The 69228-nt window shown below is 55.1% G+C and overlaps 2 protein-coding genes and 4 long non-coding RNA genes across 6 annotated transcripts; 2 read left to right on the forward strand and 4 right to left on the reverse strand.

Moving 5' to 3' along the window:
- Positions 1-5788: 5788 nt before the first annotated feature.
- LOC121014868 (uncharacterized) lies at positions 5789-9941 on the forward strand. The gene is made up of 3 exons (XR_005783471.1): positions 5789-7725; positions 7914-8684; positions 9246-9941. It is a non-coding gene; the product is annotated as an uncharacterized LOC121014868 (long non-coding RNA).
- A 12434-nt stretch (positions 9942-22375) lies between these two features.
- On the reverse strand, positions 22376-30597 carry LOC121014869 (uncharacterized). The gene is made up of 3 exons (XR_005783472.1): positions 28790-30597; positions 28321-28525; positions 22376-22763 (listed from the first exon to the last, which is right to left on the reverse strand). It is a non-coding gene; the product is annotated as an uncharacterized LOC121014869 (long non-coding RNA).
- A 985-nt stretch (positions 30598-31582) lies between these two features.
- Positions 31583-33280, reverse strand: LOC121014871 (uncharacterized). Its single transcript, XR_005783473.1, has 3 exons — positions 32014-33280; positions 31803-31913; positions 31583-31725 (listed from the first exon to the last, which is right to left on the reverse strand). It is a non-coding gene; the product is annotated as an uncharacterized LOC121014871 (long non-coding RNA).
- A 4603-nt stretch (positions 33281-37883) lies between these two features.
- On the reverse strand, positions 37884-39194 carry LOC121014870 (calmodulin-like protein 3). The gene has a single exon (XM_040451538.1). It carries the CDS (start codon positions 38994-38996, stop codon positions 38547-38549), a length of 450 nt encoding a protein of 149 aa, XP_040307472.1. The 5' UTR covers positions 38997-39194; the 3' UTR covers positions 37884-38546.
- A 16059-nt stretch (positions 39195-55253) lies between these two features.
- On the forward strand, positions 55254-56525 carry LOC121014873 (calmodulin-like). The gene has a single exon (XM_040451539.1). It carries the CDS (start codon positions 55265-55267, stop codon positions 55916-55918), a length of 654 nt encoding a protein of 217 aa, XP_040307473.1. The 5' UTR covers positions 55254-55264; the 3' UTR covers positions 55919-56525.
- Positions 56526-62499: 5974 nt separating this feature from the next.
- On the reverse strand, positions 62500-66938 carry LOC121014877 (uncharacterized). Its single transcript, XR_005783474.1, has 3 exons — positions 64745-66938; positions 64030-64188; positions 62500-63606 (listed from the first exon to the last, which is right to left on the reverse strand). It is a non-coding gene; the product is annotated as an uncharacterized LOC121014877 (long non-coding RNA).
- Between the last annotated feature and the right edge of the window lie 2290 nt (positions 66939-69228).

Consider the following 69228-nt stretch of genomic DNA (forward strand, 5'->3'; position numbering starts at 1 on the left):
AACTCTGGGCTACTGCCTTTGATGTGCACTTCATTGAGATGTCATCTGCACCAAACAGGGAAATGCTGACACACAGTGAGTGTTGTCCAGGCCTCACTCTTCCTGGGGTTCAGCCTCAGTAGCTGGGGCCACAAAGGTGGCAATGACAAGGCCTTTCTGCTGCCAAGGTGGGGCATTATCTCTTGAGAGCATTCTCATTCCTTCACAAAAGAATTCCAGATGGGGAGGAAACTTGAGGGTGGACACGTGTCTCTGAGGAACAGAGGTGTAGGGAAAGCAGAGAATACGTCGTGGGCACAGTTACTTAAGCGTCTCAAAGACAAACAGTAAGGATCGCTGAGAAGCCATTTCAGGGCTGGCGCTCTCAAATGGGGCATGTTGTCTACACCAAGAAATCATCTGCCCTCTGTATGTGAGTACTCACCGGGTGCCAGACACTGTGCTGGAGAACACAGTGGTGAATTAAACAGTCCCGGCCCTCCAAGTTTAGTTTGGGGGGGGGGGCTATTTGCACTGCCTTGGTAGACCACCATAGACTGGGGGTGCTTATCAACAGCAGACATTTATTTCCGGACTGTTCTGGAAGCTGGAGGTCCACGATCGAGGCTCCAGAAGATTCGGTGTCCAGTGGGATCTCCCTTTCTGGTTCACAGAGGGTGTCTTCTTGCTGTGTCCTCACGGAGGGCCGAGGCGGCTCTCTGGGGTCTCTTTTATAAGGGCGCTATTCTCATCCGCGAGGGTTCCATCTCATGACCTAGTCGCTTCCCGGGTTTAATCACTGAGGCTGCAGAAACAGGGTGCAATACTCAGATGTGTGGTTGAAACAGCTGACTCTGGCGGCTCTGTGGGAATGGAATGGAGCAGCCAAGATGACACATGGAGGTCACATAAAGGCTGCTGCTGTGGACACCAGCAACAGCCGTCAGTGGGCTGAATTAAAGTGACAGAGGGGAGGGGACCGAGTCGTGGCAGCCAACACCATGCTGGAAAGTGCCACCTGAGTCCAGCCTGGGCCCACTCAGCCTGCTCTCTCAGCTCTGAATCTCTTCCAGCCTCCGTAAGATGGAAGGGGACAGCCTGGACCCTGGTCTTCAGAAGGAAGTCAATGGAGAAGGGAGGCCGTGTCCCCTAAGCTCCCTTAGAACTAAAGGGAAGGCACCAGCTACCCCCTGGGCTCAATGTAGAGTCAGGAGCGGGGAGGAGTCCAGCCCAGGCCAGGCACTGGCACCACAGACCCATGATTCCCGGACCACCAAGATGGCGGAAAGGGTGGGTTGAGGGGCTGGGGCAGGGCGACCTCCCGATAGGCTGCCCCCCTGGAAACTGACTGGGGGCACTGCATTCTCAAACGATCCTGAGCCAACCCCAAGATTGCCCCAAGGCCAGCAATATCTTTCTCCAGAGTCACCCTGCCAGATTCATGGACGAGGGGCCGGGCCAGGAACAGGAAGCTACAGAATTAAGATGTCTTGGCTTCCCCGGGGAGCCTGAAATTCCTTCACAACAGAGCCTCCAGACATCCCTTTGGCTCCTCTGTCCAAAGGTGGAGGGAGAATTCCCACGACACCATTTGTTCAGCGCCCCATCTTGACGCCCTCCGGCAGTCTGTTGTTTTTGGCGTCCGCACTTGGCGGGCCACCTCCAGGTCCTCGCTCCTCTGAGATGTGTCGCGGGCCTCACTGTTGACGTCAGCGTTTCGCTGACTCAGAAAGAGTCAGAGCGTGGACTCTGCAGATGTGTGTCCAGACCAGGGCCGCAGCTTTGCCGAGGGAACTGCCAACGTCGGGCCTGTGGGGCAGCCCAGCCGGGGTGGTGGGGGGGGGCCTCCGTGGCTGGCGGGGCCCGGACGCACCGCCCTCCCAGACTTCAGTTCCAACTCCGTCTGGTTTGTTGAACTGGCAACACACCGCCAGCCATGTCCCACCTGTCCCCAGCTCACAGGGCCCCCGATTTTATGTGGGGAAGCGAAACAACGAGAGAAGCTTCGAGGCGGTGCCATGGCCACGGGTTTGCACAGCTTATCCAGCCAACTTCTGAAACGTTTTTATGAGTCTTGTGCTTTACGTGGGAGGATTTTACAGGGACTAGATTTGTCCACATACGAGAGTCATCAGGTTGTGGGAACGAGCCTCTGTCCGCCTTCGTCATCGACAATGATCGACTCCCAACCAGCCTCAGGCCACCCATACCCCTGACCCCTCCCCCCACCCCACCCCCCGCCCCCCCCGTGCCATTTCTGAGCAAATCCCGACATCACACTGTTCCGTTCTTAAACATCTCAGTATGGAACTCCGACCAGATCTTTTTATTAGAATGTCCAGGTAGGGAGGAAATGGGGCAGTTTACCATCTGACTTTTACTTTGACTCTGCCTAGTCAGGCCTGAAAAGAAGAGACAAGGGGAGAAATAGACGATGACAATTCATGTGGAAGACTTGCATATGGGGGCACCTGGGTGGCTCCGTCGGTTGCGCGTCCGACTTCAGCTCAGGTCATGATCTCACAGCTCGTGAGTTCGAGCCCCGCGTCGGGCTCTGTGCTGACGGCTCGGAGCCTGGGGCCGCCTTCCGATTCTGCCTCTGTCTCCCTGCCCCTCCCCTGCTCATGCTCTGTCTCTCTCTGTCTCTCTCTCACATATAAAATAAAAAACATAAAAAAATTAAAACATAAAAGACTTGCATATAAACAAGGGGCCAGTGGTGGCAGGGTGGTCTCTGTTGAGGCTGGATTAGGAGAGGGGCCTCCAGCACCCCAGCCCGTCCTTCCTGACCGTGCATGGGTGGGGAGCAATGAGGTTCCCAGGGCAGACATGGAGACTAACAGGGAACTGGCCCCCCACGTGGTCCCACTTGGACCATGGGAGCCCACGGGAGTTCCAGGTAGAGACCTCAGCAGTGCGCGTGGAGGCCGACAGGCACTGAGGGTGGGGACAGGCGTTCCGCTTGCCAAAGTGGCCCCCAGCTCTGGGTGCCCTTGGGTGGCCGTGCTCTGCGGATGTGGGCACAGCAGCAGCGGCTGTGGGAAGATGCTCGAAAGGGCTGTGTCAGCAGAAGACAGCCAAGGGCTTTGGGAACAAGACGACCAAGGTGCTGACGCGTGGGGTAGAGAGAGCAGACAGGAGGTCCTGGGGACACATCATATCTTTTCGAGCCAGGGCTGTGGCAGTCAGACTGCTTCCCAACCCTGAGAGCTGGCTGTGCCACAAATACCCTGTGGGTACAGGACGCTGGCCGTGGTCAGGAGCAAGCGGGGGACACACGAGGCGACCGTGATCTCTGGAAGGGAAAGGTCAAGGAGAGGCAGGATGTGGGCTCTGCAGCTACACCCCAGGGTCTGAATCCTCACCCTGCCACTTTGAGCTTTTGGGAAACGTCCTTAAGTGTCCTGTGCCTCGGTTTCCCCACCTGGAAGGCAGAAGGCCCCCCCTGCAGAGTGTGGGCACTGAAGGAGCCATTCAGGTAAAATCACGTGCCTTGCCCGTGTGAAGCGTCATTTTTATTACGATGATCATGGCTGGGAGGATGTGACGAGGATGGGGGATGGGAGCACCGACCCCAGCCTCGGCACCTGCTCGGCCTGCCTCTATGGTCATCCCAAGCCTCCTCCCACATGCCGCTCGTGCCAGCAGACCTCGACTTCCTGCTTCCCAAGCGCCCTTGTGCCCCTTTCTGTGTCCTTCCCTTTACCTGGGATTCTCCCCTCCGCCTCCGAAGCTCCCGTCCTATCTCTAACCCTGTCAAGAGTCACCTTGTCCGTGAAGTTCACGCCTTCCCAAACTCCCACGGCCGTCCCTCATCGCCCATGAGCCTTTGAGGACCAGTGCGGACCATGCTCTAGGACTGTAAGCCCCGGAGTCGTGGACTCAACATTATTGAACACAACAAACACGAGCTGGGGGCCTGCTGTGTGCTCGCCCCGGGGCTGGGTGCTGGGGATTCGACATGAGAAAGACACAGCCAGTTCCTAGAGTCCAGCGGAGAAAGCAATGAGTCAACAACTACAGGGCGACGTAATTGAACTATAACGAGATGTGAGTCAAGCTCTCGGAGAACCCGGAGCACTGAACTCCTGCTTAATTTTTGCACCCTTCAGCAGGCACACCGTCTGTATCAGCGCATGATCAATAAACAGGTCGCATGAGGAATTATCCCAACGTAGCCTTCGTCTGACTCTCCACAGACTCCCATGCACCCTGACCCTTGGCCAACCCTTCATTCAAGATTTAGGCAACCGTGGGGGCTCCAGAAGGGTCTGCTGGCATTTTTCCCCCCGGGTCTGGGCCAAGGCCAGCCATACGGTGGGGACGGGTGCGTAGAATGAATTCTAAGTGTAGGACGTGGCCTGTAGTCCCCCCAGTCTGCCCTTCGCCCTTCCAGGTCTACCTCGCCTGGTAGGAAAAGGGGTGGGTCTTTTTCCCGGAAGGGATCTTGCTCTCAGGTCACTGGAGGTATTCTGCAGTCTCACCCCGGGAGCACCGTGACAAGGCCCTCTCGCCAGGAGTCGCTCAGTGGGACGTGGTGTGCAGGACGGAAGGCAGGCCAGCAGAATGAAAGCAGACAGCCCCAAACCTCACCCTTTATGAGAAAGCAATCCTGTCTGGCCAAGACTGGAATAAACCAAGCCCAAGAAGAGTGAGGGTCATGGTTGAGATGTTTACTCTCGGGGCTCTTGACCGGACTTTTAGAACATGGTTCCGGCTCAACATTTTCCTCTGTGAAGATCTTCTTCCAGAGTCTCTGTGTTGCCCTGATCCCCGCCCATCAGAGACTCTCTCTGAGCTTCCATCAGTTTACAGACTGTGCCGCGAACCTGCTGCGTCTCGTGGTGCCTTGGGGCGTTATTTTACAGATAACGGTGGTAACCCACCTTCATGGAGGACTTGCCTGTGCCAGGCCCCTTGGGTACCTCCTCATTTCACCTTCCACAGACCCCGAGGCAAGAACTGCTATCCCCATTTTACAGATGAGAAAACCAGAGCTCCAGGTGTTCGATAGCTAGCCCAGAGCGACAGAGCTGGCAGGAAGTGGCAGGGCTGGACCTCTGTGCCTCACCAGTCGTGCCGGGTAGCCTGGCTCCTCCCCTCTAGGAAATGTATCCTAAACCAGTTTGGGACACAGAGCCAATTTTAGTTTTAGTTTTAGTTTTCCTGCTGTTCTCGATGAACAGCTATCGATGGATCGCTTGACCTGCAAGACTGTTTTAAATAAAATAGATTATGCCTCTTTTAAGACATCTGAACCTCTCAAAAATCATTTCCAACTTTTTGCGAAGCATCTCCGGACAAGAACAATCTACTGCTCCCTGACCTTGCGGTCACGCCCCCACACTCAGCGCCCACGTGGACCTTTTCCTGTCTCGCACATGCGGCCTGGAGACAAAGCCAGGAGCACCGAGACAAAGAGGCAAAGACTGGAATCTATTTCAGGCAAGACCCTGAGTGGCTGAGCTAGAGGTTTGCACAGAACTCCAAACGTAATTTTAGGAGAAAGCACGACTCACCCCTTTAAGCCCTACCCGTTGGTTTTGGTTATGTGTCATTGTTTATAGTTCATAATTCCTCGCATTTTTCCCCCACGACTGCAGTTAATTTAGAAGCTGGCTTGAGGACAAGATACTTATGGATGCGTATGCCTGATTAGGCCTAGCTGCCTGTGAGTTTCTCCAGCCACTGGGAAAGGTGTGCTTTATAGAAGGGCTCAGAGAACCCTTGACATTATTTAGACATCCAATTCGTTCGCAGTTTCCTCCCTGAGAGGACTCCCGGCTTGCTCTCTCCAGACGGGGTGTGTGTGTGGGGGGGGGGGGCGCAGTGTGCGGGGGTCCAGAGGACAGAGACATGACTGCAAGATCAAGGTCAATGTGGTTTTTCTTATGCAGGAGATTACGTCATTCATACTTGAAATTCCCATGCAGAACAATTTGATTAAATACTTATACGGTCCAGGTCACCCAGCGGTGGGGGAAGAAGACAAACAGCCCAAGGCACTTGATCAAAGATCCCAAGTTTCACAGACAGCAACGGTAGGTGCCTAACTGTGGAGGGTCGATGCGCTAAAATATTTACTAACACGTTATTCTCGATGTATGAAGCACTACCCCGAGCCCTGTCTCTGTGGAAGGGAACACGCGTAAAAACTTAAAAAAAAAAGTGCACCCACATAAAGCTGAGTTATGGCTACAAGATGAGTCTCCCTTCCATATAAGGAACGCTTGGAAGAGAGTTATGGACGGGATCATCTGTTATTTCTCTGGGCCCGAAGACACCAAAGCCTGCGATAATCTTGAGTGGGAACAACTATATTCTCCAACGTCTCTCCTGTCTCTGAGACAGGGGTTTCAGACAGGGTGGCCTCATCACTTATAGAGGACAATGGAAGCAGCTGGTGGATTCCATGGGACGGAAGATACCAGAGCTGTCCCCAGGCAGGGGGCTCCTTGTTGGAAACTCAGTCCGGGAAATAGTTTGGAGAACTTTCTTTGTGCCGGACAGTCTGCCCATCCAGGACAACGGAGCGTTCCCGGATGCGTGTGACAGCCCTCAGGGAAGCCTGTTGCTGTAAGGGCTCGAAAGAGAACGGCGTGGGGGGGGCTCTGCACGGACAGGTGGCATTCGAGACGGGCGTGCAGGACGGTGGGTGCTGCTCCTCCCTGGGTCTTCATGCAGACTGCCCCCCCCCGCCCTCATTTCCGGCCAGCAGCCGCTTCCAAGGAGGCAGCCAGCGGGCACCGTGTCCTTCCCCACACTGGGAGGAGCTGTGGGCACCAGTCACGGACAGCGCGTGCGTGGAGGGCAATGTTCCCAGAAGCGTGGGAGTGGGGCCCAGCCGGGCAGCTGCCCTCCCAGATTCTGGGCCACAGCCGTCTGGCCCCGGACGAAGAAGAGGCATGCAGGGGGCAAGGTGCTGTGGGTTCTGGAGCGACCTTGTCACCCCAGGCACCATCGCTGGCCTTCTCCAGGGGGTGCACTGTCCCCTGCGCACAGGGTCCCACCAGCGCAGCTGCATCCCCGACGTGGGTGAGCCCTGCTCCAGCCAGTCTCTGGTCTCCTGCCCTTGGGTCTGCTGTACCGCAGGACAGGGACCCGTGTCCCTTCTAGAAGAGCCTGCCCTTCTGCGTGGTCCACTTGGCTTGTGGGAAGGGTAAGAGAGGCAGAGACGGTGCCAGACTGATGCTAACCTGTTCCCCTGGTCCTGCCAGGAGCCTCTTCGGGCACGAGGCCCCCAGGCTTCCTGTAAGGAGGGTCTCTGGGGGCCCCTCAGCCAGACAGCTCAGTGGGAGCCCTCTGCAACCCTCACTTAGCTCGCAGTCAGAACGTGGGGCCGGGGAAGGACCCTCCAGGGAAAGAAGGGGAGATGCCCTGTGTGCCCAGATTCCCCCAAGAGAAAGAGCGTCTGACAAAGGCATGGAACGCAGACCAGGCCCCGGGAGGAAGCGCGCAGATCTCAGGCAGGGAGAGGGCCCTTCAGGCTGAGATTTCCTTCTGGAATGCTAGGTTGCATTTGTTCCAGAATAGTAACAAGACAGTCCCCACTTTGGAAAGAAGCCGCCTTTGATGTATTGTCTGGTGGCAGACCACAGCTTCCCCTGGTCCACAAACAGGACGTGCACCATGAAACACCGTGCCCAGCTGAGCCCAAGGGAAGAAGGTCTGGCCAGTAGAGGAGCGAAAGTCCAGCCTGAAAGACACGCGTGTCCTCATAATGCCGGGACGTTTCTCTGATGTAAGGTGGGAACTTTTCACTCAGTGAAGTGTCGGGCACAGCGTGGGGAGCAGGGAACGCCTGGGCGCGCCGGATGCTTCCACACGTGGGGAGCCCAGCTGAGGCCCCAAGGGGTGTGCCTAGCAGCGGAAGAGGGTCTGGGCTCCCTGGAAGGGAGGACTTCCTAATTACAGGGATCTTCTTCCAAAACTAGGTAGGGAGCTCCCCGTCACCAGAAGTGTTCAAGCAGTCTGTACAGCCGTGTGACGCCAGACTTGAAGCTTCTTGCCAGTCCTGCTAGACTGAAAGCAACTTAAAGAGACCTCAGACCACCCCCTGTCCCCCGGTGGTTTGAAAGCTCAGACTGTGACCCAATGCGGATCATTTCTGGCTTACCAAGGGAGCTCCGCCATCATACTTCACGGGGTGGGGGGTGGGGGTGTCTGAATCTTTTATGGTTTTGTTCCCAGCCTTGTGAGGTCGGTGGGGGGCGAACCCTTTATTTCAGGAAGGTAGCAGGAGCTGAGAGGAGCGTGTGTTCAAATTCACATTCCCCTATGTTTTTGGAGTCCCAGGGAAAGGCTCTGACTGGCCAGAGCCCTCTCCCCTGCACCTCGTTATTGCCAGGCTCACCCAAGCTGCCACAGTCTGTCATGCAAGGAGCGCTTCATCTCAAGACCTTGGCTTTGGAGGGGAAAAGGGGGGGATGCTTGCCCCACCTTTGCAATGTATCTCTACGGTGTATCAGTTGCCTATAAAATTCACACGTCACTTTTGAAATTTAAAAACGGCTGTTTTAACATTGCTCAGTTGGACCGGGGTGATCCCCATCACAGCTCGGCCCCCTTTGGCATAGAGCCGACTCATCAACCCAGCGATGCCATCTGAAGTCTGAAGCAATGGCTAGTTCTTCAGATTGCCTGCAACCGAATGACCTGGAAAGAAGGAATGCACAGCTAGCGAACGGAGTGTTGTTTCATGTGCGGTGGGTGGCGGGATGGTGGGGAGGCGGGCATTTTAGATCTGGGGTCCCCAAGGAGGCCCAGGATCATAACATTCCGGAACTGCAGGGCCCTGTAGGGATCTGCTAGCCCAGCACTTTCTAACTGTGCTTCCCAGATGCCTGGGGGTCCGTGGGGGTCTTCTCCCATTCCCTCTTTGACTGGAGCACATCTGCTGTGCTTTACAAGGCGGCCTAGCAAGGGCTCGTGGCTAAAAAGCTATTGCAGCCCACGTTCAGCAGAGGAGCCCGGAGTTCAGCAGAGGAGAGGTGTTCATGCATCGCTTCCTACGTGCATGCGGGAGCCGGGCTGGGGCCTCGGGTGCAGCCAGGCCAGGCTGGCAGTTTGCAGGGGTGCTCTGTGCAGGAGGAGGGCACCGTTTCTGAGAATGGCCAGCAGCCCCAAGCTTAGAAGGGCCCCTGAGGGTTTGCGGGGGGCGCATGGCAGCGGGAGGCGGCACCACGCCGAGTGGTTCCAGTCAAGGGGTCTTTGGGATGCCGGGGGAGGGACAAACCTTGTGCTAGAAGATTCTGCTTTCCGTGCAGGCCTGACTTCTCCGGCCCTGGCGTTCCAGACCTACAGTCCCGTGGCCTGCTCTTGGCCGGCTTCCCTAAGTCCTAAACGTCCCGACCTTACACCAACACCTCGTGTGGGGGCCTCTCTCTGGGATGAAGGTCGTCGGGGAGGCAAGGCGAGTTTGTGATAATTACACTCTCGAAGGGGTAAAGCCTGTTGATGGTTGCCACGTGGAGACCGTGAACCTGTGTGGTCAAGTTGTTTCTCCCAAGTAAGTCGTTAGCTGCCCGGGTCCTTCTTCCTGGGTAGGAACAAACACTACATGCCAGCCTCCGAATTTGGAATCGTTCTTCGGGTGTGTGTGTGTGTGTGTGTGTGTGTGCACGTGTGTGTGCCGGTGAGCTGGCACTCACAAGCCGTCTGTGACTCAGAGGCACCCATGATCCCTCCCTCTTCTGTCTTTCTGTTTGGACTCAGACCCCCTCTGCTCGGCAGGCATGTGTTTGCTGCGGCTCCAAATCTCCACTTGTTCTCCGCCTTCTGCGGCTGCTTCTCAGGGCACCGCCACCCCGGCCAGCAGCAACAGAGGAAACACAGGAAAACCTGGAAAAATATTTGTTTCACTAGCAGAAGTGATCTGCGTGAGGCTCCGAGGGATCCGGGTCCGTTTTTAACTGGCTGGCCGAGAGCCGGGCCGGATGAGTTTTCCTGCAGGACTGTTTTTGGTTTTGGTGCTCAACTCTAACCCGTTTTTTGGTTTTTGGTTAAGTGGTGCTCAACTCTAACCCGATCGCTGGCCCAGCGGAGGCTCACCCGTGGCCTGTCCAGACCTCGCTTTCCCTGGATGGGCAGTGCCACGCATGCTCGGTGGAGTCTCGGGCGAAGGGCCGGGTGGCCTGGGTCACGTCAGCTCGGGGGCGGAGCCACACGGTCCAGGTGCTTCGTGGCAGCTCCTTCTAGGGCAAGTCCCACCTCTCTGTGGGCGTGGAGTGCCAGCCGGAGAGGAAAGTGGTTTCGGAAGAAAACCACCTCCAGGGCGGTCGGTGGGGGAGCGGAACCCCACAAATTATGGGGCCTGCATCACTTACAGCTCTGGATGTGGTACAGAAGAGGAGCTGCAGCGGGGAGCCTCGGGGTCCTTAGGAAGAAATTCAGCAACACAGCACAGAGCAGGGCAAGTGGCTGGGCTCCCTGAATCATCTCAGATTCGGCTTTATGTTTTATTTTTAAAATGTCTGTTTATTTTGAAAGAGAAGGAGAGAGAGAGAGAACGGGGGAGGGGCACAGAGAGAGAGAGAGAGAGAGAGAGAGAGAGAGAGAATCCCAAGCAGCCTCCACATGCTGTGAGCACAGAGCCCAACGTGGGGCTTGATCTCACAGACCGTGAGATCATGACCTGAGCTGAAATCAAGAGTCGGATGCTTAACCGACCAAGCCACCCAGGCGCGCCTCTCAGATTTGGCTTTAAATCAAAGTTCCCGGGTTTCCTCAGAGAATCTGCTGGAGAGAGAGGGGATAAGGGGATCGCGACCCTGAAGTTTGGGTCTCTGAGGATACGTGCGCCTCTACAGAATGGCCCAAATCATTGTCACACCCTAAAACCGTCCTTGTCACCCTAGAATTCCTTTCTGGACTCTGGGTCTGTGCCTGTGTCCACCGGGCACTGTGTCCTTCTGAGTAAGAGCTCTTAGGTTCACCTTGGAGGTAGATTCATTCACTGTTTTCCAAGGAGCGTCCTTTCCAGGGAGGTAGGTGTTCTCCAGGGGGACCAGGTGTCTCTGGGGTGTCCTGGTGCCTCCCTTCTCCCCTGCCCAGGTTCACGCTGCTCCCTCACCCAGCACTGTGCTGCATGGCTATGTCGGTGGACCCCTTACTTCTGCCTCCAGGTTGGGGCAGAAAACAGAAAACGGGGACCCCCCGCAGGAGCTCACAGGGAGGAGATATTTGTTCTCTCCCCCTCCCTGCTGAGCTCTTACCTGGAAGTTACACATCTCCTCAAACTTCGTTATTATTGTTTATAGTCCAAGTATAGTGATCATGCAGTGTTCTGTTAGTTTCAGGTGTATAATGTAATCATTCAACAGTTCTCCGCACTCCTCAGTGCCCACGGTAATAAGCGTGCTCTGAACCCCCTTTATCTGTGTTCCCCCCACCTCCACCCACCTGCCCTCTGGCGACCACCACTTTGTCCTCTGTATTCAAGAGTCTGGTTTCTCGTTTGTCTCTTTTCTCCTTTGCTTGTTCGTTTGTCTTGTTTCTTAAATTCCACACATGAGTGAAATCATATGGTGTTTGTCTTTCTCCGATTTCACTTAGCATAGTACTCTGTAGCTCTAACCCTGTCATGGCAAATGGCAAGATTTCGTTCCTTTTCGAATACTATTCCATTGTATACATACACCATTGTCTTTATCCCTTCTCAGTCGACGGACACTTGGGCTGTTTCCCTATCTTGGTTATTATAAAAAATGTGGTCGGCATAACGGTACACAGACCTTTTCAAATTAGTATTTTCATTTTCTTTGGGTAAATGCCCAGTAGTGTCACGACTGGGTCATAAGGTAGTTCTATTTTTAACTTTTTTGAGGGACCTCCATACTGTTTTCCAGAGCGGCTGCACCAGTTTGCATTCCCACCAACAGTGCGAGAGGCTCCCTCTTTCTCCGCGTCTTCGCCAACACCTGTTGTCTCTTGTCTTTTTGATGCTAGCTCTTCTGACTGGTGTGAGCTGATGATCTCATTGTGGTTTTGATTTTCACCTCCCTAGTGAGTCTGAGCATCTTTTCATGTGTCTCTTTGCCACGAAAGACCTCAAATAGCCAAAGCCGTCAAGAAAGAAGAAAATGCTGGAAGCATCACAGTTCCAGATTTTAAGATATACTACAAATCAGAACAGCAGATACTGACACAAAAACAGACACGTGGATCAATGGAACAGAATAGAGAGCCTAGAAATAAATCCACGTTTATATCAATTTGGTCAATGAATCTATGACAAAAGAATCAAGAATATGCAATGGGAAAAAAGTCTCTAACAAATGGTGCTGGGAAAACTGGACGGCTCCATGCAAAAGAATGAAACTACCCAAAATTGTTACACCATCCCCGAAAATAAACTCAGAATGGATTAACGACCTAAATGTGGGACCTGAAACCATAAAAGTCCTAGAAGAGAGCATAGGCAGTCGTTTCTTTGACAGTGGCTTTAGCAACATTTTTCTAGGTAGGTCTCCAGCGGCAAGGGAAACAAAAGCAAAAAGGACCTATTGGGACTTCATCAAGATAAAACGCTTCTGCACAGTGAAGGAAACAATCAACAAGACAAAAAGCAACCTACAGAATAGAAGAAGATATTTGCAAACGACGTCTGGGATAAGGGGTTAATACCCAACATACATAAAGAACTTATATAAGCCAACACCAAAAAACAAATAATCCGATTAAAAACTGGGCAGAGGACCTCTCGGCCTTTTTTCTCTTCCTCCGCTTGACCACTCTCCCAGCAACTCAGGGTCTCTGAAGCGGTGAGTGCAGGACGCTACATGAGCCCGTGGCTTCTCCACTCTGCATACGCCACCTTCGGAACCAGCCCCTTGAGCACGCCCTCCTCCGCTATCCTAACTGGAGTTTGTGCTGTTCCCTGCTGGGTCTCTCTGATCCACCAAGCAGGAAAACCATCTTTTCTGGACTCTTCTATAAAGTGAGTTTTGACAGTCTCATTGTCCGAAAACAAAGCTCCTCATAACCTATGCTGGACAGCCACAGTATTACGCAGTATTGGCCCACACCCACTGGCTGGTGTCACCACACTGGTCTTACAGCTGTGGCTGAGTGTCAGGGCGAGGTGACCTCCAGCGGTTCACAGCGATGTGGGTAAGGATGGAAGTTCCCACTGTCTCCTAGAACCCTCATCAAATGCCGGCAACTAAATGCAAATCCTGTGCCACGGGGACCCAGCCCTGATTATTATATTTAACCCAGCTTCCTGGCCACAGGCAGGGGATGTCAGACCAAGGCAAGACCCTGCTGGTTTATCAACCAGATTTCTCCAGAGAAACAGAACTGATAGATAGATAGGAAGACATTTATTTTGAGGGACTGGCTTGCAAAGTTATGGAAGCTGAGAAGTCTCAGAATCACACCTCTGCATGCTGGAAACCCCAAGAGCCAGGAGCACTGATATCCAACAGCTCTCTCTCTGAGCAGAGAGGACGAATTTCTCCTTCCTCCACATTCTGTCCTGTCCAGGCGCTCAGAGGCCTGGGTGAGGCCCGCCCACACCGGGGAAAGTGGCCCGCCGTAGTCAGTCTGTGCTCGTCTCTTCCAGAAACACAGACGCGCACAGAGAGAATGTTTCACCAGGAAATCCAGGCATCCCTCGGCCCCATCAGACTGACACAGAAAATTAACCATCACACAAGGCGAAGTCACAGGAGACGGGAAAGGTCAGACTCGGGTTCTAGAGTCATCTGAATGGGCGCCCAGATTTCTCACCCTTGGCAGGGTCTGCTGCAAATGCAGTGTGAAGGAACCGAAAAAGCATGTGTTTCTTTCAGCGCGAACGTGAGTTATGTTCTCAGGAAGATGCTACAGAAATACTCAGGATCCAAGAGGCAGCAGGTCGAGGTGACAGGCTTTTCCCCACTTCAGACACACCAGCACCGGCGGGAGCCCCCTCCTCCGAGGTTGGGGTCCCAGGCCCCCAGCCCCTCTCTACATCCCGGCCTCTTCCCTTGGCTCCCTCAGCCTCCGTTTTTTACCTTTTAGTCACCCAGTTAGCCATTTTGTATCTACACGAGTATTTGCATCCAACCTTCTCTATTCAAGTCATTAGCTTGGCCCAATCCGTCTGGATGGGAACCAGTGCCTTCCCTGTCGGTGGGAATGGGATCGGTGGGAGCGAGGGGTTCCGCCCTGGCCTGGGGGAGGCTGTGAGGGGGTGGGAGCTCTGAAGGCAGCTCTGAGTCACCTGTGACAGTCCTGCCCGGGGCCAGGTGTGAGTCAGGTGAGTCAGGGGCCAGGTGGCTCTGGGAACAGCCTCATCCCTCAGGGAGACGTGGGGTCCTGCGGGGGCAGGTGGGGACTGCTACCGCCCCTGCCCTGCAGAGAGCCCCCCAGCCCCGTGCGGGGTTCAATCCCAAGCCCAGCACGGGGCCCAGCGGCCTGCCATTGCTTTGTGAGCAGGGCCCCTGTTCGCTGGTGTTTCCCCGGGGGCCCTGTGAGGACGAGCAGAGCAGGCTGTGGGGGTCCGGCCTGGAAGAGAAACTGAATTGCCCCACACCCAACTTAGAATCCCCAGTGCCTGTGAACGTCTGTCCTTACCTGAGTCCTTCCTCGGGGATCCTCGGGTCCTTCTGCGGACAGACGCCTCCCTGGCCTGACCCAGCCGGCTCTCCAGGCAAGCTGCAACCAGTTCCACCGGTCGTAATGGCCTCGGCCCCAGATGGGCCCTCCGGAGGTTCAGAAGCTTCGGGGAGAGGGAGATCCCGATGGGAGGGAGGCCAGCCTGGAGGCTCCCTGTCGTGGGCTGTCCCTCCCCAAATTCACACGTCGAAGCCTAAGCTCCAGCACCTGAGCCCGTGACTGTGTTTGCAGACAGGGTGTATACAGAGGCCACGAAGTTAACATGGAGCCCATGACCTAATCTGGCTGGTGCCCCCGTAAGAGGGGATCAGGACGGAGACCCCGGGAGGGTGTGGGCACAGAGGGGCGGCCGTCCGCAGGTCAAGGAGAGAGGCCTCAGAGGAAACCAGCCCTCAGGTGCCTTCACCTCGGACCTCCAGCCTCCAGACTGGGAAGTTCACGTGTGCTGTGTCAGGCCCCTGGTGTGGTATTCTGTCGTGGCAGCCCGAGCTGGCGAAACAGGCCCCCAGCGTCTTCTCCAGGGGATTTGAATCCTCTGTTCTTCCCGTTACTTTCCCAATGGGGTAGGAAATATGCTAAGCAAGTACCGTAAACTTAGGGGCGGATTAGGACAACGGGGACGCATTCCTGCATGACGCTGGAGGTCCGAAGCCCGAGACCCGGGTTTGGGCAGGCTGTTCCTTCTGGAGGCTTCAGGGGGGAGTTTGTTCCCTTTTGCTGGAGGCCGCCCACGGCTCCCGGCCCCTTCCTCAGAGTCCCCTGCCTTCCATGAACCCCCACTGCTGACAGTGACCTCCCACCTGCCCCCTATACAGAGGGGCTGGTGGTGTTACTCAAACCCATGGGCCTGAGAACCAGGGGGCTGGCGTCCGGGGGCGAGGGGAGAAGGATGTTCTGTGTCCCGGGACCCTGTGATCACATGGACCCCCCCCCCCCACATAATTCAAAGCCATTCCCCAGATCAAGACTTTGAACTTAACCCCATCTGGGGCGCCTGGGTGGCTCAGTCGGTTGAGCGACCGACCTCAGCTCAGGTCATGATCTCACAGCTCGTGAGTTCGAGTCGGGCTCTGTGCTGACAGCTCGGAGCCTGCTTCAGATCTGTGTCTCCCTCTGTCTCTGCCCCTAACCCACTCGCATTCTGTCTCTGTCTCTCTGAAAAATAAACATTAAAAAAAATAAAAATAAACTCAACCCCATCTGAAGGTCCCCCTTGCTGTGTAAGGCAGGCTACTTGCAGGTTCTGGGGATTAGGGTGAGGACATCTGGGGATGTCCGGCCCCACCGGCCTCGCCACTCTGGCCGGCTAACTCACCACACCTGGCTTTCGCTCAGAGGTCAGCCAGGGGACGAGTTCACAGGGTCTCTGGCTTCCCACCCTGGCGGCGGCCATGGTCACCCCAGCCCGCATCTGTGAGACGCTGGCCGGAGAAGGCCCTGGAAGGGGGGGGTCTGCCCACCGAGGCTTCACCTGAGCTAAGTGAGACATGGCTGCTGACAGCCAGGGACCAGGCCAAGGGCGCCGGTCCTGGGCCTCGGGGGTCCTCGTAGCAGAGGCTCTCGGGGCGCCCCAGAGGCGTGGCTCTGGAGGGCCTGTCACGGACTTTCCGTCACCCCGAGTGACTGGTGAACTGTTTACAGGGCCAGACATCACTCTGAACTGGAGACAGACTCCCCCCCACCCCCACCCCTGCAAGGTGCCTGCTGCCGTGTCCCTGTGGTGTGCTGGGGGCACACGCGTGTGTGTATGTATATGTGTGAGGTCGAGTGTATGGGTGTGAGTGTGAGTGTGGCTGTGAGGGGTTGACTGGGGGGCACGCAGGTATGAGTGTGGCTGTGGCGGGTGTGGAGTGTAGCATGGGGAGGCGCCGACTCACCCCTGCAGCAGGCGGGGCGCCCGGGCGGGCGCGGGAGGAGGAGAGGCGGCGGGGAGCTTGCGGGGAAGTTGAACTTGTCCTCCAGGCTGGGGGGCTCTCCAGGGGCTGAGACGGATTTGAGGCCGGCTTTCAAGCCGCCCGCCCGGAGGGTCCCGGCTTCGGGGCCCAGGCAGGCCGGGCCAAGGTTCTGGGGCGCAGCCGCGGCTACAGGGGAAGGAGCACGGGGCGGGGGGCTCACCCGACCCCCGCGGCCTCCGCAAAGTCCCACCAACCGCCCTGAGCGGTGGAGAGAACTAACCAGCTAGTTACGCTGGGTTCCAATCAGCGACCACGAGAAGCAGCCCTGCGTCAGCAGCGTCCGGCCAGCAACCCCTGGGTCGGGCTCCGTGGGGTTCCTTGTCCCCTCCCCGGGTCTGGAGCGCATCCCCACCGCCCACTCCAAGGTCTCTGTCCCCTCTGGAACTCGTGCAGCAGGCCGGCCCAGCCCGGCCCTCCCAAGGAACCTAGCAAACCCAGATGGGAAGGTTGGCTTGCGTTCTCACGCGCAAGGACACAGAACAGTCCCCCGAGGAAGTCAGGCCCCACTCAACTCGCAGAAAGGCCCCTCGTTGAGCCTGAGCCCGGATAAAACAGAACACAGGCCAGACGGGGCACGTGCACCTGCTTCTCTGGGAGCCTGTAGGGAAGACCGGCCCCACCTGGCCTCTCCTCCCCAGCGCCCCTGTCCCGGAAGCCTGTATTGGCCCCAATCTTATCTCTCGCAGCAGAGAGTTGTAGAAAGATCCAGCCAGAGGACGCTTCCCTGCTATTTCAGTCCAGCTGGATTTTAATCTTTAAAGTAATGATGCCTAATCCTTAAATTATATACTTTCCACAGAACCGGGGCATGTTTTATGTTGTTGGGAGTGACCCAACTAAGGGTTTCTGCCTAAGGTGAAACAGCTGGTTCCTGGCTAGGCTAGGGCCACAACCAGCTCACGCCGACCTCAACCTGGGCTTAGCCTCGTGTCCTATACCATTTGTCATTAGTCACTGGAATGGACAAGTGTGCTTGTTCCTAGCCCTTCATCTATAGCAAAGAGAGACCTGTATTATGATTTCTGTGTTCCCATTAAATCATAAATCCCTCCTGGTATGTCACTGTGCAATGGGTAGCTCCTCAGTTGTGCAGTGCACAACTTGTAACACCGAACATGGCAGCCCTGCATCCAGAGTTAACCTAACAGTATTAATTCATCCCTCCAGCAAAAGGAACAATGCCCTGGTGGGGAAAAATCATGCCGTTGTCCTAAGAATGATGGTCCTAATGTGCATAATCCAGTATAACTGAGCCCAGCTGTGTTGAAAGAAACAGGGGAGTAGACAAAAAGGAAAGGCCTCCCACTGCTGGACACCCTGGCTGCATGAGGAGGCCTTGTGCTCTTAGCAGGCTGAGTTGAGCAGCTGTTAGTGCATGGCCAGTCAGGAGGGCGTTTGGGGGGTGCTGTGATGGGGTGCAGACCTCAGGCCAGGTTTTGTCCTGAGTCAGCTAGAGAAGGAAGAAGTGAGTTATTTCTACCTTCACCCACAGGTGACGAAAGTTTATAACCTTTCCTGCCTCCGGCTCCATTTCCTTATCTGTTAAAAAATGGGCAGTGCCGTGCCTGGCCCACACCTGCTCTGAAGGACAGATAGCAAGAACAGGCTGGGTTCCTGACATGTCGCTGTGGCACAGCCTAATGTCACAGTGCCTGGTGCCTCTGTGCGTGAAGCTGGTGCTGAGACGTGGGGGGTGGGGGAGCCTTTCCCAGCTTGCACCTGAGGAGCAGGACACCATGCCCAGCTCTGTCCTGGGCCCTGTGTAGACAGCACACCAGTCTTCTGGGGGCACTAAGGAAATATCCTGTCCCTCATAATTTTGGGGTTTTTTTGGAGTAAGATAGCCCAGAGTTGGAATTTTTTTCAAGCAGCCTTGTTGAGGTATAATTGACAAATGAGACACGGAACATATTTAATTAAAGTGGGCATTTTGACATGTGACTACACCCACGAAACTATCACCCCAAACAAAATCATGAACACAAGCATCAACCCCCAAAGTTTCCTTGTGCCTCTCCTGTCTCTGCCCCCAGGGGCAGCCGCTGCCAATGTTTATTTTTAAAATTTTGTTTTTAATGGGGTGCCTGGGTGGCTCAGTTGGTTAAGCGTCTGACTTCAGCTCAGGTCATGATCTCACAGTCTATGAGTTCGAGCCCCGCGTCAGGCTCGGGGCTAACAGCTCAGAGCCTGGAACCTGCTTCGGATTCTGTGTCTCCCTCTCTCTGTGCCCCTCGCCTGCTCATGCTCCGTCTCTCTCTGTCTCAAAAATAAATAAAAAACATTTTAAAAAATTATAAATAAATAAAATTTTGTTTATAAGTTTTATTTGAGAGGGAGAGAGAGCGCACGAGTGGGGGAGGAGCAGAGAGAGAATCCCACACTGACAGCACAGAGCCTGACGTGGGGCTTGAACTCATGAACCATGAGATCATGACCTGAGCCAAGATCAAGAGTTGGACGCTTAACCGACTGAGCCACCGAGGTACCAACCCCCCCCCCCCACCGCCATGTTAATTTAAAGACACTTTCGATCACAAGATGCATGGTGACCCCAGGGAGCTTTAAACCCAAAGGAGGAGTGAGCATGTGTGACCGAACAGTGGTCAGGAGAGGCTTCCTGGTGGAAGCAGCCTTTCAAGGAGTGGTGGCTGGGATAGGGGAAAATCCTTTAGGGGCGTCTGGCAGAGCACAAAGCTAAGCTGGCTACTGCCAGCCGGGGGGTGGGGGAGGGGACAACAAGTCCCATGGAAGGGCCCCGGCACGGCCAGGTTGGAATCCTCTCGGCCACTCCGCTGTATGATCTCAGGCAAGTTCCCTAACCTCCGTCAGCCCCAATTTTCCTATTCGGGAGCTGGGGGTAATGATCAGTTTTGTTGCAAAAATTAAAGCAGGTAATTTACATCAGGTGCCTGGCACTTAGTGGGGACTCAAGAAATGGTATCACCCCACCATCTACTATTTGAGTAGAGGATCGTAGTGGGGCCAAGGAGTGAATAAGCCACACACCTAGAGCCAGCTCTGAATTCAGTACTGAGTTCATGCTGGTCCTCCCACCTCGCATGTTCATCTTCCGTCTTCTGGACTCATCATTCAAAGACTCACTCGGGCCTCACCACCTCCGGGAAGCCTCCCCCGATTACTCTAACTAGGATTCTAAATGCTGCGGTGTTCTGTCCTCTCTAAACCCCCAATACTATTTGAGTTGTAACCACACAGTCTTACAATTCACAGTGTGGTGTTGGGCATCGTTCTCAGTGAGTCTCTATTTTGACTCCTGCGTTGAATGCAAGTTTCTTGAGGGTGGGAACCCTGTCTCCTGCTTCTTCGTGCCTTCCACCATATCTTTGGACCCTCAGCTAAGGCTAGCAGTTCATCCAATAGGTGAGTATTAATTTAGCTAGACGCTATAGAGAGAACCGTGGTCCACACCGCAGGGAGAATGTTTTGAATGATGAGGGGCAAGCGTGAGGCTGTTGTCTGGTGAGCTGCTGGAACAAACACCGCAGACGTTCATTCGTCACAGTTCCAGGGGCTGGGAGTCCAGGATCGAGATGTCAGCGGCTCTGGTGTCGGGTGAGAACCCTCTTCGTGGCCCACAGGACGACGTCGTCCCCCTGATGTGTCCTCACACGGTGGGAGGGGTCTCTTTTGCAGGAGCACTAATCCCTCACGGAGCATCCAGCTCGGGACCTCATCGCCTCCCAAAGGCCCCCGCTTCCTAGGACCATCACGGCGGGGCTTGGGTTTCAACGCGTGGGTTTGGGGAGGACGCAGGCTTGGGGGCCACAGCAGTCGGCGTGCAGTGACGATGTTGACGGTGGTCACGCCGATAACTGCTCTTCTCCCTAAAGGCCGGCGGGTTCGGGCACGTCCCCCAGAGACGCCCAGACCCGCTGGGGGGTCAGCCCGCTGACACCACCGGCAGCCGGCCCTGTCCCCCCCCCGGGGGCCTCCAGCCGGGCCTCGCGGGTCAGGAGCGGTGCCCTGACCTCCCAGACACAGATGGCACCGTGTGCCACCCTGTGGCACCCTGGATCCCAGACACAGATGGAGTTTGCTTTCTTCAGTGCCGCGTGACTGCCTTTTGCTCAGCCAGCGGTCTGACCCGAGGCTCCTTCCCTGGGGGACTGTCCTCTGTCCCACACACAGACTCACGCCAGCAGCCGGCTTCCCGGAGCTGACACCGGCCGCTCTCCAGACCCACCCGCGTCTGCCCCGCTCTTTGATACACTGCTCTGGGGGTGACTCATCACGAGCGGTTCCTGTCACCAGCCACAGACACCCCGAGGAGGCCCGAGAGCTTCCCTCGGCTCATGAGCTGAGCTGGAAGGCGAAACCCGTTTCACAAGGCGCTTTGCAGGGGAAGAGGGGGAAGCGACACGAGGGGGGGCCAGACCGTCAGGGCCCGGGAGGGCGCTTGGGTGGGTCCCCCGCGGGCTCTGGGGGGGCCAGACCGTCAGGGCCCGGGAGGGCGCTTGGGTGGGTCCCCCGCGGGCTCTGGTGGGGCCAGGACCTCAGCACGCTCGCCCTCTCCTCCCCCGCCGCTCACCACCCGGCCCACGGCGGGTCCTTCCTGGCCCGGGGAAAGACCCGTAGGTGGGTCCCGGGTCACATCCCCAACACGTCGTCACGAAATGAAAAGAGCGTCACGGATGTCTGGCTTCAGCGCCCCAGGCAAGTTACTTAACCTCTCTGAATCTCAGTTTCTTCACCTGGGAAATAGGCGCAAGGCCCACCCTCAAGATTGCTGTGAGGACTGCCAGTGACGTGTGCCACGTGCCCAGGACGTGGCAGACGCTTACGCCTAACAGCACATCTTAGTTAAGTGTCTGCATCTCTCCGATAAGCCCTCTGTGCCTAGCAAGGGAAATCGAGCTAGCGTTCAGGTCTCCTCCGGCGGGAACAGGTGTCTCTCGGGACGAGGGGTGGGTGTGTCCGTTTGACCCGGTCCGCCCTGTGGCCCCCACACGAGGGTTGGGACGCGTGTCTCATTCTGATGGAATCTTGACACCAGGCCCCAGGCCGGATTCCCGGTTCCAGGCCTCTGATAACTTTCTCAGCACCCTGAAGGCAGGTGCAATCTCCCATAAACCCTGGGACAGGTGCTCCGCGGGGCTTGCGGTAGAGACTTTGAACCCCGGTCACCGTCCAGGCACGGGCACCGTGGACCGGGCCAGAGACACGGGCTCCCCTCAACCCCTTAGCGCGTGGACCGCCGGCCGACCGGGCGGACCCATGGGGCGGCCTGTCCACTCGGCCTCCAGGAAGACACCGGCCTTGGGGTGGGGGGACATTCAGGAAAGAGAACCCCACAGGCCGTGGCCGCAGCACTGAGGGCCCCTTTCATCCCAGGGGAGGGAGGAGCTTCCTGGGATTCTCTTCCTTTCGCCAAGGAAGAGATAACTTCCTCTGGGTGGCCCATCCAGCAGCGAGAAGCAGGCCTGGGAGAGGAACCCAGACCTTCTGGCTCCTTCTACTAAGCCTTGTCCAGCAGGCTGCCGTGGGAGACCCTGCAGGTCCAAACAGAGATGGGATGGCTGTGGGTCTGAGCCCTAAAGAGCCTCTGGACCCCACATTTTCACCGTTAAGGCAGCAGAAGCTGGTATAATTTTGAGGCGTGTTATTTGTCACCATGCATCAGAATCCTCAAAGAGGCCCCTATGTTCTGACCAATTATTTTCTTAACAGGAGGGATCTTAAATAATCACCAAGGGGCATCAGGTTAAAGTTAGTCATATGACCCAGAAAGTCCACTCGTAGGTGTGAGCCCAAGAAAATGAAAGCGTCATCCACGCACACACAAATTACAAATTATTATTCAAAAATAATAATTTGTGAATGTTTTTAGCGGCACTATTTACAATAGCCGCGAAGTGAAGACGACCCAATGTCCATCAGGTGCCGAGGGGATAAACGAACTGTGACAGATCCAAACGATGGCACGTTATCCAGCAAGAAGTAGAAATGAAGTCCTAGCACGCGCTGCCACACGGATGACCCTTGCAAACGTTGTGCTAAGTGAGAGCAGGCGGTCCTAAGAGACCACACGTTTCTGATTTCATTGATATGAAATGTACAGAATTCGTCTCTGGAGGCAAATTGATAGGAACAGAAAGCCGATCGGTGAGTGGTTGTTTAGGGCTGGGGGTGCGCGTGGGGGTGTGTGAGTGGGGTGGAGACTGACTGCCAAACGTTCCAAAATCGGATCGTGGTGATGGTTTCACGGCTCTGTGAACACACGAACAAACATTAACCTGTACACTTTAATTAATTAATTTTTTTTCTCTTTAGTCTCTGATCAGATGTGCTTTTCCTAAGCAACTGCTTATTTTTAACGACACACTTAAAAAAAAAGTTTATGTATTTATTTTGAAAGAGAGAGCCCATGCATGTGAGCAGGGAAGGCTAGAAAGAGAGAAATAGCAAGAGAAATAGAAGAGAAATAGAAAGAATAGTAAGCAGGCTCCATGCAATCAGCACAGGGCTCAAGGCGGGGTTTGAACTCACAAACTGAAATCATGACCCGAGCCGAAATCAAGAGTTGGAAGCTCAACCGACTGAGCCACCTAGGCACCCCTACAGGATACACATTAAATGGGCGCATTATTATTATTATTATTATTTGTGTCTCCAAAAAAATGGACACCAGGATGTTATTCTCAGCATTTAAAAAAAATAATAAACTACTTAAAATAATCCAAATCCTGGGGCACCTGGGTGGCTTAGCGTCCACTGGTTAAGCGTCCGACTTTGGCTCAGGTCATGATCTCGTGGTTCGTGAGTTCGAGCCCCGTGTCGGGCTCTGTGCTGACAGCTCAGAACCTGGAGCCTGCTTCGGATTCTGTGTCTCCCTCTCTCTCTGCCCTTCCCCCGCTCATGCTCTGTCTCTCTTTCTCAAAATAAATAAATAAACTTAAAAAAATAAAAATAAAAAAATTTGTAGTAACTACTTTATTAATATTTCTCCCTAGCTGGATTCTAGTAAAACACATATTTCGGAGATATTTACACAGTTCTCCATAAAATTAACATTAAATACTGACCATATGTTGAGGCTTAGAAATCCAGCTTTAGGGGCACCTGGCTGGCTCAGTCAGTACAGCATGTGACTCTTGATCTAAGGGTCGTGAGTTCGAGCCCCACGTTGGACATGCAGCTTATTTTAAAATTTAAAAAACAATATTTAAAAAGGAAAAAGAAACCTGGTTTCACTGGATTTACTGTACTGAACAGTACTGAGATACTGTATTGCATTCTGGTCTTTAATCTCAAAGAAGTAATCGTATTTCATTTCTTATTTCGTTATTTTCATTTGGGGGGTGAGGATTTTCTCAATGCCTTCACTCAAAGCTTCTCCACATTTTCCACCCTCCGGCACATCTGTAAAATGACAGAATTTGTGCGTTTGTGGCTGCATTGCCTGTGACTGCAAGTAACCGGCCCAAGAATGGCTTCCCTTTCGGGGAGTAATTTCTCAGCACCCTGAGTGTAAAATTTGCCTGTTGACTACCCAGACTTTCAGCTCGTAATATACAAGTTTGCAGCACATGTGTAACTTTAAGAAATAATGGAGAGGGATTCAGTGCACGCTTCACAATTTTCCCCGTGGTAATATTTTGCAAAACCGAAGTCCAGTATCACAACCAAGATACTGACATTAGCACACAAGGTCCAGAATGTCTCCATCGTTGCCAGGATCCCTCCTGAAGCCCTTTGACAGCCACGCCCACTTTAGCCGCCATTTCTACCTTAACTCCTGGCAGCTACCGATCTGTCCTCCATTTGTATAGCTGTGTCGTTTCGAGGACGTTGTCTAAACGGAATCATATGGCACGTGGCATTTCGGGATTAGATTATTTTCACTCAGCATAATTCTTTGGAGATTCATCTAGGTTACTGTGTGTGTGCGCTTTCTTTTTTTTTTTTTTTTTTTTCGTGATGAGTAATTTTCCACGTGTGGATGAACCACCATTTGCGGTTCCCCCATTGAAGAATGTCTGGATTGTTTCCAGCCGGGGACCATTACAAATAAAGCAACTGTAAAGCATCTGTATACTATTTTTTTTTTTTAATGTGACTATAAGTTTTTCCTTCTCTGGGGTAAATGCCTAGGAGTGTAATTACTGGATCACTGCATGTTTAGTTTGTGTGTGTGTGTGTCTGTTTAAGAAAATGTCAAACTCCTTTCCAGAGTGGTTGTACCATTTTCTATCCCCATCAGTAAGGCATGAGTAATCCAGTTCCCCACCTCATCACCAGCATTTGGTTTCGCTATTGTTTTTTGTTTCAATAATTCTGGAGACAGTGAGCTCTCATTGTGGCTTTACTTTGCATTTCCCTAATGAATGATGATGTTGAGAACCTTTTCTTGAGTTGATTTTCTGTTTGTAGATCTTCTTCAGTGAAATGTCTCAGGTTCTTTGGCTTGTCATTTTCTCATTGGAACTTTTTTCTTCTTTTTTTTTTTTTACTGTTGCATTTTGAGAATTCCTTATATATTCTAGACAGTGAGTAGTCCGTTGTCAAATAGGTGGTTTGCAAATGTTTTCTCCTAGTCTATAGGTTGTACTTTCATTCTCTAAACAGGGTGTTTTGTGGAGTATAAGGTTTTAATTCTGATGAAGTCTGGTGTATCACTCTTTCCTTTTTTTTTGATCATATTTTTGGTATCAAATCCAGAAACACTTTGCCTAGTCCTAGGTCCCAAAGATTTTTTTTTTATGTCTGTGCTCCATTTTGAGCTAATTTTTGTATAAGGTGTGACTTAGGTTAGGTTGAAGTAATTTTTTTTCTGACCCAATCGCACCAGCACCATTTCTTTAAAAAGGCTCTCTGCCTTCCAGTGAATCGGAATATGACTCAGGTATCTTCATGTGGGTTCATTTCTGGGTTCTCTATTCAGTTCCACTGATCCACGTGTTTGTCCCTCAGCCAATAATGCTCTGCTGTCTTGATTCCTGTAGGTCTACAGTAAGTATTGACATTGGGTGTACTGTTGTCTTCCACTTTATGATTCTTAACTTTTTATTTAAAAAAATTTAATTCCAGGATAGGAATCATACAGTGTTATATTAGCTTCAGGTGTACAATATAGTGATTCAACAATTCTATTCATTTCTCAGTGATCATCATGATAAGTGTACTCTTAATCACCTTCACTAATTTCACCCATCCTCCTACCCACCTCCCCTCTGGTAACCATCAGTTTGTTCTCTATAGTTAAGAGTCAGTTTTTTCGGTTTGCCTACTTTTTTCTTTGTTCGTTTGTTGTGTTTCTCCACTGTATGATTCTTGTTCAAAATTGTTTAGCTCTTGTAGTTTCTTTGCCTTTCGATACCAATTTTGGAATAATCTTGTCATATCTACAGAAGTCTTGCTGGGATTTTGATAGGAACTGCTTTAAACCTGTCAGTTTGGGGAGAATTGACATCTTTAAGATGTTGAGTCTTCCAATCCATGAACATGGTATGTCTTTACATTTGTTTAGATCTTCTCTGATTTTTTTTCGGCAGTTTTTATCATAAAAGTCCTACGTGTATTTTGTTAGTTTTACACCTAGGTATTGTGATTATTTTTCTTAGCAATTATAAATGGTATTTTATTTTTAATTTCAGTGTCCAGGTGGTCGCTGCTAGTATACATAGAAATAAAGTTGATTTTTATATGTTGATATTGTGTCTTATAGTCTTGGTATTTTGTTCTAGCCACTCAGGCAGACTAGGAGTCCCCAGTGCCTTGTCTCCACCCTGTGGAAGCCCCACATTACCCACCCCGGCATCTACCATCACTGTTGTTTCAGGCTGTCTCCTGCTCTCCTTGGATGCTGGCTAGTGCCCGAGGTGTGGCTTTGCTCGTGCTGTTGTTCCTCCTATAAGACATCCTCCTCTGCAGACATCTCCCTCTGCAGACTCCAAGCCCACTCCCCCTGCGGGGGCAACACCAGCCCCACCCCTCCTAAAATCTTCTTTGATTCTAGGCTCTCTCTCTCTCTCTCTCTCTCTCTCTCTGAGTTAGTGCGTTTATGGTCAGCAGCATACATTTTGTTACTTACATGTCCTCTGACTGTTTACAGGTAATAGGTTTGTGCCCACAGACACTAAAGAATAAGCTTGTTGAGGACAAGGACTGGTTTTGCTCTTCACAGCTCACAGAAGGCATTCCAGCAGAACTTGACTGAGTGATACACATGCAGGTGTAGGTTTCTGTAGAAAGTCAGACAACAGAATAAAAAGAAAGTGCTGAGAAGGATTCCCAAACAACTGCCATGGGCTTCTCTTCTTGGCTTCCCCACTGCGTCTGAGATACAGGATGTACCGAGAGACCTTCCCCTCTATGGCATGCCTGAAAAAACACCAGCAAAGGGCCCTGGACCAGCTCCGACTGTTTCTGGCCTTGCTCCCTGTGCTGTAGCCAGAAGGGAAGGGCTGCTCAAAGGCTCTCATGCCTCAGGAAGGAAAACCAATCTGCAGTAAGGCTCTGTCTCCAGATCAAGTTCTTAAACAAGTAGTGAATAAATAGGGGAAAAAAATATTTTAGGACAGAGTGGAGGTTGGGTTGTATTTGGAAAGAAGTGGCAGGCAGCAGGGAAAGTTGGGGGAAAGAGCCAAGAGCGAAAGATCTGAACACACAGAGGCAGAAGTAACGGAGAGAAAGGTTAGAGTAAAAGCCAGGAGGGGAAAAGAGACAGCGGGGCAGAGATCTTGGAATAGAGAGATGACCAAGAAAGCGAGAGAGAGGAGAGAGAGGAAGAGAGAAGAGAAGGGGGAGGGAGGGAAGGGGATGAGAAGGGGAGGGGGCTGGGGGTAGAGCGGGAAGGAGGGATTGGAGAGGAAGGGAGGCATGGGAGGGGAGAGGATGGGAGGGGAGGAGACAGGGGGGAGAGGAGAAAAGGAGGGTGGGGGGGGAGAGGGGAAGGCAGAGGGGAAGGGAGGAGGAGGGCAGAGGGGAGGAGACAGAACAATATAGGTCTACATATGTTGAGAATGGAAAGAAAGCCAGGAGTAGACTTACCAGGAGAAATGAAGGCAGCAAGCCCTGGAAAGAGTGGTCTGGCAGAGAGAAGTCCGCACGCCGGGAAAGTGGGGGAGGAGCGTGGAGAGGCAGAGAAGAGGTCAGACCCAACAGAAGAAGCAAGGGTCTAGCGTCACGGCACCTTTTATTGGCATTTGTCAAGAGCCCGATTTAAATGTGTGTCTGTGCCTCTCGACGCAGACCTGAGGCCACCTCCAGGCCATCATCACGACTTGTCTTTGCGCTCGGCAGGATAAGTCGAGAGGAGTCAAGGATACGGAAGGCTCCGTCCTTCACCCGGCTACGTGTCGACCTGGATGAAAGCAAGCTCCAGCTTCTGCTTCAGGGGCCCTCTCTCCCGGGACCCCTTCCTAGCCTGAGAGGGGCCCTACAGTTGTTCCCAGGGTCACATGTTGTACAATTTGCAAAGGTCAGCTATTTAAGTGCGGCCACGTCCACCGTCCCTTCCCTGTGTGACCAGCCACCGTGCACACAGATGTCCTGCTAGGACAGGAGTTTTCAGGAGTACTCCCACCACCACTGGCATGATCACATGGAGGTACACAGCCCGTGATGCTACTATAACATGAACGCAGGGCCCCAGAGGGATGGGGCCCTCTGAAGAGAAGGGGGCCCTCTGAAGCAGAAGAGAAATGAGGTTTGGGATTGACAGAGCCAGAAGCTGGGCCGGGGAAATTCTTGCGATCACCAGATGTAAAACAGGAAGTGTAGGATTTACTTTCTGTCGAGGTCTAATCAAACCCGAGGCTCTCACCTACTGGGAATATGCAGTCACACAGCCTGTACCGTCCTGAGGACACCACGCGTCTCTTGCAATTCCCCTGGGGACGCTTCAGTGCTGGAGCCACTGAGTTCCCAGATGTCTGCAGCTCCCCAGTGTGTGTGTGTGGTTCACTCAGCATTAGTTACCTGAGGACAGGAGTGTCTCCGCGTCCAGCAAACAGCTTCGCGCCTGGCTCCTGGCAGACATTCAACACGTAATTAATTGTAAGACTCTTACCCGAGTGAATGAATGAATCAGTGAACGAACAAATGAACGAGTGAATGAACGAATGAATGAACAAATGAACGAACGAATGAACAAACAAATGAACAAATGAATGAATGAATGAACAAATGAACAAACGAATGAATGAATGAATGAATGAATGAACGAATGAACAAACGAACGAATGAATGAATGAATGAACGAATGAACAAACAAGCTGCATTGAAATAAATACCTGGTTGTTCATTCTCCAGATGCCATCCGTATAGCTTTGTCTTCATGGTAGGGAAGGAGGCCACACAAAGACATAGTCCCACGTGGGGGGTCTGTCCTCTTGTCGTCCCCTGCCCCGCACGGTGACGAAGGCTAGAAATGAGAATGTTGACAAGCCCAGGTTCCCACACCCGGTCTCACTCGCCTTGCTGAAGTCCCTGTGTTCTCAGTGGAACAAATCTGTTTTCAGCCATTCCTCGGAGTTTCCTGACGTCCCCGCAGCGGTTTCGACAGAGGGCTTGCTTCTTGCAAAACCTCTTTGGCTGTTCTGGTTCCCTTTGAGTAGGAACCTCTATTTGGCAACAGAAGTAAAGTTTCCTCACGGGTTTTGTGTTACAAGTGGAGTCTTGCCCCATTCTGGGAGCGTCTCCTGTAAAAATACCGCTGTATTTTTTAGGCTGTGACTGTGCGGGGTCTGGGCTTCACGTAAGGCCACAAAGACCCGGGACTGAAGAACTGAGAGCTTCCTTTTAAAACGAGGTAGTGGACTTTGGATGGGATTTTTATTTGGATAGCCTGGTTCTTGGAAATGGGGCCCGTCTCTCTTGGGATATTCTAAAGAACCTTTCATGCGTCACCTCAGACACTTGCTTACGTACACCCCCGGGGCCCAGCACTGGATGGGGCTTCGGGGATGCAACGACCCCCGCCCCCACCACCATATACACAAAGATCAGTGCTCTCACACAGGCCGCGTTCACTCCAGTTTCGTCTCTGCAGACATCTCGAAACCTGTGCCACAACTAATCAGAACCTTCCCGGTGGCCATCTCAGACCGTTTCTTGTGGTTCAGTTCTCAACAAGAAAAGAGAACCAACACTTTCCCGGCTTCTGCCTAACCTCCCTGTCTGAACCGAAAGGCCTTAACCCACTCACTGTGGAGTATTTTCTTTTCCTCCATCGGTGGTGGTGGTGATGGCCATCGGAGACGGGGTCGGTGGGGGAGAATTTACCATCGCAGGCCAGACTGATCACACTTTCTTAGTTATTAGGACCTCTTCCCCAAGGAGATCTGCTGTCTTGGCTGAGAAGGCCCCGGGAAAGTTCCAGAGCTCTAAGCCTGCTGTGGAGGGGCCCGAGCCTGCTGGCCTGGCAGAGCGTGCCTCGGGGTTGGAAGGTAAGGCATCATTTGATGTCCGGCTCTCTTCCGTCCACAGGGGATTGCTATTGTAGGAGTGGCCCTCTCCCCATTCCGATGCTAATCTGGCAATCCCAGCAGTGCTTTCTGGAGAAAGAAGCTGCCGGAAGGACAAGGCAAATGTGCCAGCAGGCTGTGTGGAAACAAACTCCAGCCTCTGTGTAGACATCCCGCTTTGCTCTTCAGGGTCAGAGAATAGAAGGGGCTGAGGGGCAACAGAGACAGGCTGAGGACAGCAGGCCTTCAGCGGATCTAGGCCTCAACCGGTGGGACCCTGAGCCCCAGCGGCAAACACTCAGGCACCCTTACCACGGCCTAGGCCACAGGACGCAGGGGCACACAGGGTTCTCTCCGAAGCCCTCCCCTCCTGAGTCCTCCGTACTGCTAGGGCCTGGTTCTCTTCTTCCCTCTGACCACTTTTCCGTGCTGTCTGTGGGCACCTGACAGTCCACGCACCTGCTGAACTGTCCCCCGCGTGGCAGGCCCCGCACCACCAGCTAAGGATGTCACGATGCGCAGGACCAGCTATGTGATTTATGGGGTCCAGCCGAAAAGGAAAATGTGGGCCCCTCATTCTTTTTTTTTTTTAATTTTTTCTTATCATTTATTCATTTTTGAGAGACGGAGAGAGACAGAGCATGAGTGGGGGAGGGGCAGAGAGAGAGGGAGACACAGACTCAGAAGTAGGCTCCAGGCTCTGAGCTGTCAGCACAGAGCCCCACGCAGGGTTCGAACTCACGAACTGCGAGATCACGACCCAAGCCAAAGTCGGACGCTCGACCGACTGAGCCACCCAGGCGCCCCATGGGCCCCTCATTCTTAATAATTCAGAAGCCACTCAGGATTTCGGGGTAGTGACAGGAGAGCACTGGCCCGAGCAGCATCCAGCCCAGACACCCCCCGCCCCCCGGAATGACAGAGGGAGCTTTTCATCACCTCATTCCACCGCCCACCTTCCTACGATGGTGCTGACGTCTCTCGCTGGGCTGTACTCGGCCACCACGCATCCACACGGCTCGCTTTCTGTGGACACCGACTCTGGCCGGGCTCTGTGCCAGGCATTCAGCCGGAGGGGTGGCCGCTCGGCGGGGACACGGGAGACCAACGGGTCAGGCTGATGTCACCAGATATACGCAGAGGCCACAGATCTGCTGCGAGGGCTCTGGACGACAGAGAGAAGGTGCTGATCTAACCAGGAGGGTGGGGGATGGGAAAGTCAGCCTTCCCAGTGGATGAGACACCGGAGCCGAGTTTGTGAGGACGCCTAGAAGGTCGTTGCACAACGAGGAGGCAGAAGCACGTGGTGCCTTCTCCCACGCTGTTCCTTCAGCTGGGGAACAGCAAACCCAGGCCTGCCCACCTCCTCCCCACCCACCGCATCTGCCTGGCCGCCTTCAGGACCGGCCGCGGCGGGGCCGGGTGGCTTCCTTCTTCCCCGCAGGTCCCTGCCCCTCCGCGCCCAGCACTACAGGCCCCCTCTCCTCTACGCTCTCAGACCCCCTTCCCTATCCGTCCCCCGTGCAATCGTGTGCTGTCTGATCTGCACCTGTGCCCCCTGAAGCCTAGCACACGCGCGCACACGCGTTCGATGACATCGGTTGAAGGAGTGACACAGCGTTGGAACACGAGTGTGGTTTGACCCGGAGCTTTATTCTTAGAAGTGCCGTGTTCAGGATGGGGACGTGTGGCCCCATCGCCACGGGCGCCGGTCAAACGCCGCTGGGGTCCGGCGATGCGTCACCACGAGGGCTTCAGAAAAGCTGACATGGGTCAAGAGGTGAGGGGGTCTGAACACGTGTCATCCAAAGAAGCTGTTGAAGGAGTTAGTACTGCTTACCCTGGAGATGAGGGGAGGCTGCAGGCGGGGACGCGATTGTATCCGCAGCGCTCTGAAGTATGGACACTCGGAGATGTGGGAACGCGTACTGTCCCCTGCTCTGGAATCTGCCTAGAACGAAGGCAGAAGGAAAGAAAGGGCCAGTGAGTGAAGTGGTACAGAGGCACATTTCAGACCCCACAAAGAAACGCTTTCGAAGGATCAAAGTTACCCGACCGCTGGACAATTGGCCTCGAGCTCTCCTAGATGGACGCATTCCGAGGACGTACGAAGTTGCCACCTTTCCGGGATGCTGTCCCTTTGAGGCCTTTGGTCCCGGGTGGGAGATTAGGCCAGATAACCTGAGACGATGAGCGGATCTAAGGCTCTACAAGGGGACGTGTCTATCCCCACCTCGGGCCCGTGTGTGTCCGCGCACAGGGACGGAGAGGCCGCACCCCGGGCCTCGCTGACTACCCACCCCGAACGTGCCGAGCCAGGCTTCCGACACCAACAGCCGCTCCCGAGTCTGTGACGCAGCGGCAGAATGCATGGAAAGCCTTGCCCTGCACCGTGTGGAATGTTCCTCCCCGCTCCTTCCTGTCCGCACCTTCTCCAGAGCCAGGGGCGTCCGACTGGCTGAGCTGCCCACAGAGCCCAGGAGGAAGTCAGTTCCGCACGGGCCCCCAGCAGCCGTGCTGGGACTCAGAGGAAGAAAGGGGTCTGCGAATATGTCCAGCCTCCCTCTGGGGACATATTTGCTGGCATTGCTGTCACAAGCCACCTTGGCCCCGGGGGCCGTAAACACCTCACATCTGGAGGCCGCAAGCCTGAGATCCGGGTGTGGGCGGCCCTGGCTCCTCCTGGGGCTGCTCTCCCGGGCGCGCAGACACCGTCTTCTCCCCGCGTGCTCACATGGTCGTCCCTCTGTCTCCAGATGTCCCCTTCTTGTAAGGATGTCAACAGTATTGGATTGGGGACCCACCTTAACGTCCTTGTTTTAACTCGATTGTCTCCATAAAGACCCTGTCTCCAACTAAGGTCTCATTCTGAGGTCTGAATTTGTGGGGGTGGTGGGGGGGAGGACATCATTCAACCTGTAATAGAGGACATGTGTCTTTTCTGATTGCCCATCACCTGGACCCTGCGATGTGACTTTGGGTGGGAGGCAGGGCTCTCCCTGGGCCCAGACGTTGCCCAGCTGTTCTGTACGATGACAGAGGCCTGGGCCCAGCTGTGGCCAGAGAGACACCTGCACAGAGCTCTGTACTGATGCACATCTCCTGTCACAAAGGTGCGGCCGGAGCATCTTCTGTCCTGGTGACATGGCTGCCTCTGCTTCCCAGGAGGAGCAGCGCCCATGCCCACGTTCACCGCCAGCAGCGGGGCGGGAGGGCGAAGAGGTGCCCTGGGTTGTGGCGCCTTTTTTTCTTTTCTTAAACGTTTCTTTGAGAGAGAGAGAGGGAGAGAGAGGATCACAAGCAGGCTCCGCACTGTCAGCACAGCGCCCGCTGCGGGGCTCGAACTCGCGAAACCGGGAGATCGTGACCTGAGCGGAAGCCAGGAATCGGACGCTCAACCGACGAAGCCATCCCGGCGCCCCCAGGACCTTTGGACGGCACCCCCTCTGAGGCCACCTGAACTGTGACCCAGCGGCTGTTGTGGCTCCTGGCTCCTGGGTTCCTCAGCACTGCTCCAGGTCTTTCTCTCCTCCAGGTGCTGGCTGCCCAAATGCTGCCCAGTGGCGGTGGTCTCTCCGAGGCCTTTCCTGCTCCACGCCTTTTGCCGCCCCGCTGCAGCTCCCATAGCTTCCGTAAGACCAGCTTACCCCCGGTCTCAGGCTGCTTGCTCAGAGAAGCTTCTTGGTGGCGGTGCTGAAGGGGGAGCTTGGAGCCAGTCAGACCCAGCTTCGAACTCGAATGTACTAGATGTGTGACTTCGGGGACGTTGTTTGAACGCTCGAGGTCTCAGTCTTCCCTTCTCTGAAATGGGCTCATAAGCGTAGCTGCCACCCCGCCCGTTTTGAGGCGGAAATGAGTCAGGTCCGCTCATGCAGCATTTCACCGGGGTCCTGGTCCCGGGGTGGGGAGAGGGGGGTAAGCATCTCCCTCAGAGTGAGCCGTGCCTCTATCACAGGGAAGCCGTCCAAACTGGAGTCTGGGGGGCATGTAGTGACCTGTAGACGAGACCAGCTCAGCGGGGACTGAGAGGGGCGAGCCCCGCCTGTGGCTGGCAGGCTTGCACGGGCTGTTTTTTGGGCCGGGGGGGGGGGGGGGGGCACAGATGCTCGGTTACTCCAGCCCTTCAGGGCAGCACGAGGTGGCCAGCCTGCACCCGCCCAACATTTAGCTCAGGGGTTTCCCCTGCTTCTGGGCCAAGTGCCTGGCTCCTGTCCCCTCCCTGCTAATTCGGAACACACTAGAAAGCAACGGAAGACCCGAGAGAAGGTGTTTGGGGGACTGTGCAAGAACCTCGTTGCTGACCGTCCCTGTAGGTACTTTCCCCTGGGGGTGTGGACACCGTGCTGCCCTCCCCAGGTCTATCCGAGCCTGACTCCCATGGCGCATCCCCGACTGTCCCTTCCTCCCGGCGCCCAGCCCTTGGCAGGAGGGCCAGGGAGGGTCCTTTCCGGTTCCGGGTCCGACTCCCTTGCCCCCTCTGGGTGGGTCCAGGCTCCTGGCTGTTAGGGAAACAACCGCCAGAAAAGCAGATGGTGGGAGGTCTGCAGGTGGGCGGGGCCCAGATCTTCCTCAGAAATCTTCTCTTTGTTTGTGCTTTGCCTTTTGGGGGAGAAACACACCCCGTCTCCCCCACTGCTTCCATTCACCGCGGGGCAGTCCCTACCTCATACATGCGTTTTCATTTTAAATTCTCCAACGGGCACCAGAGAGTCGTTTTTTAGCTGGCTGGCTGGGGGAACCTTTGATCAGCCCCAGGAATCCGTGAGGATCAACAGAGGCCAGCAGGGCTGGGCTGTGTTTGACTTAAAATTGGAAACACAGGAGTGGTTTTATATAGTCTGGGAGGTCCAGGAGCCCCGAGCGCTGATTTATGAGAGGCTTGGTATGAGAAGCCTATGGTAATATTTATAAATTCCTTCCCCAGGGCTGGATGGAATGTTCTTCTGAAACTGCGGTCAGATGGCACCTTTTGGGGGGATGAAGGGAGGTTAGGTCCAATTCTTCAGTGATTGAAAAAAAACCAGGGAATGTGGGGGAGGGATGGCTGTTCCTAAGAGACGCTGCAAAGGAAGCTGGTCTACAGGGTCCTTACACCCTCCGGGACTCTCTCTAGTCCAGGACCTTGCAGGGGCTCCTCTCTGGTGCTCCAGAGCCCACGTTGCCCCCTGCCTGACCTCCTGCAAGGCCGGGGACCTACATATTATGGGGACCACAGTTTACAGATATCCACCTTGGTGTCAGGGGACACGAGACAGGTCCTGGCCTGGCCGTGTGGGAAGGACGAACAGGAAGGATGAGAGAGGGGACGTGTGGAGGGGGCTGAAGACAGACACAGGTGTACTGAGGGGCCCGAGTCTGACACGTGACACAGGATGCACTGAGTCAGAGCCATGTCCCGCATGGAGGTGGCTGCCAGGAGGGCCCCGTGTGCCTTCCAGGCACGGCCAGAGGCTCACACACCCACGGTGGGTTTTGGACCAGCAGCCAAGGCAAGGGACCCCACAGAATCAGGGAGCCCCTGCCCAACCGTGTCCCCTCGGGGTGGTGTCCCTGTCCCTAATCCCTCAGGCTGGGAGAGGGGCTGAGCCATGTGGCCCAACTGGCTGATGACCTTGCTTGAATGAGAAGGACAATGGTGAACGTGTTTCAAAAAGTGTATTCAGGAGAGTAAAACCAAGGGGAGGGGAGAGGAGGGAACGTTCTCAGCTCTGGCCCACCTTGACCTTGCCGCCTCCGTTTCCCACCTATGAACAGAAGAGAACCCCATTGATATCAGTGATCTGCGTCTGAGGGATCCTGGAGGGTGTGTGTCCTACCTGCTGCTTGGCGTCATGATGGAAGTGATGGAAACGGCGGGCGGTGGTCTGGGGTCTCTTGGGGTCTCTGGGGGTGGTGGGGAGCTTGTCACCTTCTTTCCAGCCTGCCTGGGCCGTCACCCGCAGCCCGGCCCCGGGAACACCTGAAGGAGGGTCAGGGGCTCATCAGGAGGTCTTTGCACAACCGCTCGCTCCGGCGCTGGCCCACGGACTCCCCACGGGAGCCCCCGACGCCCGTTAAAATGCCCGCAGGACGGTTCCCACAAGAAGCCTGTGATTCTAAGACCTGCTTCGGCTGAATCACCGGAGGCCGGGTGGAAGGCTCACAGAGACGCCTCGTCCCCTTCTAGCTGTGTGTCAGCAGGCACACAGGTCCCCCATACTCGCGAGGGCTGAGCTGGGCCGACAGCGGGAAAGCAGGGGTTAAATGCCCACTCTCCAGCGGGGCCCACGCGCCACGGCAGGACCTGGTTGACGCTGAGCGCGGTGGAGGACGACCTCTGAAGCTAGCCGGTCCCTCACCTTCCCCTTCCCTTCCTGAAGCATTTAGGAGGTGGAATCCTTTTGTCCCTGGAGGGTGACGTCAGTGTTCCCTCTGGCAGGTGGGACCATCACGCACGTCTGAACCGCTGCGGTGACGGCTGGCTGGGCGCCCCGAGGGAGCAGTGGCCCTGACACCTGGACGCTCCGTCCGGCACGTGGAGGCGTTGCCAGTGCACGACCTGTAGGCGTTCTGCCAATCCCGGCAGTCGGGGGCTGCGGGGAGGCTCGGCTCCATCAGGCTCAGCCCCCGGCCCAGCCAAAAGGGCCTGCAGTTAGGCCCGCCCTCCTCTCCCACGCCGGGAGGGCCTTCCCAGCTGCACTGCGTTGGGGCATTCCTGCCCCAGACCCTGCCTCAGTGTCCTCTCGGCCCCAGCCCCTTCCCACCTCGTCTTTTCCCTTGGACTCAGGGGCGGAAGTTCCTCGGTTGGAGGCCAAGGCCAAGTCGCCAGGCCGCACGGAGAGCTAGAGCTGCAGGGGTCTCCTAAAGGCGATGGCAACAGCAGCTGTCATTTATTAAGCGCCCACTGCATGCCGGGCATGTTAAGGAGATGATTTCTAACGCTCACAGGTGCTCGAGAGAGGCACTATCAGAGTCCTCAGTCACGGCGGAGGCGAAGGGGCAGTGGAGAGGCCGCGCAGTGTGGCCGAGGGCACAGCCCCGCGTGCGATCCCGGCCCCGTCACCTCCCAGCTGTGGGGCATCCGGCAGATTTCCCAAGCTCCTCATGTCTCAGCTTCCTCGTCTGCAAGACGGGGAGGCTGCTGACGCAGCTCGTGCACAGGCTGGTGGCGGGCTCCTGTGCCCGCAGAGTGCTCACGACGGTGCCCAGCGCCCAGGAGGGGCTGCGGGAACACCTGCTAGCCTCACGGAGAAGCAGAGCGCTCCGGGCCGTCAGCAGCCAGCTGCAGGCGTAAGCCTGGAGAGTCCGGTCTGTCCGGCCCCGGTGCCCATGTTCTTCATCGTACACACGAGGAAACACGCGTGGTGGGGACGGGGTGTTGGGGGAAAGGACTTAAGGCAAGATGGGCCAGGGGCTTTGTGACCCTCCCAGGGCTGACAGCCATTGTGTGAGCTGATGAGAGCCTCAGGGCAGCATCCACGGCACCAAACACCGCCTCAACCTGGGCAAGGTCCCTCTGACCCCTGGGTGATCTGGTGTGGCCTCTGGGGGATGCCAGCAAATGCGGGAATAACCATCTCAGGGGCTGGACAGGTGGTTCGCGTCCCCCCCCCCCCCCCCGGTCCTGTACCGTCAGAGCACGGTGCATCCCGGAGACCGCAGGTGACAGAAACCCACCATCAGGCTACCTTCCCATCTGTAACCCGCCCGGGTCTCCAGGGCTCTGCGCTGCCTCTTAACTGCTCTTTGCTACTGACTTCTCCATTTTACTTGAAATAAACATTCAAGGTTTGCCTTCCTTGGGCTTCTCTCTTTTCATTACCCTCCCCACTGCTAGGTTTCATCGCCTCTCCAAAACGCACAAAAATGGAGACCCCGCCTCATTTAAACCCTGGACTAGCAGCAAGGATCGTTTCAGCGGAGCCAGAACAGAAGGAGCCACGACGGGGACGCGAGCGTTTTATTATCCCCCGTGGTTCCCTCTCCCTCTCGCTCACATTTCCCTCCGTGAAGCTGAACAGGAACATGTTACAACTGAGCCCAGCTTTACTCCCGGCCTCAAAGGATGAATCGCAGACAAGCATGCACCCGGTGGAAAGAGGTGGTGTCTTCCAGGAAGCCGGAGCTCAAGTGTCAATGTCTCCATCAGCCTCTCTCCCCGGGCCGGCCCCCTCCCGCCCGCAGAGGGAGCCTTCCGGCCACAGAGGCTCTGAAACCGCCCCCCCCCCCCCCGGGCGCTGGGGTTCCCGCTGCCCTGGCCCCAGTGCTAAGCGGCCCGCAGGTCCCAGCGCAGAGGGCTCTGTGACGCCACGCTGCGCCCTCCCCAGGTCACCGTCAGGGCAGTGACGTCACTGCTACTCCTGAGTTTCAGAGGCACCTGGCGTTTGCTGGGCTCGAGGGTGGCCTGTGTCATTCTGGCTGAGAAGAGGCCAGGGGAGGGTCGGCAGGAGAGAAGGGGACAGAGTGAGGTGCAGGAAGCGGGGTGGAATCACCCGGGCGGGGGAGAAGCAGAGCCCAGGCAGGCGGGAGGGGTGCAGGAAGTGATGCCAGGCCGAGGTTCCCGCCCGAGCCAGAGGCAGAGGCCTCGGCCAAGCCGGGTGGCCCCTCACTTGGAGACCAGCATGTGCACGAACTCCTCGTAGTTGACCTGGCCGTCCCCATCCACGTCGGCGGCCCGGATCATCTCGTCCACCTCGTCGTCGCTCAGCTTCTCCCCGAGCCTGGTCATCACGTGCCGCAGCTCGGCCGCGCTCACCAGGCCGTTGCCGTCCTTGTCGAACACGCGGAAAGCCTCCCGGATCTGCTCCTCGCTGTCCCGGCCCCTCAGCTGCCGGGCCATCATGCCCAGGAACTCAGGGAAGTCCACGGAGCCGTTGCCGTCACGGTCGATCTCACCCACCATGTCCCGCAGCTCGGCCTCCGTGGGGTTCTGGCCCAGGGACCGCATGACGGTGCCCAGCTCCTGGGTGGTGATGGCGCCGTCCCCGTCCTTGTCGAACAGGCAGAAGGCCTCCCTGAACTCGGCCACCTGTTCCTCTGTCAGCTGGTCGGCCATGGAGGGAGCGGTGGCAGCGGCCGGGCTCCGGGGGACAGGTGGCCGCACTAGGGGTGCCGGCTGGCTGGCCGTCTGGCCCGGGCTTGACTGGCGGGCGCTTAAGAAGGAGCAGGGCTCCGCTGGCACCCCGACTCCCCGCCCCGCGGTTGCCCGGGGCCGGGTGCTGTTGGAACAGGAGTCCGGCACCAGGAACGGGCCGGTGGAGGGTTGGGCTGCGGCCACCGCCCGTGTGCGCGCACGCATGTGTGTGTGTGTGTGTGTGTGTGTGTGTGTGTGTGCGCGCGCGCGTGTGTGAGCTGCTCCCGCCCGCCCCACTGGCAGCTGTTGGGAACCCCCCGCGGGGACTCCCTGTCCCCTCCTCCTGCCCCATCGCTAGACCCTGCACTCAGTGAAACAAGCAGTTTCCCTTCTGGGAAAGTTCGGGCAGGATGAAAGGCAGAGGTTGCCTTGGCCTGAAGGGAACTTGTTTCCTTGTCCGGGTTCCCAAAGCCTGAAAGCCCTCGCTTTCCCAAGAGGGTTTTCAGAGAACGAACAAAGGCTTTCTCCTTCAGGTGGAAGCAGACTGTCTTCTCACCTTCAGAAGAAACATGAATGGGGAAGGTTTTCCTCCAACGTGTTCACTCCTCGATATGTATCGAGGGCCTACTGTGTGCAAATACTGTTCTGGAAGCTGGGAATAGAGCCAGGGACAAGACAGGCAACTCCCAGGCCTCCTGAAGCTTGTATTCCCTCCCGGAGACAGCTAACTGGCGAGTAAACCGAACGATGAGATTCGTGGATATTGTGACAGGTGCCATGAAGGAAGACACAGGGGTGCTGGTGGGGAGAGCACGGACAGGTCACCTCCACAGCGGTGGTCAGGGAAGGCTTCTCTCAGAGGTGGCACTGGAGGGTGACCGGAAGGGAAGGAGGTGCCTTCCCGGCAGGCAGGCTGAGCAGGCTCAAAGCCCACGCGGTGGGTGGGGAGAGGGCGTGGCATGGCCAAGGGACAGAAAGGTGGCCAGTGTGGCTGCAGCCTGATGGATGAGGGGAGAGAAGGACATGAGGAAGGGCACACAGAGGCCTCCTCAGATGCAGTGGGGGAGTCACGTTCTATTCTCTGATGAATGGGAAGACAGGCAAAGGCATGTCTGAAAGTCTGGACCTGGGTTTTGGGGGAGAAGAGCAGAAGAAAGGGGGTATTTTTAAGAGGAGATGGTCTCAAGAACGCGAAATGGGATGCTCACCGAGCACACATTCCTGCCCCCAGGGAGCCTGGGGAAATGACCACCCACCTAGTGACAAGAGGCCACGCTGCCTGTGGGAATCCACGGAAAGCCAAACTGGGAGAGACCCCCAGAGAACCACCATGATACGGCAGGAGACGAGCAAAGGAGGACGACACCACCAGACTTCCTGTAAAGCCACAGTAATCAAGATGGCGTGGGACTGCCAAAAAGTGGACACATAGATTAATGGAACAGGACAGAGGGCCCAGAAATAGACTCGCAGAACACAAGCGACTAAGGAGCAAAGGAAATACAAGGTAGTCTTTTCAACAAGCGGTGATGGAACAGCTGGGCGTCCATGTGCAAAAAAAAAAAAAGTGAATCTGGACACAGACCTTACGCCCTTCCCAAAAAGTAACCCAAAATGGATCACAGACCCACATGGGAAATGCAGAACTACAAACCTCCCAGATGATGACATAGAAAGTCTGAGTGACCTTGGGCTTGGCAATGACACCCAGCTCATCCAGTTTGGGTCTGGGCTGGGTTTACATAGGACGCCAAAGGCGTGATCCATGGAAGAATTGATGAGCTGGATGTTATGGTCTGAGTATGTCTTCCCAGAATTCAAAAGCTGAAACAGCACCCCCAAGGGGATGTAGTCATGAGATAACACGAGGGCAGTAGCAGGAGGCCGAGGAACCACTGGGCACAAGCGTGTAAGCGACATGGTGTCCTGGAGAGCCAAGGGCTAGCATCGTGGGAGAGCTCGTGAGACAGTCCCCGTGATGGACGCATACGTTCTCGCTTCCTGCCTACTTCACCCGCAAGAGGGTAAGTGGCCGATGGGTGTCTGCAGGTTTCTGGATCCTGGTGCTGTGGCTCCAACATCCAGCCCTCGCCCTAAGCGAGTTCTTCAAAAAGGCACGTTGAAAGAGAGCTCAGTAAGGATTTTAACCAAAGGTACTCATGACTCACAAAGGACAGTGCTGGGATGGGCTAAGCTGTGGCGGCCTCACTGGTTAGGAACCTCGCTCTTATTTCATGGCTTTCTGCCATCCTCTCCCTGCAGCCTTCCCCGAGAATCCATTTTTGATCCTGGGACCCATCTAAACATTTAAAATTATCGAGAACGCCAAAAGGCCTTTGTGTATGTGGGCTACACCAACCAGTATGTTCTGGAGTTGAAATTACAACCGGAAAAAAATTCAAGTATCTAGCTATATTTTTCTACATTCATTTGTAACTTTAAAAAAATAGGAGTAAAAAACTCATTGCATGTTAACAGATATACTGTAGTTTTATGAGAGATCTATTTCTAAAATAAAAAATAATAATAATTTTAATTATTAATAAAACTAATAAATTATTTATTAATTATTATTTATTAATTGATTGTTAATAAAACTAATAAAAACAACTTCGCAAATCGCTTTGTGTGTCTGGTTTTGTAGAAGCATGTCTGTTTCTGCTGCACTGGTCTGTGGGAGGATGTTTCGATATGAAGTACAGACTAACCCAGCTTCACACGGATACGCAGCTGGAAACGGAGAATGTCTAAATGACTCAGGTATTGGCGGGTATTTTTCTTCGATACAGTATCAACATTCGACGAGTGGTGGTTTCTCAAAGGTTAGCTGCAGTGTGGGATCCGAAGCCACATCAATGATCTTTCTCGTACTGTCACATTAAAATCCATCGGTCACTCTTGGGCTTCGTGATTGTGTCATGCTCTGCTTTGTTCCTTTGGACAATATTGGTTCACTGAGTTCTGTAGATCTTCTCAATGTTGACCCGTTGCAGATAAAATTATAAAAATCTCATGGGGCACCTGGGTGGCTCAGTCGGTTGAGCGTCCGACTTCAGCTCAGGTCATGATCTCACGGCTGGCAGGTTTGAGCCCTGCATTGGGCTCTGTGTTGACAGCTCAGAGCCTGGAGCCTGCTTCTTATTCTGTGTCTCCCTCTCTCTCTGCCCTTCCCCCACTCATGCTCTGTCTCTCTCTCTCTCTCTCTGTCTCAAATATAAATAAACATTAAAGATTTTTTAAAACATCACATTCATTCATATCACCAACAATCCTATTAGGAAAGTATCAGAAAGTCTCAAGCTCACAGTGACAGGTATGGAATTTCCAAAATTCTAATTTTTATTTGAAAGCTCAAATTTTATCATTGACAACAAAGACTATCGATTGTTTTTCTTAAAGTGACAAGCTCACTTCATCCATTTTTGAAAAAAAATGTCTGCCAAATACCAAGTCTGGAGCAACCATATGGTGTCATATCAGCTGTTCTTTCCAATAAAGATGGCGGTCCATGACAAAAGCTTCCCCATTACACATGGGCTCACAAGGGCACCTTTCTTATGGCAAATGCTGTATGTCAGTGTTTAGCAGCATATTAAAGATGTGCCTACAAGGGTTGAAACTTAATACAATAATAATGCCACTACTTCTCCAAGAACATTCTTAAGTGAAACTGGCTTTTTGTTTTTTCAGTTCAGTGAAGTGTATGATGATTGCTAATACAGGAGCCTTGATTAATGCTAAAGGGCTAGGGATTTTACCCCCCACTGCTTTGGCCCCAGTGCAAGACGTCAACACAATGAACACAGCAGATAATGTCTTGGTATTATTAGGAGAATAGTTTGGCCTCCCAGACCCTCAGAAAGGGTACTGGGGACACCCTCCCCTCCCACGGATCCTTGGAACACACTTGGAGGCCCACAATGGTGGAGTATTGAGAACCATGTCGGAACTGAGTGTAGGACTCCCTGGGCTGGAGGTAAGAGGTACTGAGGACGCTGGAATCTTGGCAGGGACAGTGTGGACCTTACAGAATATGGTGTTAATGATGACCTCACTAGACACACATCCAAGGGACTGCCTGCTGCAGCAACTTCCTCTGAAGAGTAGATAACCCAAGGTATTTCTCTTCTCTCTGGATTGGCACTATAATAGTTTTTGTTAAAAAGAATTCATGCAGCACCCTTGTGGATATGCCTCTCTTGCTGGGTGCTATGAAGATATAGATTAGGATTCCCCAGTCTCGTCAACCAGTCATACCTCTGTGCCCTTCGAGAATGGGTGAGGCTGAGTGTGGCCATGAGAGTTCTCTCTCTCTCTCTTGATTAACAGCCCTAACCCTTGCTCGTCTACCTCTGGCCCTCCAGTATGAATATAAACACGTTGTCGTAATGTGTTTGGGTCGCTATAACAAAATACGACAAACTGGATGGCTTCCAGATTCAGGGCATGAACCTGAAGTCACTCTTGGAGTGACTTTTGGTCAGTCTTTATGACCAGGGCTGTCCTGGGCTAGGCTGGGCTGGAGTTTGAGTTCAGGGAAGAGAAGGCGGTTCTGGATCAGAGCGTGAGTTGTTTAATTGAGAAATCTGATAAGTAACCGGTGACATCATGTTTAGGAGGCTTGTGCACGATGTGAGAACGCATTTCCCAGAGCTCATGAGACACCATGCATGGCCTTCCGCTGGGTCATAAAGTGCAGGAGTGCTCACTTTTATGATTTGAGGCCTCACCTGCAGAATGAAGTCCACTGCAGAGGAAACAAACAATCAGACTGTTTTGAGAGTTTCCTGGATCCCCTTGGGTCAACGGGTCCTCATGTCCACTCCCACTGCTTTTACCAGGCAGCCCGCCTGAGGTCAGCCTTCACGGGTGCCCCACCCTGTACCAAGGCCACCTGTTTAGGTACCGTCGAGCTCCTTAGCAGCTCACCTGCTGAGGCCAGTGCCTCCGGTGTCGCTGAGCACCTCTCACTCGGTCCAAGAGGCAGCAGGACGGACACAAAGTGCCCTGTATACTGACAGCCACTTTGATTAAATCAGTATTAAATGATCACCCCAAATGAAAGCAAATTAGTCCTAAATCCCACAATAAAAGCAACCAGGCAAGTTAAGATGTCTTCTCGAACATCCTGTTTTCCTGCAAGAAGGATGATTTTTTTTTAATGTTTGTTTTTGAGAGAGAGAGAGAGAGAGAGACAGAATGCAAGCGGGGGAGGGGCAGAGAGAGAGGGAGACACAGAATCCAAAGCAGGCTCCAGGCTCTGAGCTGTCAGCACAGAGCCCGACGTGGGGCTCGAACCCATGAGCTGTGAGGTCATGACCGGAGCCGGAGTCAGATGCTTAACCAACTAAGCCACCCAGGCACCCCACGGTTGATTTTTTTTTAAAACACCTGCCAGGATTGGTGACTTTGTCCAGGTAACTCACCAAGCTCACTGGTTGCTCCTACCACGAACTTCGGGGCAGGTGAAGCGTCCTGGACTGGCCTTGGGGAAGGCAGGGTAGAGGAGAGCAGAGCAGGGAGGAAAGTGTGTTGGTTCTGGAAGGCTCCTTTGTATGACTCACCGGCCTTTCAAATCTGATATTTGATGTTTTGAAAAAAAAAATGACCAACAGTAAACATTAAATGAGGTAATGTTGCTGAGGGGCTAGAACTACATTCAACAAATCTTCTGATACCCAGCTACGTTTGATAATTGGCTAAGCGGGTTTAAGCGTTCCCCCCGCCCCCCACCCAAGCACAAGGGTGTGGTAATTACCTTCAAGAGAACCACGCACTTCCCCGAGGGGTCTGGAACTCACTAAGAAGCAGGAAGAGTGTTTCTTCCAAGTTCCAAGCCTTTGAAGTTTACGATTGTGATGAAAACCTTTCATTCAGTCCAGAAAGCATGTGTGCGCGCTTGTGTGTGCGTGGGGCTCAAGTGTCCACGTGAGCACATGTGTGCCTGCCGGGGAGCACGTGACGAGTGGAGGAAGCAGGAGTGTTTGGGGCATGGGCTCTGCACCCGGGGAGGTGATTCGAAGGAGGCAAAGTGCTTTAGCAAAGTGCACAACTCCCTTTGGAAGTCATTCCCCCAGTGTTGTCGCTTTTTTTTTTTTTAATGTTTATTTATTTTTGAGAGAGAGAGAGTGAGAGAGCAGGGGAGGGGCAGAGAGAGAGGGAGACACAGAATCCGAAGCAGGCTCCAGGCTCAGAGCTGTCAGCACAGAGCCCAGCGTGGGACTCGAACCCACGGACCGTGAGATCGTGACCGAGTCAGATGCTTCACTGACTGAGCGGCCCAGGTGTCCTGTCACCCAATGGTTTTTTTTTTTTTTTCTTATTTTTTAAATTTTTTATTTATTTTTGAGACAGGGAGAGACAGAGCATGAACGGGGGAGGGTCAGAGAGAGAGGGAGACACAGAATCCGAAACAGGCTCCAGGCTCCGAGCCATCAGCCCAGAGCCCGACGCGGGGCTTGAACTCACGGACTGTGAGATCATGACCTGAGCCGAAGTCAGACGCTTAACCGACCGAGCCACCCAGGTGCCCCAACCCAACGGTTTTAAACTTGCTTGTTGAAGCACAGCCGTAGCACAGGGCACTACAGATTCCTACACGAGGGGGTTCCGAAGGGCGGCTGCGGCAGTAAGAGCTTAATAAAGGTTAACTGTTATTCACCATCCAAGTAAGATTTCATGTGAAAAGGGGCTTCCCCTGCTAATGAGATTGTGAAAGTTACCCTCCCATCTAAACCCCTTCGTTTCCGGACAAGGACGTTACAACTCATCAGACTGAAGGATCTGGTTAACTACTTAGTGAACCACAAGATATGGGCCTCGGTGGGGGTGGGGGCGTGGGGGGTGGTCTCCTGGCTCTTCATGCTTCGAGGACCGGGGCCCGAGGGGCACTGCCAGTTACTAAGGGACTCTCTGGTCAGCCTCAAGTGCCTCGAAGGCAGAGAGAGCGTTTTGTTCACTGGAGATTCTGGGATTCCAGCGTAGCCCCAGCACAGAATGGGCACTGGAGAAACTTCTGAACGGACGAGGAAGGCTTTGACCAAGGCGGCTTTGACCAGAGCGCAGGTTTCCCGGGAAGGCCTGGTCCCGTGGGCAGGGAGGACAGGGAAGGGGGGCTCGCGACTCTGGGGTCACCGACCACGGGGGTCAAGCGTCTCAGAGCGAACCCAAGAGCCTCGAGGTCCAGTCCTGACTCAGCGCCACTGATGTCGACCCCGGTGGCGATTCTGTCTGTCGGAGGAAGAGAAGAGACCGCTCCTGACCTCGTCTTTAAAGGAATACAGAGGTGACCAAAAAAAAACCTCACCCAGGACCAAGCGTTGCCTTCCTGGAAGAGGCCAGATTTGGGGACTCGGAGAAGGGGCGACTGAGGAAAGGAGGAGGAAGGGGTGGAGGGTGCAGATATGGTGTGACCCAAGGGACCTCAGCGGGAAGCCCCAGGGCGAAGTCCCCTGCAGTCAGCGGGGGAAGGAAGGATTAGGGGAGCTCAGTCTGGAGATTTTCCTCCGTGGGTGGCTCAGCTGGAGTGGAACTCAATGGATAAAGGAAAAGGAGGCGGCACGAGAGGCCCGATACAGGGGTGGGGGGTGAGCCCAGCATCAGGTCTGCCCCATGGGCCCGACCTCCCACCGCCACCTCCCCCGAGCCCTACACTTCCTTCGGCTTCGTGCCCGCCCTGAGGTCTCGGCACATGAGGGGAAAGGGGAACGGCTATGTTTGCGAAGACACGGGAGGAGATCAGCATTTACACCGTCTCTGTGAGACCAGGTGGCACCAGGAAGCCGGTCCTCCTCTGCCTCCCGGAGCCTGGAACGGCAGCTTGGACTCCCTGCAGAGTCAGGGTGTGAGCAGCATCCGACCCCCAGACTTGACAGGGTGGAGGGCCCGCGAGGGGGGCGCTGGGCGGGTGCCGCTTCCATACAGGAAGGGAGATGGAACATTCAAGACATGCACTTTTCCAAGATGGGATGGGAAGTGAAAAATTATGGCATCTATCTATCTATCTATCTATCTATCTATCATCTACCCATCATCTATTATCTATTTGTCTATCCATCTATCTATCATAACTGGAGGAAGAAATTTCAAATGCATCATCAGGAAAATGCTATGTAGCTTGAGGAAACAAACACACAAAAATGACCACAAACCCAAATATTTAGAACTGGTTTAGAACACCTCAATTGCACAAGAAGCTTATTTCACTGGAAATAACAGCCTGGAACACATGCGAGGAAGGGAAATGAGCCAGTATAAATGGCAGCATTTATGCGCCAGAAAAAAGAGAGTAACATGTAGAAGCAAAACTTCTGCTCTCTCTGATGGCGCACAGGACTAGTCAGGCTGAAGAATGCAGCTCACGTGCTGGGAGGGGCAGGGGGAGCATGAGGAGGGCTCTAGTGAGAAAATAGAAAGTTACTAACACCTTACTTAGTAAGAGGGGTGAGCAGGGGTGGAGAGAAAGCTGTGCCCTCTTTTCAAGATGCTAGAAACTAGTCAGATATGCTTTTTTTTTAAATTATTAATGTTTATTTCTGAGAGAGAGAGAGACAGAGTGTGAGCATGGGAGGGGCAGAGAGAGAGAGGCAGACACAGAATCCAAAGCAGGTTCCAGGCTCTGAGCTGTCAGCACAGAGCCCGACGCGGGGCTCGAACCCACGAACCGTGAGATCATGACCTGAGCCAAAGTGGGACGCCCAACTGACTGAGCCACCCAAGTCAGATATGCTTTTGAAAATGTGAAGAAAGCTCTTAGGGAAGGAGTTAAAGTCTAGAGATCTTTAAAAAACAAATCATTGTTTCCCCATGTTTAATGAGGAGCAGGGACATTAAAAACCACAGACGAGGGGGTGCCTGGGTGGCTCAGTCAGGTGAGCGTCTGCCTCTTGATTTCGGCTCAGGTCATGATCTTGAGGTTCGTGAGTTCAATCCCCAAGTGAGTGTGGAGCCTACTTGGGATTCTCTCCCTCCCCGTCTCTCTGTCCCTCTGCCCCTCCCCCACTTGTTCTCTTTCTCAAAAAAAAAAAAAAAAAAAAGAAAAGAAAGAAGAGAAAAGAAAAGAAAAGAAAAGAAAAGAAAAGAAAAGAAAAGAACCACAGATGAAGACTGGACTAAAAGTAGGGGAGTTAAAGCCCCAGCGAAGGGATGGGTGTAGCCGGAGATGAGGTTACCAAGGGAGAGAGAAAGTCGAGTGAGAATCAGGGCAGCTTGTCCCAGAATGTTCCAGAAGATAGGAGGATAATGGCGGACCTGGGCAAATACAGGCTAGCGGAGGTGATGCCGCGGGCTTACCGCGAATGATGGCTCCTCGAGAAACCGTTTCCAAGGGTTTCATGGAAGCGCACGAGGACCGTCTTCGCCCCAAGCACATTTGCCAACTTATCCAATTTAAAAGGCGAAACTGACCCCACCCGGGCCCATGTGCTGTGAAGCCAGGCCGTGGTGAGGGGCAAGGCGCCCGCCGAAGCGCCACCTCCTTCTGGAGCATTCCGTGGCCTCACCTGCCTTCCTGCCCTTCTCCCCCCAGGGGGCGGCCAGCTGTCCCCGGCTCCGCGACTTGCCTGAGCTGCGTGCGGCGGTCCTCGGTGGCGTGGGAAGGACAGCTGAAGTCCGCAGACACTGGGAGCCCAGTGGCTCCTCCGCGAACGAGTTCCGCGCCTTCTCTAAGCCTCCCTTGCTGCATCTGTAAGATGGGAATACACTGTTGAGTGAGGACAGGATGAGGTCACCCATCGCAGCCCTTAGCGCGGCGCTGGGCACACAGAAGCCCACATCACCCCGCTCTGACCCGGCGTAAGCCACCGCCCTCCGTCTCTGCCACGTCAGTGCTCCCAGGACAGGCACAGAGGAGACGGAGTCCCCATCCTCAGTTTCCTTAGGACTGCGGTCCTGCAGCCTCTGACAGTGCCCTGGGTCCTGTCTGCTGGGACCACAGAGGTTTCTCTCGCCCCTGGTCCCCGGTCACATCCAAGAATCACTAGCCTCTTCCTCACACCTTCTGTGTCAAAAACAGCCTCCTGGGTCAGGCCCCGGATCGGGAGGTTGCAAACACGAAGGCCTCCGCGTGATTCACCTGCGGGTGGTCGGCTGGCCCGGGCCTGTCAGCTCCTGGGGAGGAAGGGCAGAGTAGAGGGGCTGACCGCTCACCTGTGTGCGCTGTCGTGCCCAGCAGCCCCGTGGACCGGCCTGCGAGGCCCGAGGGTCAGGCCTCATTCACTCCTCTCACAGCAGACAACCCTGAAGCTCAGACAGTGGCAGCTGCTTCTCGGGCCCGGTGGGCCGGCCACAGGGCCACCGAGACACGTCCCGTGAGGCCTTGCAACCATCTTTCCCGGGACCTAGTGCCCGACCTCCCGGCCCAGCTCCTTTCTCTCTCCCCTGGCGGCCGGAGCCATCCAACCGTCGCAAACAGAAAAGGTCCTTCTGCCCGGGTGGCGGGGGCGCTGGGGGCTGCAGGCCACAGGCCTCAGTCTTGCCGCTAGGGACGGGATCCCGTGGCCACTGCTTTGGGAGCACTGTGACCTAACTCACCCTTTCTGAGCAGCGCATCGGGACGCGTGGGTGTGCCCCAGTCACTCCTCTGGTCTGCTCCCTCCCCGACTTCTTGCCAGATGGGGAGAACAGCAGTGCCCCGAGCAGAGGTCAGAGGGGAGGGGGTGAGGCAGCTGTGCCCACGTGGAAACGAGCACCTGCTCTGATATGCTCTTGAGGCAACCGCGGTCCTGACGCTTTAGGATTTCGCCCTGAGGTCAGAGATACAGTAGAAGCACCGGGCGCCCCCTCAGAGCAATTGATTTATTACCGGTTTTAAATTAAAGTTGCTAGGGGCGTCTGGATGGCTCAGTCGGCCGAGTGTCCGACTTCGGCTCAGGCCATGATCTCACGGTGGGCGAGTTGGAGCCCTGCGTCGGGCTGTGCGCTGACAGCATAGAGCCTGCTTGGGGTTCTCCCTCTCTCTCTCTATCCCTCCCTCCCCCCTCCCCTGTTCTTTGTGTCTCTACGTGAGTGAGTGAATAAAGAAACTAAAAAAAAAAATTCAAAATTAATTACTTAATAAATTAAAGTTGCTGCTTTACAAGTTTGGTTAACTTTTTTTTTTCCCCCTGGCAAACTTTGGCTCTGCCTTAAGTTATGTCAGTAATCGCTGTGAAACGAAGCCTGGGACCCACGGAAATATAACAGTTGACTACGGACAGGAGGTGGGACTGGCCAGCCAGAGGAATCACAGCAAGTCCAGACAAACTAGCGCCTGGCCCGCGCACCTGCTCACGTCCCTGTGGGCAGCGGCACACGATGACAAGACCATCTCTAACTATGGGAAGCATGGTCCTCGTCCCCTGTTCGGAGCGATGGGAAATACAACATGTGACTCGCCTTGGAAAGGTTCCCGCCACAGTTAAAACGCTCGGTGTTTGAAGGCCTCCATTTCAGGACTCCGGAAACATACCATACTCAAAGCCCTTCTTGCAGAAAGTGCCGGGTAGCTAGAGTGCCATTGTCACTGGGGCTGCATACGTGTGCGGACAGCGCATGCAGAGAGATGTGCGTCCCGCCAAGCTCCCGGGTGTGTCGTTGACCAAGAAGAGTGGGAAGGACGGCCCTTGCCAGGTGCCCGGCAAGTCTAGGCAAACTGTGGGCACCGACTACCCACAGCCCCTGCCAGGTCGCTGTGTTGAACGCAGGGCAGACACAGACCCTGCTCTTTTTTTTTTTTTTTTTTTAATGTTTATTTATTTCTGAGAGAGAGAGAGACAGAGTGTGAGCAGGGGAGGGGCAGAGAGAGGGAGACCCAGAATCCAAAGCGGGCTCCAGTCTCTGAGCCGTCAGCATAGAGCCCGACGCTGGGCTCGAACCCACGAACTGCGAGACCGTGACCTACGTTGAAGCCAGATGCTCAACCGACTGAGCCACCCAGGCGCCCCAGACCCTGCTTTTTTAACACAATCCCATGACAGCAGGGCCTCTGCCCTTTTCCATGTGACACGTTGGTGGCCCAAGAATCACAGCTTTGCTCGGACAAGGATCTAAACCGCAAAGATGATCTCCAACTTCTGCGCCTTCAACATATGACCATTTTCCTGTCCAATGGAAGTTCACTCGACGCCTGGAGCACCTGCTCTGCGGCGCTAGGAGCGGAAGCAGGGAGCAAGAGGAGACGCGGTCCCCAGCATCAGTGGGGTCAGGTATTTAACTCGGCCCGAGACCTTCTGAGAACTTAGAATAGCCACCCGCTCCGCTTCAGGGACGTTTGTCCTTGGACCTGCGAGAAGGTGCCTGCAGGAAAACGAGCGCGAAGCTGCCCCAGGGGGAGGGCTGGCTCTGGGCCCATGGGGGAGGGGGTGACAGCAATGGCCCGCACTCTCAGCCCTGATAAGGCAGGTGTGTGTTATCTCCTCTGCAGTGAAGTCACCTGCCCCAGGCTGCACCACCTGTGACTGGACACACCCCACAGCTTCCTGGTTCCAAGGCCAGGGATGGAACCACCCGCTGCGCTGCTCCGTGGGGGAATGTGACTTGTGTTTAGGGTTGGGGACACAGCAGGGACTTGGTGGAGGGGGGGGGGCACATTCGGTGAAGGCAGCACGTGGCTCACAGTGGCCCGATGGAGGGCGGGCTCCGGCAGCAACATGTGCAGATGTGCTCACGTGGGCACAGGGTGATCCCCACGCAGGAGTTGCGGGCAGGGTGTGGGGGTGCTAAGCGGGGGGAAGGACACGTGGGTTCCGGCAAGTCAGAGGAGCCAGGTCCTAAACCGGTCTTACTCGTTTGTCACCAGACCCGGCCCACAGAGCCCACAGAGTGTGTTCTGTCCCTGGGGTAGCCAGGCTGGCTGCAGCCATCGGTCTGAAGGCCTGGAAGGAGGACAGCCAGCCCACACCCCTGTGCCCAACACCCACACTCACACACACACACACACACACACCCTCACAGAGGGGTGTCCCCCCAGAGGGGGATCCCCGTCCCCTGGGCCGCGGGGGCCTGTTGCCCATAGGGACGCCCTTGGGGACTCCAGAACCTCAGCCACCGTCACTGGGAGAAGTCCCAACATCCCCGGCAGCAGGGCCAGGAGGTAAACTGAGAGGGGCAGGAGAGGGAATGAGTCTGGGTAGGAGAGCTGACCTCCAACCGGCAACGGCCACGGGCCTGAGGTTTTGTCCGGGAACCCCTGGGTCTCTGTGCTGACGGACCACGTCCTCTCCGCCTCTCCGTTGCGCTTGTTCCCAGGGGCTCCTTCTCAGCAGACGTAGGTCCTCCACTCAGGCAGGCAGCCTCTCTTGTCTCCCTCACACCCAGTAGGGGTGGGGACGGCGGGGAATGGGACGCCACACGGGCTAACGTGGAAGTCTTCTCACTTGTCTTCCTGTGCACACTTCTTATGTGCCCCAGGGCTCCGTGGTGGGGCGTCCAGCAGGTGCCAGTCTCCCAGCCTCAGGCTCATTCCCGGATGGACGCCCTCGTCCCATCACACTGGGAACCCGGCAAGAGGTGCAGCCCCGTAAGGAGACACCCATGGATGTGAGGCATCTCTAGTTCCTTCTTGCTCCTTCCAAAGAGCTGGGCCGGGATCTGGAGGAAGAAAGGAGCTGGACCAAGTTGGATGAGGCTTTGGCGACACGTGCCGTATTCCCCCCCTTTACCCAGCACTGAGTTCAGCTGTCAGACAGTCTGTGGAGTTGGTCGCTGGGGAGCAGCGATCCCTGATGCTGGTCCCATGAGGCTGACCGACCGCTCACCTGCTTAGGCAGGGGCCGCGGGGAAGGGGTAAAGGAGTGACTTCCATATGGATTCTTTCTCAAGAAGAGAAGACACCGTGTTAGAGAGGAAGCAGGGTCCAAAATGGCAGGCCAAGGGTGGGGAGGGACTTACCAGAAGGGTGACTCTCTCCTCAATTTCTGGGTGGCCTTGGGCATTGGACTCTATCACCTGAGACTCCATCTGTGCATGGGCGCAGTGAGCGACAACGAATAATTATCACCTTCCGGTCCCATGAGGTCACTCGCTAGATGGTCTTTCTAAATACAAGCGTCCGTCTGCACTGTGTAGAGCTGTGTGGTGAAGGCTGATGTCCAAAAGCTGACTAATGTCAGAATGTGGGACTGTGTGATGTGACTCTACCCTCCCGGCAGACGAGTTTATCAGTGCTATCAGAAGGGTGTAACGACAAAATTGAGAGAGAGGTCCTCCTTTTCTTGCGTGTCGGTTCACATCAAACACAAACCAGCTTGCTACCGAAGATGAGGTTCATCATAGAATAATTACACTTCCTGATGATCAAAGATACTTTGATCTTTGATCTTAAGCGCCCCGATCATAGACGGTGGACGTATTATCCTATTTTGTAGATGTAGATACCGAGACCCAAGTTAAGTTCCCAAATCAGCAAGGGAGCCAGAACCAAGAGCTTCATCTCCTGATAGCGTCTGAAAAGCTCCTCCCTCGTTACGACGCATCATTTAATACCAAGTGCGAAATAAGAAAATGTTAACCATCTTGGATTTTTAATCACAAGCTCTGCTAATCAGGTAAGAAGAAAATAAAATGTAAACTATAGATTTATATCTTCAAATATTCTTAAAAGGATATCCTTGTTGTCAGGAGCCCCACCCATCCGTTGTCACTTCTGACCATGTGGTAGCTTCCTGTGCCAGTGCCCCAGGGGGACCACATTCTCCACCCAATACTGGTTGTGGGTTTCACTGAGAAACTGATTGCTCAATATTTATTGAGGTCTCTGTACTATTCCAGCACGAAGATGAAACAGCAATTCTTCCTCAAGACGTCTTTATAATGTTTATTTATTTTTGAGAGAGAGGGACAGAGCATGAGCGGGGGACGCAGAGAGAGAGGGAGACGCAGAATCCAAAGCAAGTTCCAGGCTCCGAGCTGTCAGCACAGAGCCCGACGCGGGGCTCGAACCCACAGACCGCGAGATCGTGACCTGAGCCGAAGCCGGACGCTTAACCGATGGAGCCGCCCAGGCGCCCCCCTCAAGACATCTTTATGCAAGAAGTTGGACAACTGGAACCTTCCCTTTATGTGTCTCTCCACATCTGGGTCCCTGGCTCGGGGTGCGCTGTGCCGTGCCCAGGGACGCATCTGCCTGGCTGCCCTCTGGGGAGGAGAGACACCGCAGTCTGTCTGATGGGCTGAACCAGAGACGGCTGGGGTGTATACAGTTTCTCAGGAGAGGGAAGGAGTTGGTGGGTCACACACAAAGGCACAGGCGGGTGGAGGATCTGGGAGTCTATAGGGACCAAGAGGACATTTGCTTGGAGACTCTGGTGCGAATGTCCCCTTGAGGGCCTTGGGCGTCACTTGCTAGGGACCCGGGGAGAGTCCCCAAGGGCTGGTCTAAAATCTGCTACTCAGAGCAGTGGGCAGAGATGACATCCTTCCAGAAGACAGAGGAGACTGTGGACCGGGGAAGTTTCCAGACTGGGTTTTGTGCTTAGGGCTGACCCTTAGTAAACCCTCGAGCTAGGCCACGTTCACAGTCTTGGCCATCCCTTTCCACACCCCTCTGTCCCTAGCGTCTGCAGGGGCCGGCCCGCTCTGGATCCCGTGCTGCACGGCGAGGCTCTCTGGCGGGACACCCGTGAACGGAGCAGACCCCCATCCCTCCCCCGTGTCCTCATAGAGAAGCTTGAGCCTAACAGTGGAACGGGATCAGAGGAATCACGGGGCCGGAGGAGAGGTATTCCGGGGGCAACAGGAAGACCTTTCCTCACCCCCGAAATCACACTTGGGACAACCACGTGATAGACAGTTGGCACGTATGCATCACGCTCTGCACGCACACAGGCCTCTTGCTGTCTTGAAGCTGCGGGCACCTAGGCGCATCTTCCGTGGCCTGGGAACTTCATGATGCCCAGGGTTCCGCCCTGGTAGAATTCCACTCGCTTCTGCCACCCATCTGCCTCCACCAGGGCGTCCTGTTAGGCCAGAGCTGACAACAGTTCCAAGAAGAGAATAGAAATGCCAGACAGTCCCCCACTCCTCCGGGACCTGCTGTGTCCACCGAGGGAGGCTCCCCTTCCCTCCCCAGCCATGGTCTCTGTGAGAATCAGCCGGGTGAGAAGCTTCTAGAGTGGCAGGTCTGCCATCGGGGCTAGCAGAGGCTGGCTGGCCTCCAACGGCCCCCATGCTGGTTCCCTCCAGGCTTTCCTGGGCGGGCCCTGCGCTCCAAATTCCGGCCTTTCTGGTTTGCAGCTGGTGCGTCCCTCCCTGGGAGGAGGATTTCGCCCAAGGACATGGGGAGGGCGGAGAGCCTTCCTCCTCCCTTTGCTCCAAATGCAGAAAAGGAGGGGGGTTCCATCCCTTGGCAAGACTGCCACGGGAGCTCTGCCCTCACACAGACACAGCCTCCCGTCCCAACCGCCGGTCCCCGTCTCCGACGTGAGCCCTTTGAGCCAAGTGGCAGCCGGCTCGGAAGCTCTGTGACAGGTGTACGTGACATGGCGGAGCAGCTGTCTAAAGAACAGGTGGCCGAGTTCAAGGAGGCCTTCACCAGTTTTGACAAGGACGGGGATGGAAAGATCGACGTCCAGGAGCTGGGTGCCGTGATGCAGGCCCTGGGCGAGAACCCGTCGGAAGCCGAGCTGAAGCACCTCATCGCCCAGGTGGACACCGATGGCGACGGCCACATCAGCTTCGACGAGTTCCTGGCAGCGGTGGCCAAGATCATGAAGTCCTCGGGCAGCGAGGCGGAGATGCGGGAAGTCTTCCGTGCCTTCGACCTGGACGGCGACGGCCACATCAGCGTCAACGAGCTCAAGCAGGCCATGGCCAAGCTGGGCGAGAATCCCTCCCAGGAGGAGCTGGACGCCATGATCCAGGGCGCCGACGTGGACCAGGACGGGCAGGTGAACTACGAGGAGTTCGTGCGCATCCTGTCTCAGAAGTGAGGCCCGGCCCGGGGCCCATCTCCTGCCTGATTCTGGTCCTCCTGCCTTCTCGGGGCCCCTGCTTCCGTGGCACAGATGTAAAGGGGAAGTCTGGGTGGGGGGTGGGAAATTACCTACTGGAGGGAGGGCCTGGGTTCCGCCCCGTCTGCCCGGTGAGACCTCGGAGCAGCTCCTGTAGAGAAACGGGGAGGCCCCCTGCCTCACTGGGCTGCGGTGAGGGACCCCAGAGCAATGTGATGGCTGACATAAAAGCAGTTGGACTCCGAGAGCGGTGCTGGCGAGTCTGGTTGGAAACTGGAAAATCAAAGGCCCCGAGCGGTGGCATCTGGGGTTCTTCTGTGCCTCTACGCCCTGCGCTCGGGCCTAGTGGGGGGGCAGACCTGGGTGGGCCAGATGGTCTGCCTTGGCCTCCCCCGCATGCCCCAGGAGGACATCAGGTGCGGGCGGCCGTGTAGGGCTGGGAGGGGACAGAAGAGGCACGTTTCTTTGGTTCAAGGGTCTGCCTGAGCTTCTGGGTCAGGACCGGAGGCCGGAGGCTGCAGCCCGGAGCCTGGGAGGGAAACACTGTCTACACCACAAACCATAAAGTCATCACTCCTTGCATTTAGCCAACTGTTCTGTAGGCTCAAATAAAAAAAAAAAAAAAAGAAGTGTGTGTGTATGTGTGTGTGTGTGTGTGTGTGTGTGTGTGTCCCCTACACGTGAGATGCAGGAAGGGTCTTACAGGTGAAAAAAAACAAAGGTGGGGACACCGGGGGATCAGACCCACCTCACTCGAGGGGCCTCACGGGGCAGGACCAGAGGCTCCAGGCTGGACACTGTGTGTCGGGGGCAGCACCTGGGGTGGGGCCAGGGTCTGGCCGCGTCCTGGGGGTGGACGGCCAGGTCCTGGGGCGCCCGGCTCAGGGCGGAAGGCGTTTCCTGGCTGACGGCATCTCTCTCTCCCGTGAGAAGCCGTCCTCCTCTGCCGTCCCCCAACCCCATTCGAACGGGGCTTCGTGGTCTTGCCGTGTGGTCCTCACACCCGGACCTGCTGGAGGCTGCCCGACTCAGCTTGGAGTTCCCACGGCTCCCTCGTCCTGGTCCTCAGAGATGGCTCATTCAAGGGCACCCTGCACGTGAGGAAACAGGACCAGGGTGGCCTCAGAATGAAATCTGGGTGGGGCGCCTGGGTGGCTCAGTCGGATAAGCATCCAACTCTTGATCTCGGCTCAGGTCACGATCTCACGGTTCGTGAGTTCGAGCCTCACATCGGGCTCTGTGCTGACAGCCCAGATCCTGCTTGGAATTCTCTCTCCCCCTCTCTCTCTGCCCCTACCCTACTTGTGCTCTCTGTCTCAAAATAAATAAACTTTAAAAAATAAAATAAAATAAAAAAGAATGAAGTCGGGGGCTGGGCAGCAGGGGTGTCAGGATCATGGGGGCTCAGGATTCGGGAAGCACATGATGTTTTCCAGCACTGTCTGCACACAGCCGCGCCGTTCTGGGCGTCATTCAATGGCGGGCTTCTCCTTTCTCCTCCACGAAACGAGGTTTTCTTTGGTTTTTGGTGATGACTGACTTTATCTTCTCTCAGCTGCAGCAGGTCCGTGGCTCTGGCTCAGGCGGGGGCGGGGGCGGGGGGGGGGCAGTCAGTACCGGCTTACCTGGGGGGTTATTGCAACATACAGGCGCCCGCCCTTACCGCCTGCCCCTCGCTCCAGCATGGGTGGTGGGTGGTGGGTGAGTGACAGAGCCTGTCCAGCTTGTCCCCCAGTGGGAGGGGCAGGGCCAGGTCACCGGATGGGAGGGGCTGGTGCACAGATGATGCTTTTCTTTGTTCTTTCCCCCCATTTGACATCTTCAGTGATCACTGCCGTCTCCTGTGACTCTCACACGCTGCTGCCTCCTTCTTCTCAGTCCTGTGTGCAGAACAAGTCCCCAGGTATGGCCCAGACCGCCACCCCCCCCCCCCCAACACAGCAGGTGTCAGACACAGCAGGGGAGGTCCTGGGTGGGGGCTGGGAATTGGCCGATGGGCTGGGGGCTCTGAGACAGGGAAAGAGTTTCAGGTCCCCCCCCCCCCCCACCAGGTTCTGAGGCAGGCGGGGGAGGGGCGGGTGGGGGTGGGGAACAAGATGACGGAAGCTGGGATCTCCTGGAGGTAAAGATGTGGAGATAAGGAGGTGGGGCCAAGACAGCTGCCAGACCTGGTGTGGTCAGGGGTGGGGAGCCAGAGGTTCTCCCCGAGGTCAGGCTGGGTGTGCTTCCTTCCAGAAAGTCCCCGTCCCCTTAGACACATGGGTCACAGAAATCTGAGTTTCTAAATTAGTGACTCCTAAATACCAAGCTGGTCCGAGATGAAGGTTTCCAGGCTCTGTATGGAAACAAGAGAAATGAAGACCTTTTTTGACCAGCTTAAGTGTATTCAGTTTTTAACATTCTGAGAATATGCTCTTTCTGTATTTTCGGTGTTAAATGTCCTTTCTCCCACAAAGCCACTGTGATGTCAGATGATAGTTTTGTGGGATGTTTTTTTCATGTTCTTCCTCTGACAAATGAAAAGTCCTATCAGTGCCCCAAATTAATTTTGGTATTTCACTGTCCCATGGCCCCAAATGTCTGAGAGCCCACTGCTGGTGCGGGTGGAGTGTAAAATCTCTTTTCTTTTCTTTTTTTTAACATTTATTCATTTTTGAGAGACAGAGAGAGACAGAGCATGAGCGGGAAAGGGGCAAAGAGAGGAGATACAGAATCCGAAGAGGGCTCCAGGCTCCAAGCTGTCAGCACAGAGCCCGACGCGGGGCTTGAACCCACGAACTGTGAGATCACGACCTGAGCCGAAATCGAGAGTCGGACGCTTAACGGCCGGGGCCTCCCAGGCGCCCTTGCTGTCGTGTTTCTCACGCTGGCTGTGGCTCCAGGGATGCTGGCTCTTCCCCTCCCCAGACCTCTGCACGTCTACGGTGCACGATACTGAACACAGAGCACACGGCCCTCGAAAGACCGGAGCTCGTAGAGGGGCAGCCCCGGGAGCTAGGAGAGGGGGCTGCTCCCCGGTGGGCTAGGTGCTCCTGAAAAGGGCTCGATGGGACCACGAGGCGGGAGCAAGGCAGCGGGCACCCCTCTTTATGTGTTGCCCCAGGAGAGCAAGCGTGGAGTCTGAGGGTCTGGGAAAGGAAGGGACTCTTCAGGTCTCCGGTGAGGGACAGACCGCGGCCCCGACCTCAAGGGCCCCGGGGGCCGCCCCTCCAGCAGTGTCTCATCTACCTCCCCCACCCAGAACTTCTTCCACCGGAGGAGAGACCCAGGCGGCCCCGAGGAGGACTGACCCCTGGGGGCTGGAGGGCTGGCGGAGAGGGTCAGCAGGGACCCACGGGGTGGGGGAGCATCTTCTGGAAGCCGGCACTCTGGGTTTTAGGGACTTCCCGGCTGCACCTGACACAGAACCAACCTGAGCGTCGACTGCCGATCTCCCGGAAGATCTTTGAGGGTGGGGTCCGGTTACACCCCCGGGGTTCAGGCAGCAGCCCCGCCCCAGCCTAGAACTCCAGGGGGACCTGGAAGCAGGCAAGAAGCATCCCGAGAGCCCACAGGGTTCTCAGTGACTTCAGGAAACTCAGTTCTCTGAAAGCCACTTCTGTGAAAATCCGTTTGCCAAGACTGGTTCCACAAATGGCCAACTTGTCGGTATTTCCCAATTTACTAAAAAAAAAAAAAAAAAAAAAAAAAAAAATTATTGGTAAAAACATTCTGTGAGGATGGCAGAGATTCATATGGGCTGAGATGACTGATGACTTTTTGAATATTTCTCTGGAGTTTCTCTCATCCAGTTTAAAGTCTTAGCTTTGTTCAGTGTTCTGGCTCGGGAAATTATTTATCAGTTCACCTGAACCCCGCACCACAATCTGATAAAGATGAACGTTCTCTGTTTTTTATTCTTGTTTTTTTATATATGTAAATTTTTTTAATAAAAATTTTTTGACGTTTATTTTTGAGAGAGAGAGAGAGAGAGAGAGAGAGAGCAGGGGAGGGGCAGAGAGGGAGACACAGAATCTGAAGCAGCATCCAGGCTCCCAGCTGTCAGCACAGAGCTGGACCTGGGGCTCGAACTTGTGAACCATGAGATCATGACCTGAGCTGAAGTCGGACACTCGACCGACTGAGCCATCCAGGTGCCCTCCCCGCCCCCTCTTTTTCTTTAGGTACATTGGGCCTGTCATGTGGGGGAAGGAGAACTGAGCCATTTCGAGGCTAAGTAGCTGTACGTGTCTCCAATGTCAAGGATCTTGTGGATTATAGATTAAATTAAGTCTCTTCTAATAGAATTTCAATATAGGCTGTTGCTTTAGTACTTCTTTTAATTCACGGATGTATTAACTGTCTCCGTCAAGAGGATATTTTGTGTGTGTTTCAGGCAGTATTTGGTACAGGCTCTCGGTGTCTGAAGCATGATTCATCCACAAAACTGATATTTAGCCGAGCAGAACTGAGCTAATAAATCTACTGGAACCAGCTGGGGAGAGACAGCTTTGGTGAAAACAAAACTAATCTGAACTAAAGCAAAGTTTCCCTCAAATCCTTCAAGATCTTACTAATCAGTACATTGATTGCAGACAAATTATTCAACTTCTGGTCAAAACATATTTTAATTTCTATATACTAAATAATACATTTTTTTTTTTTTTTTACTGAATTGCCCCTGGATTTTTGAAAATCCTAGTTTATATCTATTCCTGACAGGCCTTTCTTTTAAGGTCCCTATCAAATGCCTCCTCCTCCAGGAAGCTTTCCAGATAGGCAGATACACACCTTGGAGTGAATGAATCTCTCTCTCTTTATACCATTCCCATCAAGGTGCATCTTGTATTATGAGGCCTTGTGAATGAGGCCTGGTCTCCTTCCTCAGAACCCCAAATAATAATATAAGACTCATCAACATTCACACCAGATTGTCAACTCCTTGAGCGCAGCACTCCAGGGCTCTGGCTGATCTAGTGTAAACCCTCCCCCCATCCGCACTAGATGCTGGGTGACCGAGTGGGCTCCTTCCCCCACGAGGCATCACCTCTACCCCTGACAGATGCCCACAGGAGTAGAGGAGATCTCTGCAACGTCTACTCAACAAGGAAAGACTGGAGATGTGACTGAGAGAGAGGACACCTCACTCATGCACTGTCCCCCGCGAACCACAACAGTGTGCGTAGATTTCAAACTCCAATGATCCTGTATTAGGCTGCCCCGGACGAACAGAACCAATGGGACGCATAGAGATACGTAAGAGGACATTTATTATAGGAAACGGCCCGGAAGTCCCGCCATCTGCCGTGTCATTCAGCCTGGGTCTTAGGGTCTGAGGATCGAGGGGCTCGGGTATAAATTCTGAGTCTGAAAGCGAGAACGAGAAACGCCCATGTCCCCAGGTGGGGAGAAGAGGCGTGTCCCAGCTCGAGAACAGAGATCCAATTCGCTCTTCCTCTGGCTTTTTGCTCCATCTGGGTCCTAGATGGACTGGGTGGTGCCCCCACCCCCACTGGGGAGAGCCACCTGCTGGACTCAGTGCCCCCCATCAACCCCGCTCACACACACCCAGAAAGAATGTTTCATCAGCTATCTGGGTGTCCCTCGGTCCAGCCGGGTGGACGCTAAAACCTAACGGCCGCAAGTTCGCCTGCTCTCGGTGTAGAAATGTGGAGTTTCCAGGGTCTGTGAGTCACAGGACAGACGGGGACATCGATGCCATTGTACCAGTTTGTAGGGTTTCAGATCAGTGCTCTTCACAGGGCACATCCCCTCCGCCACCCTGGCACAGGGCCTCCGTGGGCCAGATTCTCAGGAAAAATCTAGATAAGACATCGTGTCCCACTTCCTCCGTAAACCAGTCCCGATTTTGAGTTTGAGGGTCCACAGTATGGCTGCCATACCCCTCACTCACTGGGACTGCTCGGTGACCCTCTAGCCGGAGGGGAGCCGGCCTCTCCCAGCCTCGCACCCCGGAGTCAGGCCTGCCCCTGTCTCCCAGCCACCGCCCAGCCCGCACGCCAGCTCCCCTGCTCCTCCCGCCCTTCTCTCTGGCTTTACCGCATCCGGGAAAGGGCCCAGGCGCCCCATTCTGCAAGCTCCTTCTTGCCCATCTGCGGTTGTTTACCACCTTGGGGCACCCTCGCCTCTTCCCCGCTGCAGACCGTCCTCACGCCCAGGGCACTGGCACCCGATTTCTATCTCACCTCTACCGTTCCAGGCTGCGCCTGCCCTTTGCTGGGACCCAGTGATCCCTTTTATTTTATTTCATTTTTTTAATGTATTTGAGAGACAGAGAGACAGCGAGAGAGAGGGATGGGGGAGGGGCAGAGAGAGAGAGAGGGAGAGAGAGAGAATCCCAAGCAGGCTCCACGATGTCAGAGTGGAGCCCAACTTGAGGCTTGGACTCACAAACTCTGAGATCATGACCCGAGCCAAAATCGAGTCAGATGCCATCCAGGCACCCCTGGAGCCCAGTGATTCCTGTCTCAGTCACACGACTGAAGCACCAGAGAGCTGCTGAGAAAGGCCATACGTGGGTCCCCTGATGTTCTGACCCCCAACTCGGTCCGGGGGCCCAGGCTTGACCACCTGTTTTGCGCTCCCAGGTGCTCGTGTGGCCAAGAATGAGAAGCCAAGGGTAAGGAGCACTGCCCCAGGGCATCCCTGGAAACCATGACTCTCCAGGTGCCCACACCCCCAACCCCTCCTTTGCTCCACGGGGCAGACGGGCACAGCCTGTGCACAGGAATCCCAGGAAGCAGGCACTGGTCGTCACGGGTCCCCGCGGTGGGAGGTGCTGGGGCACGAATCAGGTCTGAGTCACTCTGTTTGGGAACAAATGGTGCTCTGCTTGGTGACCTGCCAGCCCCAGGACCCACTCTGCCACCCGGAGACTCTGGTGCCAGGCACTTCCCCAACTCGGCTTTCTGTTGCCTTTCTGCCTACTTGACCTCTGACCCAGAGGGAAGTCAAATGTTGGGGAGGGGGCTGTCCGTGCTCTGGGGGGAGCCGTGCTCTCCCGCGTCCAGAGCCTCGTGGTCGTGACAGCACGGTGGAGACGGCGGTGGTGGTGGGGACACCCATCCTGGAGCCACCACCTTATCGCGGGTCTGCGAGGACACAGAGGGAAATGTCGCACCAGCCTCTGCCCTCTGAGGGGGACGAGAGGTGGGCAGAAACTACCATATGCAAAGACAGTGGGAGGCAGGTGTGTCGTCGATGGATTCCAGGGTCATGAGACGCTGAGGGGTGGCTTCGTGCTGGGTACTGGAGGTGGGGAAACCTCCAACAGGTGAGAAAGCGTTCTTGGCAGAGGCTAAAAGCATGATGGCGGGACGCGCCCTGCCTTTTGGGGCATCCCCACTCCCTGGGAGGCAGGGGAGACGCTGGAGGGGCCCCGTGACAGCTGGCCTCGACTGTCATGAGTTTGGAATTCTTTTCAAATCCCAGTGGAGGCAGTCACCAGCCCTGTGACCTTGGACAAGTCGGTTACGCTCTCTGCTAAGGCAGTGGTGCCCGGAACAGCTTGTTTTCGATAAGCAGTATCATCTGTGCGTTCTGAGTGCACTGTTTTTTCCCCAGAAGATCAAAGGGAGGTTTTAAATCAGAGGAGGTGCACGGTCCCATCTGTGCTCTGGGAAGGTTCTTTCGAGATGCAGGAGGAAGCAGAGCAGGGAGCCAGGGGCCTGGAGGAGGAGGCCGCTTTGATGAGCTGAGCCGAGCTGATGGGGGGGGGGGCGGGTCAGGAGGGAGAAGTCATTGGCTCTCGGGGGGGCCCCACCCGGTCCACTCCACCCAGGGGGTTACCCCTGTTCTTGTTGCGGTCGGAGGGCCGGCTACCGCTGGACACGAGTGGCCTCTTGCCACATCAGATGGGGAAAACACGTTCAGTTCTCAGAACCGCAGGGAGCCGGAGAGCCGCAGCCTCCGAGGGCAACAGGGCAGAGTGTGCGGCTCATAAGGCTCCCGGGGCCTGCCCGGTGCCCGATGGCCTGGCCCAGAAATGGAGGGAGGAGAGCTCTGAACGCCCTCCGGCCAGGACTGTGGGGGCCAAGAGGTAGCTTCCTGTGCAACCGCCCCCCCCCCCCCCCCCTGCCAGAGGGTCTTACCTCCATTCCAGCTGCTCAGGTGTGGGGAAGGGGACTTCGGGCTACTTCAGCCACCTGCCCTAGGACACGAGGAGGGAGAGAGCTCTCAAGGGGCCCGCTCTTGTGGGGACGGGTGTGGAAGAGGCTCCCTGAGTCCTTCCTCCTCCGCCTCTCCCTCTTCTGTCAACAAACACGTGCAGAGCAGGATTATTCCAGGCACCGGTGTTGGTGGTCAAGTAAGTGCCCACCCCACAGCACTGCCCATCAGGGACACTGGGGGCGCTGTCACCACATTGGCCTTGGGACTGATCCTGCCATGGGAACACGGGCCATCTCAGCAGGGCCACACAGCACCTGGTTGGCCTTGCCGACCACTGGGCCGTGGGCACTGCGGGCTCAGGGGAGAGCTCTGGGTTCACTGCACAGCACCCCCTTCCAGGCCCCTTCTCCGCCTGTCTTCTCGGATCCCGGCTCTTTCTTCTCGGAAGCAGACCCAGGCCCTGGAGAAGGGCCCTCCACCACCCAGAATGCTTCCCTGCGGGGAGGGGGATGGGCTCCCCGAACTGCCACGCCATTCACTTTGCTGAAGGTCACCGAAATTCTGGAAGTTTTCTCTTTGAGAATGGACCTCCTTCCCAGTGCCACCATGGCGCGCGGGCCCCGCGCTGCTGAGCTGCCCCAGCAAGGAGCCAGGGTGGTGCAGGAGGGCAGAGACGCGGGGCAGGGGGAGGCTTACCGAAAGGCGGCAGAGAAGGGGGTCTGCTGCTGCACTGGGGACTTCGCTTCAGCTGTTCTCGTCACTCAGATCTCAGCACGAATGTCAGCCCGTCACAGAGGCCACCTGACCTCTGGTCATGCCTCGTCGTCGGACCTGCTTCCGCTCTGCGGAGCGTCACTGTCTGATGTTGTCCTCGTCCGTTTCCCCACATCCCCCGCCCCTCTACCAGGACTGGAGCTTCATGATGGCCGGAGTCTGTCTTGCTCCTTGTTGTCAGCCTGGCATTTGGGTTCCATTCTGTAGGACCGATGAGCATGCAGACGGCCATCCTTTTCAGTTCCGGGCACCTCCCTTCTCAACGACGGGTCGAGACAAACTGGGACCAGATCAGAGAAGAAGGATCCAGAAGACCCCGCGGTGTTTGCCCCGGCGGGCTGCAGGGGGGTGTCCCTTGCTAGAGCAGGGGAGGCCTGAACCGAGCTCGCTGAGTACCTGAGGGACATCCTGAGACTCAGACCTGCTCCGTGGGGCCTCAGGGCTACAATTCGGGGCCCAAGCGGAGGCTCCTCAGGACAGGGCTCCTCGAGTAGGGCCACGCGGGCTCCGCACTTGCTCTAGGTGCTGGTGCGGGTTCTGAGGCTGGGAAGACATTCGGGGAGGGCCTCGTCCATCCTGCGGGGCTTGCTGGATGGACACTGACGATGCTGTCAGATTTCTGACGTTCAACGAACGGTTCTCTGGTTTCCATCGTGGGGTCTGAAGATCCTTGTCTCACTGGAAATAATGAGCGTGCCCTCCCCCCTACCCAGAACTCTAACAACCTCTGCAGTCTCCTCCGGAAGGACACCTTGATTACAAGGTGGGGGCGGGGGTGGGGGGCATGTGAAGTGGGGCAGAGGCCGGAGTGAGCTCCCGGCCCCTCAGGCCACCATGTTTGGGCTGACCGGTCACAGCAGGAGTGGGGGTGGGGAAACAGTCAGCTACTCACAGAGGAGTAGAGAGAGGGGCGCACGGGCTCCCATGGGATCTTCGGTGCAGCTCAGTCATGCGCGTTCCGAGGGGCGCCCCACATCCACCCGGAAAAGGAAAGAACCGCGGCTCAGCAATTTCAGTTTGGTTGGTAAAAACACACTTTGGGAAGCAAGGGTCCTTGGTAAAAAGGGCTTCGGCTGGAGGCTCTTAAAAGCCCTGGAGCTGTGAGGTGGCTCCGGGAGAAGGGAGGCCCTGGGCGGAGGGCGGGGATGCGGGCCCACCGCAGGGCCAGGCGGGGTCTGGAGCCCAGCTCCACCTGCCAGTTTCCCGCGAGACGGGGCGGGGCGAGGGGTGGGGCTTCCTGCTTTCGGAAAGTGCTGGCGCCGCAATCAGCGTCCTCAGGTCCTTGCCTTCCCCGGGCAGGGGTGGGCTTGGGACGGGCCGGGTGGTGCCGGCCGCGAGCGCCCAGCTCCAGCTCCGGAACCGGGACTCAGCTGCACTGTGGGGCTGCGTGCCCCTCGCAGGTCGGCGTGTGCCACTGGTGGCCAGGACAGGAGGCCCGGGAGGGACTGGGAGCCTCCAGGCAGAGGAGACCTGCCTTTAACAGACCGGACTCTGCCACCTCCGTGTTTTCCCTCCTTTTCCCCACTCCAGCTACTCAGGCCGACGTCACGAGTGGCCTCGGAGAGCTCAGCTTCTGAGTTCTAGAAGGAACAGGCAATAAATCTGGGGAGCCTTCGTGCCGACGGTGTGTGGGGTGGCAGTGACGGGGAAGGGCGTAGGCCGACCTTGGTGCTGACCTTGAGTTAGATCTTGGGCAGTCTCTTGGCCCTGGTTTTTCTGTTTGCAAACGAGGGCGTAGTGATGCCTCTTTCTCTGCAGATTTTATCAAGTTGGAGTCGAGGCCACGTGGGAGCCGCTCACACACGGTGTGAGCCGTGGTGTGCACGTGCCTTCCCTCACGCTTCCAGTGTCCCTGCCGGGGCTGGTCAGAGCCTGTGGGCCGTGGGCCCCAGACCTGCCTGGTGGACTTTGCTTGTACAGTTTTGGGAGGAGCCTGAACCGTCCACAGGGGGCTGCTCCACTTCCTTCTCTGGGTTTTCCATGAGGCACAAGGGGATTTCCTGTCAGGAACCACCGTGGTATCTCTCAGGGCCAGCGGGGAGAAATGGTGGAAACAGAGCCCGTTATCTCTCTCAAAACAATGCTGGTCCCTTGTTCTGCGGGCTGGTAAAAAAAAAAAAAAGTCTTTTCAGGCATGTACTTTTAGACCAGAGGATTGTATTACGTACATGTGATTATCACAGGGGGTTACAAAAAACCGCTGGGAAGGAATGAGGGGCAGGGGGTAGGGAGGGGGAGAGACAGAGAAAAGGGACCCCAAAGATCTTTGAATTCACTGGTGGCCAACCTTTGGGACCTGACCACTGACGGTACCTGGGTTGACTTTAGGACATAAAATGGTGGAAGTGACAAAGGAGAGGGCAGCCCTCCCTTTAGAATTGAGGCAGGACTTGCTAACATAATTTTGTTTTCAGAACACTGATTGTTACTGTTTCCTCCTATTTGTAGCAAGGGAAGCTGGTTTTCTACTTAATAATCATGACATAAGGTGGTCATTTAAAAGAAATACAGAACATGTAGACAACAACATATTCAGTAGAGACTAGGGCAAAAAAAAAAAAAAGGCAAAATAGAGATAGTGACTCTCAGATGAGTGATCTTTTGGAAACACAGGGGTAACCAGATGTCCCCTCCATGGAGGAAGGGACCCAGGCCACAGAGGGATGGGCCTGACAAGAGTCCCTGAGGACACCAGGGTGATGGGCCTGGGTGTGGGCAGGCTGGAGAGTGGAGGACACAGAGGAGAGACAGCAAGGGACACAGGGAGGGAATGTCGCCTACAGAGACTCCCAGGGAGAAGCAGGGTCTCAGGACTCAAGCTGGAGGCCTCAATCTGGCTGCAACCACAGAGGGGACCTTTTAAAGACCTTTTAAAGTCACGGCTTCCAGCTCTTCTGATTCATTTCATCAAAGGCTTGGGAAAATTCTGTGAGGCCTCAAAACTTTTGTTTTTGCTCATCAAGAAAAGCAGTGGGGCCACTCTTTTTCTGTGACCTGTAGCTTTTGTCTTCCCAGCCCACAGTCAGGCAGAGCAGCGGGGACCGTTAGCGGGGTTGGCACGATGGGCCCGAAGTTCAGAAACAGGAGGACACTACTGACCGTCAGGTCCAGGAATGTTGGAGAAAGAAGGTGCACTTCGATGACGTCAGGAAGTGTTCCCTTGTGGACAGGTGACAGCAGACCGGCCTGTGGCATGCATGCATGGGCTCTGAAGCCAGGGTCTCGGGCCAACCCCTTCTGGAAGCTTCTGATGTACACAGAAGTGCAGACAGGTGCCGAGGGGGCGTGCTCTGCCCAGGATTACCCTTCAGGGTGGTCCTATCTGCATCTTGTCCTCTTGCCGGGCCTCCCAGCTCACGTGGGCTCCGTGGCCCTCAAACACTCCAGCGGTGAAGCAGTTCAGGGATAAGCTCCTGGGCAGAGGTCGGCAGAGCGAGGCATGTATCAGTCAGTCCACAATTGTTTCTTGGGTTCAGATTCATAAGCCGAGCTGCGGAGGAATGGCCACCTGGCATTTTCCTGGATAATCTTCCAACGTTGTCTCTGCGGAAGTCCTGCCCACGGCCAACGGGCTCCACTAACAAGCCACGCCTGCCACTCTGAGCTTGTCCGGGAGCCTGACTCCGATTGGCAGCTGATATTTGATGTCCCCATTTGTTATCTCTGTCCGTGGCATCTTGACAAGTACAGCACGTGTGTCCCCATTACAGTCCCTTGGGGGGTGCTCAGCTGCCGAGGGTCGCTGTCAGTCTCTTTGAGTGTCTGCTGTGCAGCTGCCATGCTCCCTACAGTAAATTTCAAGAACACTGGGCCCAAAAAATGAACAACTCAGGCAACAACAGATGCTGGCGAGGACGCGGAGAAACGGGAACCCTCTTGCGCGGTTGGTGGGAATGCAAACTGGTGCAGCCGCTCTGGAAAAAAGTACGGAGGCTCCTCAAAACAATTAAAAATACAACTACCCTATGACCCAGCAATTGCACTACTAGGTATTTATCCAAAGGATACAAAAATGCTGATTCAAAGGGGCACGTGCATCCCAATGTTTATAGCAGCGCTGTTGACAATAGTCGAATTATGGAAAAGAGCCCAAATGTCCATCGACTGATGAATGGATAAGAAGACGGGGCTTATAGTGTATACAGTGGAATACTACTCTGCAATCAAAAAGAATGAAATCTTGCCATTTGCAACAACATACATGGAGCTACAGGGTATTATGTTGAGTGAAATGAGTCAGAGAAAGATAAATATCATATGATTTCACTCACAGGGGAAGGGGAGGAAAAATCAGATAAAAACAGAGAGGGTGACAAACCGTAAGAGACTCTTAAATCCGGAGAACAAACTGAGGGCTGCTGGAGGGGAGGTGGGTGGGGGGAGGGGCTAAATGGGGGATGGGCATT

Source organism: Herpailurus yagouaroundi, unplaced genomic scaffold (genome assembly GCF_014898765.1).
Source record: "Herpailurus yagouaroundi ecotype Mexico unplaced genomic scaffold, PumYag 203, whole genome shotgun sequence".
NCBI classification, from domain to species: Eukaryota; Metazoa; Chordata; class Mammalia; order Carnivora; family Felidae; genus Herpailurus; species Herpailurus yagouaroundi.

Bases quoted from the DNA above. Each gene is read 5' to 3' on its own strand.
- LOC121014870 (XM_040451538.1), bottom strand. From the start codon at position 38,996: ATGGCCGACCAGCTGACAGAGGAACAGGTGGCCGAGTTCAGGGAGGCC.
- LOC121014873 (XM_040451539.1), top strand. From the start codon at position 55,265: ATGGGGAGGGCGGAGAGCCTTCCTCCTCCCTTTGCTCCAAATGCAGAA.